The 58675-nt window shown below is 47.2% G+C and overlaps 2 protein-coding genes across 2 annotated transcripts; one reads left to right on the top strand and one right to left on the bottom strand.

Annotated features, from left to right (window-relative positions):
- Positions 1–581: 581 nt before the first annotated feature.
- On the top strand, positions 582–29838 carry SGPL1 (sphingosine-1-phosphate lyase 1). The gene is made up of 14 exons (XM_014883304.2): positions 582–720; positions 8958–9123; positions 10935–11002; positions 12366–12513; positions 13812–13891; positions 15122–15250; positions 21570–21658; positions 22336–22441; positions 22882–22980; positions 23701–23850; positions 24857–25095; positions 25612–25758; positions 26642–26762; positions 26848–29838. Exons 1-14 carry the CDS (start codon positions 718–720, stop codon positions 26986–26988), a joined length of 1686 nt encoding a protein of 561 aa, XP_014738790.2. The 5' UTR covers positions 582–717; the 3' UTR covers positions 26989–29838.
- Positions 29839–30562: 724 nt separating this feature from the next.
- On the bottom strand, positions 30563–35613 carry PCBD1 (pterin-4 alpha-carbinolamine dehydratase 1). Its single transcript, XM_014883303.2, has 4 exons — positions 35488–35613; positions 32439–32570; positions 32187–32267; positions 30563–31670 (listed from the first exon to the last, which is right to left on the bottom strand). The coding sequence occupies exons 1-4, from the start codon at positions 35488–35490 to the stop codon at positions 31572–31574; spliced, it is 315 nt and encodes a 104-aa protein (XP_014738789.2). The 5' UTR covers positions 35491–35613; the 3' UTR covers positions 30563–31571.
- Positions 35614–58675: the final 23062 nt, after the last annotated feature.

Raw genomic sequence — 58675 nt, 5'->3', positions numbered from 1 at the left:
CTATAGAACAAAACCTCTCCTCAAAAGATCACATAGAACGATTTGGGTTAGAATGGACCTTAAGGCTTGTCTTATCCACACTGCCTTTCGCTATCCCAGGGTGCTCCAAGGCCGGCCTTGGACACTCCCAGGGATCCAGGGGCAGCCACAGCTTCTCTGGGCACCCTGTGCCAGGTCCTCCTCGCCTTCACAGGGAACAATTCCTTCCCAATATCCCATTTAACCCTGTCCTCTGCCAGTGTGAATCCATTCCGCCTTGTTCCAAGTCTGTCTCTTCCCCAGGAGCACACCCTGAGCTCTCCCGGGCTAGAACCAAAGCAGAGGGGCTCCAGCCCCAGATAATTAATAACGAGGGCGATCTTACAAACAGTTGTTGTTTGTTTGTGATGTTTTTTGGGTTTTTTTCCTCGTATTTTTAATCCAACCCACCTCAGTCTTTGAGGTTTTACCGCCTCCTCCCAGGTGAGGGCGCTGCTCTCCCGCTGCCCTGAGGGGGGGGGGGGGCGGCTTTCCCCGCCCTCCCCTGCGCCGCTAGGGGGCGCTGCTCCCCCTGAGGGGGCGTGGCCTCCCCGCCCCGGGGGCGGGGCCAGAGGGAAGAGCGAGCTCGGGGCGGGGCGCGGGCGCGCCGGGACCCCGCGGGCAGCGGGAGGAGGAGGAGGAGGAGGAGGGAAATAAAGAAAGGAGGAAGGAACGAAAGGGCTGGCGGCGGCAGGAGCGATGGTGGGTGAGCGGGGAGTGCGAGGCCGGTGTGGGGCGGAGAGGGAGGTGTGAGGCCTGTGAGGCAGCGAGGCCCGGCGCCGGCTGGGGGGTCCCGGGCGGGCCTCAGGGGATGCGTGGCCGAGCTCGGTGCGAGGGTGGGCGGTCACGTCCTCTGCGAGGCCCGTACCCTTCTCATGAACCGCCTCTTATCCATGCATTCCTTTCCTTGTTCCCCGCAATCACCTGGTTTCGGGGCAGAGAGAGGATTAGAAGCGGTGTTTTCGCCCGTCTGTGGTTAATTTCACATGGGTGGGGCAGAATGATGTTTTCCTCAGGGTTTTGGTGAAGGTGCTGATCGGGCTAAGAGAACTCGTGTTTGCTGATTGATTGTTGTTTTTTTAGAGACGCTGTTTGCTGATTGGCTATTATTATTTTAGCTAGGAGCAAACTTTGGCATTGCTTGGAATGTAGCTGGCCCTAGCCCACATTGGCACAGCATGAATCTTTTGCAATTCCTTAAACCTGGAACGGGGTGCTAGGTTTTTGATTGTTTGGTTGGTTTGGTTTTTTTTTCCCCCCTATCAGCGAGGAAAATTGAAATCACAGCTGCTGAGTGATAAATGAAAGAGCATTATCTTTGTCCCACTCCTTTGTCCCGCTTGGTTACTCCATTGCCGAGCATCCAAGTGCTGCTGCTTCTTCTTGCTTTGGTGTGGAGCTCTGGGTAGCCTGGGACAGCACCAAGAGCCTGCACAGCTTGCGTTGGGGCTGTTTTCAGCTGCCAAAATCTGGCACTGGGTAAATACTTCGCTTGTTGTGCGGGGGAAGGTCTAGACTGGCCTGGGGTTGCTGGGGCCGTGCTGTGTGGTCAGGCTGTTCTCACCTCAGTCCCTTCTGTGCCAAAGCTGTGCGGAGAAAATTGCTGCTTATTGCACCTGAAAGACCTGCTCAGGTCTGCTCTTTTAGTCACTAGATTAGACAGTAGCTATTGCCCAGGATTCCTGGCTTCTGGGAAGCTTAGGAAGTTGGCTTTGTACTCGGGGAATGAGGCTTCCTCTGGGGACACACTGTTTTTCCTGAACCGTGGTTTCACTCTGCCATCCTTCCTGTGACCTTAGCAAAAAGCAGCGCAAAGCACTGGAAATTTTTTTTTACCTAGACAGAGGAAAGTCTTTCTTTTTCCATGTTCTGCTCATGCCCAGCCTACTCAAGAGTTTCACACTCTCTTCTTTACCCTTAGAAGTTGTGTCTAGAGGTCTGCTGAGATTATGCCTCCCTCACTTCCTGCCTTGGATTTCTCCAGCAGTGCTTGGGGGTGTGAAGATAAACCTAATCACAGCATTTATTGTGTGTGGTTTGCCTGGTGTGGCAGCAATCACAGCCTTGCTGTGACTCCTGTGGTCTAAGAGATTCTGTGGAGCCCCTTTCTGACTAAGGGTTTTGGGGTTCTGCTTGTCTCTTTTTCCAAATGCACGGCTTGGCCAATGAAAAGATGTCTCTGACTGATCTGCTGCCTCCAGCCTGGCAGGGCCCAGCACAGGAGGGACCTGGAGCTGTTGGAGTGAGTCTGGAGGAAGCAACGAGATGATTAAAGGGATGGAGCAGCTCTGCTACGAGGAAAGGCTGGGAGAGATGGGATTGTTCATCCTGGAGAAGAGAGGCTTTGGGGTGACCTCATTGTGGCCTCCAGTATCTGGAGATAGGTGGAGAGACTCTTTACAAGAATGGCTCCATACTGACAGAATGTTAGGCTTAGATTAGATATTAGGAAATAATTTCTCCCTGTGATGGTGGGGAGGCCCTGGCACAGGGTGTCCAGAGAAACTGTGGCTGTTCCTGGATCCCTGGAAGTGTCCCAGGCCATGTTGGACAGGGCTTGGAGCCACCTGATCTCATGGAAGGTGTCCCTGCGCATGGCAGGGGGCTGGATTGAGATGATCTTCGAGGTCTCTTCCAGACCAAATGAGTCTGTGATTCTGTGATTTTATTCCTCCTATTCTTTGCATTCCACACAATGAAAGACATTCCCTTTCAAGTACTAGCAGGCCTAGGATATGTTTCAGTCCTTCCCTCAGCATGAAGTGAGGTTTAGGATTCTAGCAGTTGATGTAGCAGCAGGTGTTCTGGTCTGTTTGCTGTGGTGATTGTGGTACAGTTTTCTGTATTCGGAAATATTTGTATTTCCTAGAAATTTGCATGTAAAAGTCACTCAGTATCCTTGGTGTTCTGTGTGTTTCCTTTGCCCCTCTCTGCTCATCAAGATTTATCCATGCCATATCAGGAAGGGCATGTGACAAGATAATACGCAGGGGTCAAAGGGTTTTGCGTGCAGGTATTGATAAGATAATTTTTGAGGATTCTGCCCTATGGTTGGACTTGCCCAAGAGCAGGGCCCTTAATGTATAATAGCAGCATTCAGCTTGTGCTGATACTGGGGGCTTTGTCCCAGGCTTGCATAACCCTGCTGGGAAGCTGTGCCAGGGCTCCGGGCTGCTTTTGTTCATGGATGCCTGCTCCCAGAACAATTGCCACGCCGGGATCTGCTTCCAGACAGCTCCTGCCGAGACTTTGTGTCTTAATGCCTAACGTGTACCTCTTGGTGGCACCCAGGTGCTCGCAAAATGCCTCAAAGAAATACCCATTTTATTGTCTGGAAGGCATGCAGGGATGTGAGGCTGAGAGGAGGCCAAGTGGAGGAACGAAATATGTGCAGATGAGTCCCAGCATGCAGGGAACCGGGCACTTCTTGTACCCTAATTATCGTGGGTGTCGCCAGAGGATGTTTCCTTGCACATTCTTGGTGCTGGTGACCCAGAGGGATCCATGATGAGCTCACCTGCAGCATCCCTTGGGTGGATCCTGTCTCTTGTGAGGTCTGTGCTGCCTGGAGCATGCCTGGATGTTAACAGAAACTTTTGTAAATTGATTTGCCAAAGTGAGCAGAGTGAACACGACGCCTTGTGTGTGTGTTTTGGGTTAAATGAGATTTGTACTTGATTTTTGGAGCCCTTTAGGCTCCTGTAAAATCCTGCACCTTTCTTGAGCCTCCAATCAGTCTTTTCCCATTTTGTTTTGGTAGTTTTACATTCCATCTTCCCAGTGGAAGCTGGAATGCTGCTGTTCTTACTCTGACTTGCTGCCTTGTTTGTTTTTGTGCTGAACCTATAATTAGCCATTGTTTAGCCACTCCTCTTGAACTCTCAGGGCTGGTGGTACAGTATGTATACATTCATTTCGCAGACACTATACGTGGCAAAACCTCCCTCCCCTCCTCCCAGCTGCTGTCATTCTGGAAAAAAGATAAAGTTTCAATATGGCAGTGGTGGAAATAAATGCAAAGCAGATGAAACTGGTGGTATTGGGGAGCTGTGGTAAGATGAGTGTGGCCTGAATGTATTTTTAATTTCACTTACTTCAGCCCATACATCCAAAACTTAGTGATTTTTTGATTTCTGAGAGATCACACATCCGGTGTGTGCCTGTCTGCCCACATCCTTTGAGGCTGGGGCAGCCCGTGGTCCGAAGCTGGAGCTGCAAATCCGGAGCTGACTAACAAATATTCCCTGCCTGGTGCTTATGCAAAGTTATTTGTCAGGCTGGGGTTAGCAGGGAGGGACGGAGGAGCAGAGTCATTCCCGGCGTGCGGGACAAAACCCCGCAGGCACGGGCAGCACGGAGGAGCCTGGGCTGGCCTTGCTCGATCCCATTGCAGCCTCTCCAGTGGGAAGTCGGCAGGCTGGTGCTGGCTCTGAGTCCAGTGCTGGTTACTCCGGTCAGATGTGCCTTTTTGTGGCCGGAACACGTGCAGGCAGCGAGGTGTCAGAGAAGGCAGGGCTAATTGGAGCCTTCCTCCTACTTAGGAGCGGCATAAATGAGCGAGGCTGCCGTGTCCTTGCTGGCTTTAATTCAGGAAGCTTCTCCTCAGGAGAACTCGTTGTGTTGGAGCAGAGGCCTTAATTGCAGTGGCAGTACCGGTATTCCCGTGCTCCGTCATCGGAGCTGACCTAACTCGTGTTTGGAGCCATCTCCCTTGGCCTTGATTTCCTGAGCTGTGTGACAGCCACCTCCTGCCTCAGCTCTGGGCACCTTGGGGAGGCTGGTGACAGACACAGACGTGTCTGGGGCTGGGGAAGGGTCAGAGGGTCACAAAAGGTTTGGGTCTAGGGTGTGGGGAAGTGCTCAGAGCGTCCCTAGTTTGGGAATATGCGTGGATTCAAGTGAAAGCTTAGGATGTGGTATAAACTGACAGAGAGTAGGTTTAGATTGGCTGTTACAAAGAAATTCTTCCTATGAGTTTGCCCAGAGAAGCTGTGGCTTCCCCTGGATCCCTGGAAGTGTCCAAGACCAGGTTGGACAGAGCTTGGAGCCACCTGGGATAGTGGAAGGTGTCCCTGCCCACGGCAGGGGTTTGAAACAACCTGATTTTTAAGGTCTTTTCCAGCCTAAGCCTTCCTGTGATTCTTTGATCTTAGCACTTCTTCCTTGCACAGTCGGCCTCGTGGTATTGCATTATGTGAACTTGCCTCTAAAAGCTACTTTTACTCCGTGGCCCCGTTTTAAACCCATTTTAAATGTTCTTTATAGGAAGGAAGCTGGCAAAATCTTTCTTCTCGTTTTTCCCACAGGTAAACTCAGACAGTGTTTCAATTTCCACAGAAACAGAAGGCACTTGTAACAAAAGTCTGAGCTTCTCCAGTTTATTGCCTTTCTGTTTCTCTCTCTCTTCTTTTAAGCTTTTTTTTTTTCATCCTAAAACTCGCAGCTGAGGAAATGCTGTTCTGGCAAAAATGCAGACTGTGCTCTCATTAGCTTTGGCATTCCTCCCCCCTCCTTTTTCTATCATCTGGGACAGAAAGGCATTACCGCGGTTAATTTGTGCTCTTTTGTAGTGGCTAAGTGCTATCCCTGGAACCAGCCCAGCCAGCTAATGGCTTTTAGAAATAAAGTAGTAAGGATGTATTCCTAATCTGTGCAGCTAAAAATTCAATATGTAAACTGCTTAGGTAGCTGAGTACATTAATATCAGTACAAATGAGCACTGCAAGTCCCAATGATAGCAATTAGTATTTTATCTGATACCTGGGTCTGTCTTACTGCTCTGAGAATTAAAAAACAAATCCTCCAGTGGAGTTTTTTTTTTTTTCTCCCTGCTCTTTATTGTGCTCATAAGTCAGGTTTTTAAACTGCTTCTGAAATAATCCTGTGTCTTGTGAAGCTTGTATGGGGAAGGTTCTCTTACAGAAATAAAAACAGCTGATCTACTCTCTTCTAATGGGAAGGGAAACCTTTATTTTTTGATGCCTTCACAAATAAGCAGGTTATTGTCCTACATGAAATTCTGTCCTGTAGACAGGTTTAAAATCAGGTCAGCCTGTTGTCTTTAGCCCAGCTGGGGAAGCAGGGGGAGTTTTTCACTCTGAGCAGCACCTCCAGGGCTGCAGGACAAGGGATTCTGGTGGCTGGGCTGATTATTCCCCCTGTAAAATGAGGATGTGAGATGGGACTGCAATCACAGAGAATCCCACAATGGTTTGAGTTGGAAAGACTTTAAAGATCATCAAATGCCACCCCCTGCCATGGGCAGGGACACCTTCCACTATCCCAGGTTGCTCCAAGCCCTGTCCAACCTGGCCTTGGACACTTCCAGAGATCCAGGGGCAGCCACAGCTTCTCTGGGCCTCACCAGCCCACGGGGAAGGATTCCTTCCTGACATCCCATCCAACCCTGCCCTTTGTCAGTGTGAAACCACCCACCTTTGTCCTGTCCCTCTGCTCATGTAAAAAGTCACTCTCTCTCTTTTTTTTTATATGCTCCCTTTTAACCCAGCGTGTTCCTGAGTGTAATAAAAACATTCTAGTGCAACCTTCTAAATGCCCTCTGGTTTCTGTGGGATTAAGTGAATAACTCAGAAAGTAAAGGTCTCTCATGTCTTGATGGATACTCTCAGGGAAAGGAGCATTTGGGGAAAACTGAGTGCATGGATAGCCAGGGAGCTGAGAAATCATAATTCACTGCTAATTCATCTTCCATGCCAATTTTCACTGGGTTTTTAATCCCAGTTTTTAATATCCTCCTAAGTGGCTCAGTCTAATCCTTCAAACTTATCTAAGTATAAAATGAGTGAAGAAGGAAAGAGAGAAATACAGAGAAAACTTTACCTGGTCAAACTGTAACACTTGTGGATTGATTTCAGATTGGATTTTTTTAAAGCAAGAAAGGGGAAGGAATTCTTCTTAGAATGAACATAATGAAAATTTTCTATCATTTGTTCAAAACTTGGATATATTGTTGGGTTCCTGTTTGTCAGGTCTCAGGGGTTTCAGTGATAACAAAATGTGCAGACAGCTGGGACCTTCTGTCCAGAGGTCAGTCTCTTGCCAATTTTATTTATTTTGACCTGGCTATTGACTGTCAACAAGGTCATGTTCCATTTTGATTCAGGGCTTACAGTGTCCTCCATCTTCAGGGGGAAAATTAAAAAAAAAAAAAAAGCATATCCTACTTTATATTTAATGCTGCAGCATTTTCTTGCCATGAGTTGAGAACAGCTATTGAGACACCAGCTCATTAGTGGCTCCATTTCCATCCTTTAAGTGCAATTCCAAACCAGAATGGTATCCTGGCATTTCACCCTAGGCAAAGAACCATAGTCATTGTTGCTGGTTAAACGCTCATTTCCAGGGATTTGCCGGTGAGGATTGTGCAAACTCGCTGAAACTTAAGTACCACCTTTGGTTAGCTGGAAAAGGTGGCTCTTCCCTTAAATTCTGGGCTTAGATCGGCTTTGTGGTGAGTGGCATTCATTAGCTGGGACATTGCCTAATTGCAGCGGTTTGTGTGGCCGCCTTGTTTTGGAGGCTGAAGTGGCTCTGATGTATTTTTAAATTGCCCTTTGCCAAGGAAATAGGTGCTAATTTGCCTTCTCAGAGCTGAGCCCTGCCTGCTTTTGCCAAATTCAGTCCCCGTGTCCCTTCAGCCTGTGCAGGGACATGGATGAAAACCCTCCTCTATTAAGGGTAAACACTGTTAATTCTGCTGGAATTTATGTTCGGATTGCTTTGATACTTTCAAACCCTGCCATGTTATATGCATTTTATTGCTTTTCCAAAGTAGTGAGTATTCAATAGTGTTGTCATTTGGTAAGGAATGCTGCCTTCCTCCTTTGATTATTTGGAAAAATTTGGCTGTTTTGTAGACTGTTAGTAGCTTCTCCAGTTGTATTGAAATGACATGTTACCCCCTCAAAAAAAACAAGTTAATTCAATGCTGGTTCTGTTGTTGGCTTGACCTAGAAGTGAGACCTGTGAAGGGTTCTGAGAAGCAAAGCTTTAGCAGTTTTTAATGTAGTGGTTTACTGAAAATTTCTCTATTCCCACACGAAGTCCAACAGCACAGGAATCAAGGATTTATTCCTTCCAAGGTTTAGTTACAAATCTTTTGAAAGGCCCCACGTACTTTCTTTCCCTGTTGTTTGGAGGGTGAAGCTCTCAAGTGCTGGAGATCTCTCCAGTAAAACTGGGCAGAGCTGGGCTGGTCCAGTTCCCCAAAAGGGAAGAGGCATTTGGAAAAGGGTTCTGTTCTTGCTTATTTTTATCTCTAGAAACCTTTTCCCGGAGGATTGGATGGAAGACCCCTGATGAGGGGGAAATATCCTTTTTCTCCTGTGCACATCCAGCTTTTCTCACCCTGATCTGGTTTGAAGCTATTGATTAGGAGCTCGGGCTGTGTCCCGACAGTAATTCCTGCTTTGACATTGTAGTTGTGCTTGCATCACCATTTTCTGGGGGTTGTTTTGGCAGCAGCAGTGTTTTCCTCTCCCATCCCCCCCTTGGTGTGTAACATGCTAATTAGATCTTTAAATTAAGGACTTGCTGAGTGCTTCCATTGAAAATTCCAGCCCGAGGAACTTGAGACCTGTTTTGGTGGTACCTTCACTCACCAGCTGAGAATTCCTTGGAAGACAATTCTTAGCACAGTTGTTTCTCTTGGGCATTGGTAAGGTCTGGGACTGTGCAGAGCACCTTACATTGCTCATCTGCTCTTGGTGCTTCTCTCTCAGTATTTGAAGTCTCTCAAGGTGTGTATTTTTATCTCTGACTCTTAAATGGAAGTGAATAAAAACAATCTCCTACTTGTTGTATTTGTAGGAATTAAGGAATGCATACTGGAAAGCACCTTTTTAATCAACAGTTGGCTTTTTGATGCCCTGCTTGTTTTCATTTGCCCTTCCCTCAATATCAAATTTTCCTTTGCACAGGATGCCGTTATTCCCTACAAGGAGATCCTCCAGATGTACTGGGAGAAGGTGACGAGCTTTGTGAACGCCCGCTGTGATGGACTTGAGCCCTGGCAGCTCATTGGGTTGACATTTTCTTCCACACTTGCAAGTGTGTGGCTGCATGGCTTCCTGTGCCAGCCTGAGAGTAAGTGGGGGATTTCCTGACCTTTGGAGGGTGGGGAGGTGGCCCTGAGTTGTTCCTGGGCAGTGGAAGGAAAGAGGGTGGAACAAATCCAAACACTTGTTAAAACAGACTTTGTGCTGTCACCTAATATTTACCAAACTCTCTTCTGAGTTAAGATCAAAGCCTGCCTGGTAAATGAAGCTCCCCCATTCTGTCAGAGGGTGCATGGAATGTGCTTCTGTCTCCTTCCCTTTGCCTTGTCTCCCTTTTTCCTTTGGCTAAACCATTTGCTTGTTGCAGCACTCTCCTCTTGCCCAAACCCTGGGGAGATTTATGGAGAGCTGGGTTCCTGTGAGCTTAGTCACTGCTGCAAAGTGTCTGGATAACTCTTGGTTGTTTCCCTTCCTGCTGAGGGAGATGTGGTCTTGATTCCATGTTGGGAGCACGTTTCATCCTCAGAATGTTCAAGATAATTGCATGTGATAGTGTGACGATATTTTCTTCTTGAATTTTTTTTTTTTTTTGTATTTCCGGAATATCTTCCTGTTTTGAGTGGTTTCTGATACTGGCAGCTCTTCAGTGGAGCTGAGTTCTGCAGAACCTGCATTTTTCTCTGGTCCTGTGATGGCCTCAGAGGTGCACTCCAGTTCCCAGAGGCCTTAGGGTTACACTCCGGTGGCAGCTGGTTAAAAATAGCCAAGTTTTTAACGTGGTGTCTCCTTCTGTGTCTCTGTTTCTCTTTGTAGAGATGAGGGCAGCTGAACAGTGGGAATGTCTGTAAAGAGCAAATTGGTGTGAAACCTTTGTTCGGGACAATTACCTTCCCAGCTAGTTTTTCTACTGTTGCACTGATGTATTTTGTTTAAGTATGGACTAGTTCTTAGAAGATCTGACTATATTGTCAGAATTTTTCAGGAGTTTGCAGTCTATTCTCGCTGTGAAAATTATTAATGAAACTGTGCACAATGAGATGTGCAATGGAAATGTTATTATCAGGGCACTAACAAGTATTTGCTACAGAATGTGCCAATTAGTGTCCTTGGCAGCTTTTCAAATTTTACGTATGAATTGAAATATACATTAAGTGTAGATAAAATTGCTAAGTCTTAAAACGGTTGATTTTTGAACTTTATTTAGTTATTTTTTGATTTGTCCTGTAACTGCTGCGTGCAGGTAGGACTGGGAAGGCATTTTTGGTGGCTATAAAGTATCTGTGTCATCCTGATTTCATTCCTGCCTTTAGAGCTACCCGAGGGGTTTCCCCAGTGCTTGTCATCAGTGGCTTCTCTCATTGGAGTCTTTGTGCTGTGGTGAAATTTCTGCTCTTGCCTCTGTCCATCCCCTTTCCCTGAGTCACCTCCCAGTGCACCAAATAGGGCAAATCTACCCCATTTTTTGTCACAAAAGTCCCTGTTCCCCCCCTTTGTTCTGGGAGCCTGTTTCACACTGGTCAGTGGTTTTGTTTTCAAGTAACTGTTCTGGTTTGAAGAGGCAGGAAATGATAATAGTCCCTTACCTTTAGCAAACCCTGAAATCCCTCATTTTTCTGTAGAATTCTATATGTGGGTGTGAATTTCCAAGTAATTAAGAAACAAATAACTAGTTAGTGTAGATGGCTGCTGTTCTGCAGTCCAGATGTTTCCATGGCATGGTCCATCCCTGAAAACCTTGCTCTTGGATTCACTCATCTGTCTCACCATGTCCCCTGGGTCACTGTGTCATTTCAGGATCAGGAAGGCTGAGCCTGGATCATGAGCTGCATCAGAAGTTTCTTAAATTTTTTTTTTTTTTTTTTTTGTTTCTTAAGTTCCTTTCTGCCTTTTGTCTTTCAGGTTTGACATCCAGAACTAAAAAACAGTTCTTTAAACTGCTGAGAAAAATGCCATTCGTCGGGGCTATAGTAAGTATTTGAACAAGTTCTTACAGAGTTATTCCAGGTCTTTGTTTCAGCTCTCTTGGAGAATATACAGTTTGTGCATCTTTGTTGTCATGTCACTGTGTTCCTAATGACCCAGGATATAGATCTGGAATGAACTTCTGCTGCCTCCTGGTTTTATGACACATGTAATTTCTACCCAATCTTTTTGTCATAGTATCACTCACATAAGAAGGGGGTTCCACCTCTTTTTAACTTTTGAGCTATTTATATTAACCAAAAATGGGTGAATTCTCCAGTAAGGTTTTCTCATTGTTAGATTTTAAGAAAATTATTTTTAATTCTGGAAGAAGGGACAGGATTGATCTGGATTTGTTCTACTGAAGCAGTGTGAAGTGTGAGACAGCCAAGGGTTTATTATGCAGTGTGGAAGGGAATTTATTTTAATCAAGCAACTGGCCATGATTAGTTCAGGGCTCAGATAACTACTAGCAAAAGTTAGCAGAGGGATATCAGCACATTGTGTAATCATTAAAATGACACACTAACTGTAGTGTTTGAAAGCTGATGTGGGGTGTTTTGTTTTCTTCATAAAAACTTGAAACCACAACTGTCAGCATGTTTTAGCACGTTAACGGCCCAGGATGGAGAAATGCACAGTTGGGTTTATTTTACCCCATAAACGGTGCTATCACACTTGATTGCACTTCCTGCTGCTTGCTGTGCTGGTGTATTTGCACATTGATTCCAGAGGTCAGATCTGTTCCAAAGAGAGTAGCACAGAGGAATTTTTTTTTCCTTTTGCTGTGGAGGCAGGAGGAGTTCTCCACTTTCTCCCACATCCCTCTGGAAGGGACTAAATCCCCTCCCTGGACTGTTAAGTGCCCCAGGTTTTGCCTCCTAACCTGAGTACTTCTGATCAGACAAATTCTCTTCTTATGTTTCTTGCCTGCCTGTTAGAAAAGGACATTTTATACAGTCCCTGTTGTGTCCAGACTTCCCAGGGCTAACACAGCACTCCTGATGTGTCCTACCTGTGTCCTCTTTCTGCTCTTTGGTAGGTTAATACCTGATAACTTATCAGGTGCTCACAAGAGGCCTTGACTTTGAGGCATTCCAATGTGCAAAAGTCAAATGTATCTGGAGACCTCTGCAAATTAAAAACTGTGACTTGAAAAGGTTTGCTGGATAAAAATGCAGTTTTTTTTTCCTTGAGTTTTATTTTCTCAAGCACTAAGGACAGGGCTCAGAGCTCTTAGTGGAGCAGTTCCTTTCTGTTCCATCAACATCACAGATGTAGGCAGCAGGTCCTGTCCTGCACACACTCAACAATTATTCAGAATTTGACCAGTGCCATTGTTTGACAGGCTTTTTTCTTTCTTTTTAGATTCAAAAGAAGATTGATGAAGCCTTGCATGATGTCACTTCCAGTTTATCCTTCCTGAAAGATGAAAAGGATTATATCAAAGCTCTGCCAGAACAAGGCATGAGCCAGCCTGAAGTGCTGCAGAAGATGAAAGAGTACAGCTCAAAAGGTGAGTCTGTACTGCAGCAGACAGCAAACATGACACTTCCTCTCTTAAATGACTCCTGCTCATGGTTTCAGCTTAAATATTTTGTCCTCTTGAAAATTTTTGTCTGTTTTTCTTCTGGATGTGACAAAGATTCATGAGGTTCTAATGCTGCATTCAAGTATTTACATTTCAATTCCATTCCTTCTGCAAGAATTCGAGGCTGATGGAGAGATGGGAGAACTGAGGAGAGGAGAAATATGGAAGGAAGTTCTCTTTCTGGATTGCATTTCTGAGCTGTTGCCTTGATGCTTGACTTTTACCAGAAATGTGAAGCCCCAGAAAATGCTCACAATCGAAAAAAGCAACTTCCAAGTAGGATTGTTAGGGAATTTCCAAGACTGTGACCTCAATTAAGAGAGACAATGGTTTGTGCCTTGAAAAAGCCTTTTAAGGAAGAGTGATGATGATGTTCTTTTGGCTTGAGTTCACACAAGCAGTCTGACACTTAATTTGAGTTGCCCCTCTCATGTAAACATGTTCCCTCTGATTTGTGTTCCCCTGTTATTCCTAATGAGCAAATCTGGGTGACTTCTTGTCCAGAGGAAAAGATATGACTGCCCTGCTCCTATCCCAAATTTGAGAAAAGCCTTGAATTTTCTGCTAGAACAGTGCATCTACTCCAAATTCAGAAAAAAACAATTTCATGATCAAGTTTCCTGGAACAACTTTCTTTTTTCCTACTGCTATCTATTGCTAATGTTGCTTCTGTCTGTGTGTTCTCTTAAATTATTATTTCCTTCCTTCACTGGGTTCTTTTCTCTAAAATCCTCCCTGTTTCTGCCTCCCCTCTCCCCCAACTCCCCTTTGGAAGTTGCCTGGAAGCACCAGTTTAGGTGAAATTTAACGGAGGTGCCAGCATTGTGGATTTTAGCAGTACAGACTTGGCTTTTCCATCTCTTCTCAGCTTACAGTGGTGGTGGGTGCTCTTTGAAAGTGGCTTTAATTTAGTGTCCAGTTGGTTGAACAGCAGTTTGGGGAGACTGCTGGGGATTAAGTGGATTATTTATTAATATAACTGCTTGCTCCAGCTACATGTTGGTTATGTGCTGACTCTTTAGTCATCATTTACTTGCTGTTTTCTAAGTTCACACAGTCCTAGGGGCTCAGCTTCACACACAGCTGTCCCTGGGCCACAAAACTCGGGCAAATCTCAAAAGCTGAGTCCTGCTCTGTGGAACTGAGGGGATTTTCCATGTGCTTTTCCACCCTGGCTGGGAATGGCAGTGTTTGTGAGCAGTGTGCTCTTCCCTCTCTTCCAGGAGATGTACGTTGGCAGGATGGGAAAGTCTCTGGGACTGTGTACAGTGGTGAAGAGAAACTCACCCACCTGCTGGTGAAGGTAAAGTGCAAGCAGGTCAATTTTACATCTTTAGGGTGACCAGAAACCCCTCAGAGCTGTTCCAGCATCCCAGAGGAAATAGGGAAAATCTAAAACTGAAGTCTGGGAAGGGGAATTAGTGGCAATTTAAGCAGCATAACTCTGGACATGTAACTGTCCCTGGAAAACATAGAGATAACTGGGATCTAATCAGATGAGGTGCTCTTTTGAGTAAGAAAGTAATTAGAAATTACAAGTGAACTGGAGACTGCTACTGGAACAACTTCCACTGAGCAAAGCTAAATTCCTCTTGGTTTGAGCAAAAGAGAAGCTTTGGGAAGTGATTTTTGGCGTGGCTGTGTGGTCTCAATCTTAGACAATGGAGCACTGGCACGCTTCAGTGGTGTTTTGTGAGGTCTGTTTACCTGCTCAGGAACTTCTCCCTTTGAGAAGGCTGCAAAATAACCTAAACAGCCTAAAGGTTTGTTTTCAAGTACATCTCCTCCCAGAGTTGTTTTGCTAGAAAGGGAAGTCTGGCCCTCTTGCTCCTGGGAACAGCTTTTGTAGCAGCTGTAATGGGCTCTGTTTGGTGGCTGCTATTGCTCTTTTCTTCCTCGTGTTGACTTTTTCTGTGCCACTTTGGGGGAAACAAAGCTCAGTGCAGCCTTTCTGGAGGGGCCTGGCTTGGATCACTTCGTGGAAACATTCCCTTTGTTTGTGCTGATTGTTCACTGGTTTGTTTTGCTGTATTTTATTTAACATCCCTGCAGATGCTTTTTGATCTGGACTGCAGGAGGTTGGGACTGGCCTGTTCCAGCCTTGTGTCCTGTGGGTCCATAGTTGTGGAATGAGCTGAAGTACTGCTTTCCACAGCCACTTTTCTTGTGGTGTGGGTGGGCATTTGTGCTTTACTACCTGCTTCAGAACCCCCTCTTAACAGTAAACTTGAGAACAAGTTCTGCAAAAAAATCACTTGTGTTCTTTAAAAACAGCGAAATTTTTAGCTGTGTCCTTACAACAAGAGAGATTGCTGTGCTGTAGAATCACTCCAGAGGTCTGAATGCCTTAGAAAAACATTTCTTTTTCTTTATTTTACTTCTCAGCTTCCCAGCTTGTGGCATTTACTTGCAGGAGCAATTAAGTCCTGTAATATTCTTACGGTAAAATGCAGCTAATTTGCTTCTACTGTGCACATGGGGAGTTCTCAAAACCTCATCTGCAAGTCTAACCTTCTCTCTCTGTTTTCTGAAGGTATATGAAGAGTTTGCCTGGAGTAATCCTCTGCACCCAGATATATTCCCTGGTCTGAGGAAGATGGAAGCAGAAGTAGTGAGGATTGCCTGTACACTCTTCCACGGGGGCCCCAACTCTTGTGGTGCTGTAAGTAGCCTGTCTTCGACCACCTCCTGAACATTTTGGGTATTTTTGACTTTGATAAGTGTAAATGCACCTTGTGCTCTCCAGATGAGCATGAGGGTCAAGCTCATTCTGGTGTATTCCATGCCAGCTGTGTGGAAGTTGCTTAATTCCTCTTCTTGGTGAAGCTTTATGAGAGACAATTTCTCTCATAGAAACAGTTCTCTAAACAAGACCGTTTACTTCAGCTTTTTTTTCCCCCCACTCTTAAGTGACACAGGCCTGATGACAGTTGGAAAAGAGAACTGGTGTAATGTAGCCTGGCTGGATGTCAGTGAGGAATTGTGAACAGAGAAGTGTCACCCTGAGAAGCTCCCCTCAGTTTTAGTCTCTGAGCTGGAAATCTGTGAGCCTGCCAGATTGCTGAGCTCGAGGGCAAGGCCAGCTGGCTGGCTGGCTACTCACCAACAAGCAGGCATGGCATGGATTGTCAGCTGTCCAGCTGGAAAGCTGCATTTCCAGGCTCGTGTGGCCTTCCAGTGCAAACCAGTTTTACAGCCTTGATAAAATTCCCAGCCAGAGCCCACATGTGTGTTCTTAAACTGATGCTTTCAGTGTTGGAAGGCAGTGTTGACACAAGAGCTTCTGAGCTGAACTGGCCTTGAGTGGGCTCTCCCTGTCAGCTGGAGGCTTGCCTGGGGAGTAGCTTTGTAGAAGGTGTAGTTGGGATCAGACTCCCGGTGGGATTGAAGACAAACCCAGCTGTGTTCGAGTGCAAGATGTGATTGCCTTTGAGAGGAGGAGGTGACACCCTCTGACCTGACTTTTCTTCTCTGGACTGCATTCCTTGTACCACCTTCAAGTTTAGGGGAGAGATGCCTCTTTGCTTATAAAAACCATTTCACCTCAGCTCAGCTCCTTCCTGGCTTGCAGTGCTGAGAACACTGGGGAGATTATCCCTGGAGTGGTGCATGAAGCTGTTGGAACTCGTTTCTGTCAGCAGTTGGGACATCAGTTGATCCAGCAGGCAGAGAGCTGTGTGCCTCTGATGGGTGCTGGGGGAACTTGGCTTGCTGAAGCCTGCACCGGGCACCTTTGGTTTGTCTTATGTAAAACACGATGTAAAAGTGTCAGCCTTAGCCCTGGGTGCTCTCCCACTGAAATGGAAATGTGGAATTGCCTAAGAGAAGGTCAGAACGGGTAAAAAACTGCTGCAGCCAAAGTGAGACCTGCACAAATACACTCTGAGGAGTCCTGCTTTTCCTCCTGTCCTCCTCTCGCTCCTGAGGATGGTGCTACAAAGCAAAGGGGGAAATGCACAACCTGCTGTGGAATTCTGGCCTGGCTGCTTGAGCACAGCAGGGAGAAGGGGAGGGCTGGAAGGTTGATTGGCCGGAAACAGAAGATTAATTGCATCCCTGTAATTATCATGTCTGAATGAGTGTTTCCAGTGGACTTTTTGTCTTCCTCCCACTGCTCTTCCTGCCTGTGAAGTGTCCAGAGTTGCTGATCACTGATGGAGAGATGTGGGTGGGTGTATAGAGGCAAAATGCTTCTTAAGTAGTTGGGTTCAAAGACTTCTCTTATTTTCTTTTCTTCTCTCCAGCACTGAATTAACATTTCAGGAAAATTTCTGGAGGGTTGGACAGTTACAAAGCCAGTTAAAAGAGCATTTTTTTCAAACTGATTTGCTTTCTGTCTTGGGAAGGCCCTGATGCAGCTGGTGGCTCAGTGCTGCAATTCTACTTCTGTAACTGGTGAGACTGTAAAGCAGAGAGGTTTTAATGCTGAACCAGGGAAGGTGCAATGCTCCGAGTTATCTTTACACTAATCTGTTCAAGAGGGGCTGCTGGCTCATTTTACTGAGAAGGTCTCTGGTTTACTCTATTCAACTTTTGCAGTTTTGAAATTTAGAACAACTGCTGTTTACCCCCCTGAACTTCCTCACTGCCACCTCTGAGAGGCAGAGTGTCACAGTGCCAGTCCCCTGTCCACTGGATTTGCTAACCTGATTTAAGCAGCAAGGACTGCTTGGCCAGTTTGTTGGTGTTGGTAGTGGTTCCTGAAGGCACATGGAACTCGTTGGTGTTTCTGGAGAGGGTGTCTGCATCTGTGCTGCATGGAAAGCACCAGAAAGTTTCTGTCTGGACTTCTCAGTGAGATGGCTTCACTTCCTTTGTGCTCTGATTTCCATAACACATTGCAGAGCAGCACTTTGTGGGAGTAATATTCTGCTGCTCAGTCTGGGAAAAGCAGCCCAGTGACACATCCATGCTGTTCCCATGGTTTTCAGCAGCCTGGGATCTCTGTGTGGTCCTGCCCTGTGTCATGTTGACACCTCCCTCAGCAGGATCTCTGGGGAGCTTCCTCTTTGAAGGTTTTTTGATGTGTTTCATAAATGCCAAAATGAAACCTCTCTTTTTTACATTTCTGAATGTTAAATCAGATGAGCAGCTCACATTATTTACAGGAGTTGCCTTTAGCTGAGCCATGTGTGCTGTAATCCTCCTTTGTTGACATGGGCATAAAAGCTCTAACAATGCCCTGGTGGTTGGGAGGGGGTTCAGACATGCCTCTGCCTTAAATTGCTCTGAGAGATGTTTCAAGTTTTGAAGCAGTTTTAAAAGGAAAAATTTTCAGCGGTGGATGGATGCTTCCTATTTCTCACTAATTACTCATATTGTTCTCACTTTAATTGTGTTATGCAAGAGCAAAGAGACAGGAATTGGTGAGTTTGGGCACCTGGAAGATGCTAATCACATTCTTGCAATGATTTGGAAGGGCTAATTAAGCTCAGCACATAGAAGAGGAGCAGGGGAGTTTGTTCTTGTCTGATGTGTTCATGTTCACAAGGTGCTTTGTTTTGCAGTACTGGCTGTGTGGCTTTCCCCTGTAATTTGGGGAGAAATCGCCACTTCTATGCAAGCTGCAGTATTTTTTTTTTTTTAAGTAGCTTTTTGAACTTTGAAAAGAAAGGGCAGCTTTGAAGTGTAGGGAAAAATTCTGTGTGGGTGACATGTGAATATTTGATGTGGATCTCTGAATTCTTCTGCTTATTCTAAGCTGAAGACAGGAGAGAGAAGGCAATATCACCAGATGCAAGCCTAAACCTCCTGTAGAAAGCCATTTTGTCTCTTCTCCCCAAATTCTGTGGCTTCCAACCTTTGGCTGCACTTTCGAAGTAGGGAGATGTGAGTGATGTGTCTTGAGGGGGGCTTAAACTGTGCAGATCTGTCAGGTTTTATCTGTAGTGATGAGCAGGTCACCTTGAGAGACACAAGTTGTGGAATTTACAACCTGCAGGTTTCCAGGGGTTTTATGGGAGGCTGCCACAACCTTATGACCATGCAGTGGATTGTGGTGTGGTTTTATTTCTAGGGCAACAGAATAAAAAATTGTAGTTTGCTTTTTTTTTTTCTTTATTCATGGGGTGATTCAGCTCAGTGAAACTTTTGGTCAGCCTTGTCTCCAGGGTCTGTGTGGACACGTTTCTTCAGGTGAAATGGAAACTTCAGAGACTACAAAAGTGGTTCTTCAATGTGTGGCAGTTTGACAGTGGAATATTCCAGGATTCCAGCCCAAAGGAATCCTGGAATAGGGACCATATCTCTTATTGCTGTTGCAATGTTGAGGTTCCAGAGCACTGGGATTTGGAGGGAGGGAGCAATGGAAGTGATATACTGAGTTTGGAAAGCAGGAGGGATGTTTATTCCCTGTGCTCTCTCCTCTCCCCTCCCATGTGCAAAACCACAAATAAATCAAGAACACAAAATATCCGTTTACCTTCCCTTTCCCCCCACACTTTGCCTGGCCTTTGAAGCTAGTGCAGGGTTGCAGAGCTGCTTGAAACAATTCCTTTTTCCAGCCCCTTTTCCCCATGGCATGGCCCGAGCCTGGGGACTTGCAGGAGGGGAGAGAGGAATGTTGTGTGAGCCCTGGGCGGTGCTGAATCACCGAGCCTTGGCCGGGTGCCGGCACCGCAGGCACGGGGGAAGTCTGGTCCTGTGACAGTGATTCAGGCTGTGGCTGCAGCAGAGCGAGTTTGCTGTCAGTGGCCGAGCTGACAAAGCCTCCTGTAAAGGAGCAGGCTCCATCCACAGGTATAATCCATGTGCACCAAGAGGGTTTTGCTGTGGGAGCTGTGCTGGGCTGAAGGTGCTGCTCCAGACTCAGGCACTTCTCTGTGGTGGAGACTCGCTATGTGCTGACTGTTGGCCAATTCAGGAAGATGAGCTGGCTGAAATTTGGCTTTTTGGGTGGATTTTCAGCTGTCTGAACAATCTGTGTGGTCGTCTGGGTGCCTGGGAGAAGGATCCATCTTCCTTCCACGCCTCTTCCTCACCCTTCATGTGACTGACTGCTGACAAGTGTTGGCTCTGACCTACCAAAAACCGTGTGTGGCTCAGCATTTCCATGCAGGGGATAAAGCCAGACTTTGAGGAAAAGCTTGTTACATATGAAGGCAAGATGTTAGTGTTTTGTTGTAAGGATTGAAATGGGAATAACATTGTACAGAGGTCACTTTTTCAAGAGCAGATTATCTAGGTGAGTGTAGGGAATGCTGCCCAACAAGGAGCAGGCCTGGTGTTCAGTAACACGAATCCCAAGATCCCCATGTCCTTCCTAGCAAGGTTTTCACAATCATTACCCTAAGCAATGTTGCAAGGATGGGTATAGGTATGCAATAATCCCATTCCTCTTCTCCCACCCAGTAGGGAGGCAGTCTATCACCAGCTGGGTTTTTTGTTTTGTTTTTTTTTTTTCTCTCAAAGTTAATCACAACCTGACAGATCTTTTCATAAAGGGCATTGAGAAGTGAGTGGCACAGCTCATAAAACCCTTAAAACATTGTGCTCCTGCTGCCATCCATTTGCTTCACAGTTAATGCAGCAATGTCTTTATCCAGAGTGAAGCTCTGTTAGGTTTTATCTCTGACAGCTGTTGCTTTTAAACTTCTCCCAAAAAGCAGGAACTGTGTGTGGTTGTGTTTCCACACTGCCTGTGGCTGCAGCTGCTGCTGGCTTGGATTGTGTTAAGAACAAATCCTGGCAGGCTGTGAACTTTGGTCCTTATCTCTCTACTTCATTTTTAGTCATTGTCACACAGTCACACTTCTTGGCATTTTTAGGGTTTGCAGCCATGTCAGCAGGGAAAAAACAAAGGAAAACCCAAACTCAGAGATGTCATAAGGCATACAAATGTGATTGGGTCCTTTTTATGTTTATTTTTGAGGGGGAAGAGATTAAAAGGGGAAGTTGCAGTTGGTTCAGCAGGTCTGAGCAGCAAAATTAGTTCCCTCTAAGCAGTATAAGTAGATCCTCATTTACCTGAACCTCTGTGTAAGTGTCTCAGCTACCCCATATCCTCAGGTTATGGCTTACCCAGTCAGTCAGTCCTGCAGGCTGCTTGAAAAACCAACCTCACATTTTCCCAGGTTAAAATTTTACTGGGGAACGTTGTACCCAGTGTCTCCTGAATGCCAGAACTCATAAAAGCTGACTACAAGAGACCTCTCACTTGAAGTCCTTCCTGTAAAGAGTTTAATTTATGTCTTTGCACCAGCTCTTGAGTTGAAGTATGCAATAGTAAAATCGTGTGTGCCTTTCTCTCTTCCATCTCCTGATGCAAACCCTGTGGTCATGGTGAACGGGGCTGGGTTAGTGGGTGGTGTGGATGCTGAGGGAATGGCTGGGGACAGCAATGCACAAATTCCTCCTGGTGTAAAATTTCTTGTGTCCCTGAGGGCTTAGAAGCTCTGGTGTTGAACAGACCTGGACTGGTCTCAGCAGAGAGGAGGTGGGAGAGAGCTCAGAGTCCTGCAGCTTTCCAGGTTCTGGGAAGGATTTTAGCTCAGGGGTGGTGCCAACCCTGAGCTGACTCCCTGCCTTGGCATGGCACTGCTCCAGACCTAATAAACCCTGCTGGACTTCAGCTGACTTAACACAGAATCAGCTTCCTTGTTTCCATATACGTGGCATAATTAATCTGTAATGCAGATAAACAGTCTCCAGGTAATCAAGAGCTTAAGATGAGTGGTTTTGTGAGGTGACTGTGCAATGTAGTCCCCTCCTGTTGGGCTCTGGAATGCTATACTTTTTGTTTGTTTTCCTTTTCCCCCATCCTATTCAAACAGAGAATTCAACATTTAAGTATGCATTTTCAAGCTGAGTGTCAGAAAGCTGCCCTGTGCTGTTCAGTGACTTCTGCTGCCCTTTAAACCCTGAGTTGTCCCGTGCATCTCTGAAGCAGAGGCAAGAGATGCTGTGCCTACATCCCCTTTCTGCTTTTCCCTCCTGCAACACCCATTGTTATTTTAACTTGTTTGCTTCTTTTCTGGTGACAGATGACATCTGGGGGCACTGAGAGCATCCTGATGGCCTGCAAAGCTTACAGAGACCTGGCTTATGAGAGAGGCATCAAACAGCCAGAAATGTGAGTGGTGCCACCACAGCTTCTTCCTTTGGGGGCTTGTGGGATTTGCTGTCAGCACCCTGAGATGGTGCTGGTCCTCAATAATCCTTCATTTCATAGCTCATTGCCACCTATTCCTTGTCCATCTCTGTCTGGAGGAGAGAAACCTGTGTGGAAAGGAGAGTTCAAAAGCACAGGAAGTTTTGAAGCAGCCTGGGGGGCACAGATGTTGCTGGGCCGTGCTGAGCATCTGTATTTTGGCAATACCTGACAGCCTGCTTGGATCAGCCCTGCTCTCGAGCAGACATTGTCAGCCCCTTTGAAGTATTCAAGGGGTTTGATTTATTCAGATCAAAGAAGGCTTAGCCATCTTCTTAGCCAGCTCTGAGGCTGGAGTTGGGCTGATTGGAGCTTAAATGGGGAATTGTGTTAATCATTACACTGCTAATAGAGGATTTGCTGTCTCTAACGTGCTGCCTCTTTTCTAGATGGTGCATGGAAAATATTTCTCTGGTTAATTGCTTTGAGGGGGAAATGTAAAAAGAAACGAAACACTGGTGGTTCTTTTCTTACCCCTCTAACATTTAAGGCTCTGATAATGATATGAGGCCTCGGGGTTAATTAAGGCTGTTCAGCCACTGCCACTCAAGATGGGAGACAGCAAATGTTGCCATTCATTTCATCTGTTCCTTTACCAGGTTGGTCCCAGTGAGTGCCCACGCAGCCTTTGACAAGGCAGCACACTACTTTGGGATGAAGCTGATCCAAATACCACTGACCAAGGCTATGGAAGTGGATGTTCAGGTATCACTTCAGTCTCTCTCTGTGAGGAAATTAACATTGCACAGCAACTAGGCAAGAAATGTACCTGTCCAGGTAGTGAGTCAGTGGATAAAGAGGGAGGAATGCTTTCTGGAAACAATGAAAAACAGCATGGATAAGTGCTTGTCACTGCAGATTAAACTGTATTTGAATTAACTAAATGTTATCCCCTTGTCCCATGGGATGCATTTAGACTCAGGTAATTTATGTATTTCACAAACAGCCCCAGATCTCACAGGAGAGTGAACAAAAATATTAGGGTATTTCCAAGTGGATGAGTGGTTGTAGCTTGTTTTCCTCTCTGTACACTTTCATGCATTGGTTTTTAAGACCAGACTTTGCACGTTCTCAATCTTTGTCTTTTTTGGCAGGATGGCACTTGGTAAATGGAATGTGAGCATCTTCTCTCTTTAAATCTTCAGGCAATGAGGAGAGCTATCTCGAGGAACACAGCCATGCTGGTCTGTTCTGCTCCCCAGTTCCCACATGGAATTATGGACCCCATTGAAGAGGTGGCAGAGGTAGGATCCCCCTACCTGTAGGAACCTGTGTGTTGTAGCAGTAAAGCCAGAACAAGAAGAGTAGAGGGGTTCCAGCATGCTGAGCAGTGAATTTGGTGGGGGAGATCCCACTGTCTGGAAGGGTATTACTGTCCTCAAATGAGCTCAAATGTAGGATGTAGCTTGGGAGTGAGGGGGAATTTGTGACTGTGAGACCAACAAGAAGGGCTCGTTCTTTGCTATTTGAAAGAATACCTAAATGGCTCACCTGGTGAAAAGGCTTTGATTTAGAGCCTGCTGGTTGTAGCAAAATTGCTGTGCAAGTCTGAGGAATGTGTGGAGGGAGTAGGAGTTGTTTTCTGAACACACATCTTGATTTCTTTCCTCTCTGTGCTCCAGTTATTTATTTTGTGTGTGACTAGCCACAGCCTCTGACCTTCTGTTCATTTGGCTCACACCCTTTTACTTTATTATGGATACTCCTTTCAGACAATGTTGCCACATTCCTTTGGCAAACACAGCAAACTACCAAAATGCCACTTGTTTTTCCTGTGTGTTGAAGGCAGGAAAAGACATCCCACAAACAGCCAGCCCTTCCACATCGCCTGACTTGAGAGTGGTGTGATGTTCTCAAAGGGTTCAGTGAACATTTAACTGTGAAATGACAAATACATTTTGGTGACTGGATTCTGAGTGCCCCAGCCACATCATTTTGTTCCCTGATCTCTTGTTCACACACAGCTTGCAGTGAAGTACAAAATCCCTTTCCACGTGGATGCCTGCCTGGGTGGATTCCTTATTGCTTTCATGGACAAGGCAGGGTTCCCTCTAAAGCGTCCCTTTGACTTCCGTGTGGAAGGTGTGACCAGCATTTCTGCTGACACCCACAAGGTAAGGAGAGGGGAGAAAGGTCTTCCAGTGCTTTCATTTTTGGGGTGTGATTCCTGTTGCCATCATGGCCTTCAGGCATTTCTTCCCTACTATGTGGAGGAGCACTGTGGTGCAGGGGTAGGGGCTGCTCTGTTCAGGTGCTTTGTGCAATGTGCACAGAAGTACAGAACCCTTCAGGATGGAAAAGGGTTCCTCCAAGACTGAGTCCAACCTGTGACCAATCCTCACCTTATCAACCAGACCAGAGCACTGAGTGCCACATCCAGTCATTCCATTAACACCTCCAGGCATGGAGACTCCACCACCTTCCTGGGCAGCCCCTTCAACCCTGACAGCCCCTTTTCCCCCTTCCACAAAGAAATTTCTCCTGATTTCCAACCTTAACATCCCGTGGTACAACTTGAAGCTGTTTCCTCTTGTCCTATCACTTGTTTTCTCTGAGCAGAACCCGGTTCCACCCTCCTGTCAGGGAGTTGTGCAGAGCCAGAAGGTTCCCCCTGAGCCTCCTTTTCTCCAGGCTGAGCCCCTTTCCCAGCTCCCTCAGCCTCTCCTGGGGCTCCAGACCCTTCCCCAGCTCCCTTCCCTTCCCTGGACATGCTCCAGCCCCTCCAGGGCTCTCTGGCCAGGAGGGCCCAGAACTGGACACAGCCCTCAAGGGCCCCCAGCACAGAGGGACAATTACTGCCCTGGTCCTGCTGGTCACACTATTCCTGATCCAGGTCAGGTACCATTGCCACATGGGCACATGGTGGCTCATGTACAGCCACTGTCACCAGCGCCCCAAGGCTCTTTCCAGCTTTCCAGCCCCTCTGCCCCAGCCTGGAGCTGTAGGGGATTTCTGTGACCCAAGGGCAGGACCTGGCACCTTGCCTTGCTGAACATCTCCAGCCTGTCCCAAGCCCTCTGCAGAGCCTTCTGCTCTCCAGCAGATCAACAAATGGGTGAGGACTTGGATGCATTCCTGTGCCCTCTTGCTGCTTTTTAACCCTTTCTGTGCCCCTTGCAGTATGGCTACGCTCCCAAGGGCTCCTCGGTGGTGCTCTACAGTGACAAGGAGTACAGGAAGTACCAGTTCTTCATAGCCCCAGACTGGCAAGGGGGAATTTATGCCTCCCCCTCCGTGGCAGGCTCCAGGCCTGGTGGGATCATAGCTGCATGTTGGGCAACCCTGCTGCACATTGGAGAGTCGGGCTATGTTGAGGCTACGAAGAGGATTATCAAAACAGCTCGTTTCCTCGAATCTGAGTATGTGGGTGCCTCAGTGTTTGGATCCTGCTCTTCAGCCCTGGGCTGGACCCCTCCTCCCAAACTGCTTTTGTTTTGTTTTTCCCTGATACCTGCTGGGGGGGACTTAGTGGGCAGTTCTGGGAGAACATTTGTGCCCAGGTAGCTGGGGGAGACAGATGGGAGCAGTGCAGGCACCTTTATTCAGCTTGGCTTTGAGAATTTCTTCTGCCTCAGCAATGGCTGAGGGGAATCTGCAGGGAGGACAAAAGAAGAGTTATACTGTTCCTTTTTGGGGTGTTTGGGTGGCTATGTAAGAGAAGCTGCTTTTCTCTCTCTGCCTTCCCGAGTTCACTTGACTTTAGGCTATGTAATGACCCAGGTCCTCTGGCAAGTCCCAAAGGCCCAGGCCGGGTGCATGATTTTTGGGTGGGAATGTGCTGCTGTCTGTTCTCTTTAAGGCTGCAGCTGGGTGGACAGAATATCTGAACCCTATAACCCTGATTAGTAATTTCTTTTCTCCTCCTTCTTTTCAAGGTTGAGAAAAATTGACAGCATCTTCATTTTTGGGAAGCCAGAGGTGTCTGTCCTTTCCATTGGCTCGGACACTTTTGACATCTATAGATTATCTAATTTTCTAGCTGCAAAAGGATGGAACTTGAATGTCCTACAGTTCCCACCAAGGTGAGTGTGTGGAGACCAGGGAGTGATGTATTTAGTCAGGGTATGCAAGATGGTCAGCTTCAGGCCATGTAGCTCTCGTGATTTGCTGAGTACTGTTCTCTGTAGCTGATAAATTGTATGTAGAATTTTCCTCTGCAGAGCAGGAATCACTTCTGTAATTGCCATTATACAGCAGTGAAGATAAAGTACTAGTAATTTTAATGAGCCTGGCAGAGGACATATCTGAGGCTCCCTTTCCATTTGCCTCTATCTAATAGAAGCAGAAAAATATAAATAACCAAGGCTCTATCTCATGTTTAGTTAACTGAGGGTTTGTAGATCGATTTATTTATTTTTACTGTCTTACTCCTGCCCACTGAAGATGAAGAAAATTAAAACAACAGTGAAGGGCTGATCATTTTCAATGTAAAATTAATCTTTGTCAGAGACTTTCCTTAAATGGGAAATTTGTGCTTTTGTTGGCAAAAGGGGCCAGTGCTCCCAGATGCAGCTGCACTGGAAAGAATTTTGACTGGCCACTTGAATCAAAGTCCAGAGAGCCTGAGGTGATAGCTCAGAGGTGGGTGCTTCCTTCTGGTGATGGCTTAGAAGCTGCAGAGGAAGGAGAGGGAAAGCATGGCAGAGGTCACCATGCTTGCAGGCAGCTGCATTTTTCTCACCAGAGGTCCCTGGAATGAGGTGAGAAAGTTTAACCTAATTGTGAAGTCAGGAAGGAAGGAGCTGGTTCTAGCAAGCATTTTGCAGGGATTACCCTTAGTGGGAATGCTATTTTAAGGAGATCCACAGGAGTTATCTCAGGCTCAGGTGCTGTTGGGTGCTCAGAAAACGTGGAGCTGTGTGAACTGGAGGTGGTTAATCTCTGCCCTCTGCCCTGCCTGCCCAGCATCCATCTCTGCATCACGCAGCTGCACACGAAGCCTGGCGTTGCTGAGCAGTTCCTGAGGGATGTCAGGGACAGCATCCAGGACATCATGAAGGACCTCAACGCCAAGACCACTGGCATGGTGAGGAGGCCAGCCCACAGTGAGTGAGGGGCTGCTTGGGCTGAGGGTGTTCCTCCTGTCTAACAGCCTGCTCTTCTCTGCTTAGGGAGCCATCTATGGAATGGCACAGTCCGTCCCAGACAGGAGCCTGGTGGCAGAGATTTCCCAGGCCTATCTGGATGGCCTCTACAGCACGGATGTTCCCAGCAGTGAGAAGCACATGAACGGCTCTCCCGGCCACCACTGACTGCAGTGCAACAATCAGTGCCTTGCCAGCCAGCACTGGGGTGGTTCCAAAGGTTTCCTAGGCAAAGAGATTGCAGTTCCTACAATTGCAGGTCTGAGGGTGGCTTGAGCTGGAAAAATTCCTTCCCTTAGTCTGTTCTGAAATCTGCATTGTTTTCATGCCCAATTTCAGTTTTAGGGCTTTTCCTCCCTTCCCCCTGCCTGTTTTCATCGTGGCTATTGATGGTGAATAGAATGTACATTCCACAGCTCCGAATTCCTCAGGTATTCTGCATGTCACTTCATTCCTCAGTTGTTGTTTCTCCTCAGACCTGGTATTCAGCCAGTGTCCAGCCAAGTGTTAAATTTGAGTTCTCCCATTGTGTTCCACGGCTCCAGTCTTCCCGGAAGTTAATGGTAGACAGCAAATTGGAAATTTTGTTTTCTCTTGAGTATTCCTGTAAGCTGCTGCATTTAACAGACCGTGCTAGGAGCCTTATATCTGTGTAATGCAGAGCTGATAAATTGGCAGAGGGAAGGTAGTCATGGCCTCCTTTTGAAATCCCCTCTGGAGATCTCAGACTGCAATCAATATCTGCTGAGGGGGAGAAGAAAAAAACAACACAAAATCCTTTTCTGGAATCTCTTGAACAACAGCAGAAATAGAAACCAAGCAGGTGGCGTAGGGAGAGGAACTGGATGGTACTGAAAACCCCGGGTACATCGTGGCTGTTTTGCTCCCCTGCCTCTTGTAGAAGACATGCATTGACCACCCCAGGAGTGCTGTTTTCCCTTGCACAAGTCTGGAGGGAGGTGCAAAGCTCATTTCACTGTTCAGAACTTGAAGGTTTTACACTGTCCCCTCACGATGCTGTAGCAGAGCCAGCCAGGCCCTGGCCCGTGTCACAGCCAGGGACGTCGTGCACAGACAGTTTTTTTTATCCACAGTCTTTTAGTATCAAAAAGGTGACTTTTGTAATAGCAGTAATCTCAGCTCTTTGCACTGATTCTTTTAAGGCACATTCTCAAAAGGGCATTCACCATTGTGCCTTGATGCTTCTCTGGCTTTTTTTTTTGTGGCATGCCAGGGATGGTTGGAGGGTTCAGCTGTTCGACCACGACCTTGGTTGTGGTCGTTTCTTTATGGTACTAATTCTGAAAACAGACCTCAAAGGCAGGCTGGCCTCAGAGGAAGCACCCTTGCCTGTTAGGTAGGATAGTAGTTATAATGAGCCAAGTCCCTTCACAGTATTACAAAGGTGCTGGGAGAAGCTGAGGAAAGGATGCAGCAAGTCAGAAGTGTTCCAGCCTTGGGCACGTGGCTCAGCCTTGCTATTTTTCCCTACTGTTTTTAGGGTGGGAGAGTTTTCCCAGTGCAGCCTTGTGAGGCAGCTGTGGCCTCGAGGACAAGCCAGAATCTCTCAAGTAGTGTTGGAGTTACTCCTGCAGGGCTTTCCCATGTTTCCTCTCAGCTTTTTGCATGGAGCAGAGAGTTTCCCAAGCAGAATCCCACGTGTGGGTGAAGACTTCATGCTGTGTCTGCACAGTCCTGTGCAGGGCATCTGCCTGTTAGCCTGAAGCTGACCCTGGCTGAAGCACGGGAATTTTAAGGAATAAGAAGGTCCCTGACCAGCTCCTGCACAAACCATTGCAGCCTTGGGCCCGGCCATTGTGGGAAGGATTCTGGCTTTCCAGCAGCTTTATTCCCTGTGCTAGGAGACACAAGCATTTTGGCCATCTGCCCGGAGCTTGATGACTTCATGCAAGTCTCTGAGCCCTTTTGAAATCACTGAATTGCCCAAGAGTCTCTTGATGGTGATACCAGCTCTGGCAGTTTGTATTGGACCTATTTGTTCCCTCAAGGTCTTGCCAATATGACCATCACTGTATCTCTTGAGTTTGCAGAACTTTGGAGACAGTCTTCAGTGTCTGGCTACTGTGATGGTTCTCTTTGGAACCGAGATTTAACAAAACAAAAAAAATAAAAAGGGAGGTACTCTTTTTGTTTCTGCTTTAAAAGAAAGAAGGGGTGGATTGGGGTGGGCTGAAGGAGAGCGAAACTCCCTTCTCTTCCTTCCCTGGTTGCATTTTCCTCCCAGGAAGTAGGTGGATCTAACAGATCAGTGCTCCATTTCACATTTTTGGATGTATTTAAAGATGTTATTTGTAAGTCAATGTATTCTATTCTGGGCTTTGCTTATTAATAATATTTGTGGGTTTAATTGTTCCATGTGTATTTGTCCTATACTGTAAATGTAATCCTGTGGTCAGGAATAGGCCACTGTAATTCCCTGGTGTGTAGTTTTTATTCATCCTTGTCACCTAACATGTAATCTGCATCTACTTTTATCATGCCAAATGGTCTTGGAAAAACAGATTTACAGGCTGTGTGATTGTTTCAAAGTTTAAAAAAGAAGAGAAGAATTTGATGAACTGGATTATGATCTGAAACTGGACGGTACTTTCAGACCTGGAGGGATCCTTGCCACTTTTAATTCCTGCAGGATTTTCAGGTTTTCCAAGCGGGACACTCAATCTGTTGCTTGTACAAAGCACTCCCAAGGGATTCACCTGTTCTTAGGTACTAGAATGAAGAATATCCAATGGGATGGACCAAGAAGAGATGTGTGTCTTCATGCCATGGATTTCATCTGCACTTTTCTGATGACTTGGGGGAGAGGGGAGCGGAAGGGTTGCGTACAACACAATAATACCTTGCCCAATAAATCCACGAGGACTTTTTAATGGACATAATGGGATGAGTTGATCTGATGGCAGCTTTCTGCTTTGTTCTGTCAAACTGGAGGCTGAAATAGCTGGAGATCTGGTGAAAATGGGCCTGGTTTGTATTAAAATGGTGCATTTAGCTATCTATGCTCACTGAGCTCTTGTTTTTTCTGCTTCAGTGCTCGTTTGAATGAATGAGGACCTGTTGTTCCTGGAATTTGCTCATGCACAGCCTGGTCTGTGGCAGGGAGGATGATTTATGAATCTTACTAACTCTGCCTGAGGGCTGCTCTGTCCTTCTGTCACAGTGAAGGTGGTGTCCATGTCTGCATCTTGTGTGTGATTTTCAAGGATGCTGGAAGTTAAGAGCTATGGATTTTCTATTAATAATTTGTAGAACTTTAAAAGAGTTAAAAAAAGAGAAGAAAAAAAGACCTGAACTGGGTGTTTGTAGTGTTTTTCCCCAGACTGTTGTGCTGAAAGCAAATGCTGCTGGTTTCACACAAGGTTGTTCGTTGTATCAGATCTTGTACCACCAAATCCACCCACAACCTCCTTTTGGGAAATATTCCACCCTAAGCAGCCCTTGCCCCAATGCTGTGCTGCTTTTGTGCCTTTTGATTGTACTTGTGTTTGTGCCTTGGCTGTGGCACAGCTGTGATTTTACACAAGCAGTTCTTACCTGCCCTGGCTTTGATCATCTTTTTGTCTTTCAGACCTCAGTCACTCTGAGGTGAAGGCACCTGCCATTTCTGTGTGAAGTTTTTCTGTGGCAGAAGCACCTTCTTGAGAGCAGTCAGGGCAGTACCTGCCCTTGGGAAAACCTGTTGGTGTCATTTGATCAAGTGAGGCCTCTTTCCAAAGAGCCATTGGGTTAAACGAGACGTTTATTGTAAACATTTTCAGTTGGTGCCTTACTCAAGGCTGGCTGCAGTCAAGGTGAGACCACGTGCCTGATGTAATACTGCTGGAGAAGGGGTTACAGCAATGACAAACTGCACAGCACGTTGCTGCTTGGTTCCAGGGAAGCCAGAGGGTTCACAAAACATGTTTTAGGCAGAAAGCACATTCCAGGAGGTAAGGAGCAACAACAGGGGGCTGGATGGGGGCAGGCTCTGGACAGATTTACTGGTGCAGTGGTGTAACTTGACTCTGGAAGGACATCGACCTGTTGGAACGAGTCCAGGGGAGCCAAGGTGATCAGAGGGGATGGAGCAGCTCTGCTGTGAGGAAAGGCTGAGAGAATTGGGATTGTTCAGCCCAGAGAAGATAAGCTTTGGGGTGACCTAAGTGCAGCCTTCCAGTGCCTGAAGGAACCGACAAGAAACATGGAGAAGGACTTCTTACAAAAGCATGTAGTAACAGGACGAGGGGGAATGGATTCACACAGAGTAGGTTTAGATGGGATATTGGAAATTCTCCCCTGTGAGAGTGGGCCCTGGCACAGGGTGCCCAGAGGAGCTGTGGCTGCCCCATCCCTGGCAGTGTCCCAGGCCAGGTTGGATGGGGCTAGGAGCGACCTGGGACACTGGAAGGTGTCCCTGCCTGGGGCAGGGGGTGGAACGAGGTGATCTTTAAGGTTCCTTCCAACCCAAACCATCCCGTGACTCTGTGATATGTAAGAGGCTCAGCAGTTGGGGGTGTGGGATCACATGGCTAAGGGAGGGTTTAAGGATGGAATTTGCAGGATCAGAGATGGATACAGGCACCCTGAGAAGTGCCTCCATCCGTCTGAGCTGCACTGGGAAGGTTGGTGAGGTGTTGGGCTGGCTGGATCCAGGATCTGGCTTGGAAGTGGGAAAAGGTTCTGGGTGCAGCCATCTAGGCACGACACAGTGGCACAGTGGGATTTTGGGTTTTGGCCGTGTGGATCCCTGGTCAGGAGAGGGAAGCTGCCACCTGCTCGATGAAGCTGGCCAGGTTGATGTCTCGCTCTGACAAACCCCCACAGTCGTGGGTGCTCAAGGTGATGTGGACCTAAGGCAGACAGACAGACAGACAGAGTGGTGTTGACAGAAACAGCAGGGCTGGTTTCCCCAGTGCTGCATCTGATGAGGCACAGTAGCTCCAAACTTGTTAGCAAAATTCCCTGGGGTGGCAGAGGCGCTCTGGCACTCTGCCTGGTTTTTCTCCTTCCTTACAGCTCATGCTGGCCACAAGCTGTCACTGCCACCCCTGCCTTGGTCACAGCTGCCACCTGTGCCCATTTTCGACTCACTCTTTGCCCAGAAGCTTTTCCTGTGGCTGCTACTTGATACAGATTTTAAAAAGCAATCCTGGTGCCAGCCTTTGGCAGCTACTGCTCAGCTGGATGGGGAAAAAGGAGGAGGAAAGGATCTGTGATAGCTGTAGGCTGGCTGTGATATGGGAATAGCATCTGAGGGAAGAGGTCCTGCTGATGAGAACAGGACTTGCTGCTCCTGTTTTACCCCTCAAAAAAGGGAGCTGCTCACTGAAGTGCTCTGCTTTGTCCCCACCATCTGTGTTTCTTACCTTATTGTACACATTGAACCATTCAGGATGATGATCCAGTTTTTCTGCCTGTAGAGCCACTCTGGTCATGAAACCAAAGGCCTGCACGGTAAGAAGGAAAGTTAATTCTGAACCATTTACCCTGCAATATATTGGTTTTCACCCCATCACTATCAGTTTTACACTTCCTACATCTGCATAACCCAACCAAATCTAAGGCCTGGCATATTCTGGGAGTTTTCTGTGGGTTCTCCGTGCCCCTGGTGCTCATACCCGGTTGAAGTCCTTGAAGTGGAACTCTTTGAAGATGGCATCTCTGCCTTCCACCTCATTCCATCCCACAGCTCGCAGGTTTGGCAGCAGCTGCTCCCTCTCCTCTGTGCTCAGCCTGTGGGCTTTTCCTGCCTGGCAAGGAAAGGAAAGTGAAGAGGAGCAGGTCAGTGTGGCAGAAATGGGATGTTCAGAGCAATGAGGCATCCCATGGCTCGTGGAGTTCTGGGGGAACATGGAGGCAGCTGCAGAGTGGGTGGGAGGGTTGGAATATCAATGTCCTGTGCTCCCTGCCAGGAATACATCCTGCATGTACCTAGGAAGTCCAGCTGGTCCCTTCTGTCCTCTTACCTACAACACTTCTCACAGTGCCTGAGGTACTAAGAAATGATACCTGTGTGAAGTTAAACTCCCAAATTCTTTTTTTTTTTTTTCCATATAATCTTCTGGGAGAAAAAAAAAAACCAACTTAAAAAGCTGAAGTTCTTGTGATCATTTCTAGTTCTGAGAGTTGCTTTAGGGTTTCCAAAGCAGGAGGGCTTATTTATTTATTTATTCCTTTATTGGGAGCCTGCTTTTGAAGAGAAAGAAGTGGTGTGGATCAGAGATGAGTCACACTAAGCTGCAGTACAGCTCCTTTTTCCATCTCCTTTATATTACAATGGATTTTAAGAGGCCGTTTCTGCCTGTGAGGAACAAAGAGCAGAGGGAGGAATTGTGGTTGAGCTCTGCCTTGGGCAGAGCTGATGGTATTTAGTTTTTAAGGGGTGGTGGCAGGGAAGCAGCAGTTCTTGGCTTTGAGGAGTGTTTATAGGCAGAGATGAAACTGAAATGAAGCTCTTGGGGATGGGGGCTGCCCGAGCCAGCTCTGCTCTGGCTCAGTGGGGAAGGCAGGAGTGAGTGCAGAGGGGCTCTGCTCTCTGAAATGTTATGTTCTGGCAAATAAAATTCTTTCACAGATTGTTCTGAGTTGGAAGGGACCCACAAGGATCATCAAACTCCTGGCCCTGCACAGGACAGCCCCAAGAATATCACCATGTGCCTGAGAGCATTGTCCAAACGTTCCTTGAGCTCTGGCAGGTTTGGGTGAGTTGATCTTTCCAGTTGGTGATGATAAAAATCTCTTTGCAATTTCTTTTCCTTTATGTGCTGTAGAGCCAAGTGTGGCAAGTTGGATATGAGTCTTGACAAATCTGGCCCAGTTTTTTTGTGGGTATTTGATCAGAGACTCTTTGCTCAGGCATCAGTGCTCAGAAATGGCATTGGGCAGCTGAATCAAATAATCTCCCGTGGTTTTTCTACTCACAGGCTGTACAAATCCAAAGAACCAGCTGTGAAACTCATGTTTTTGTGGGTGGTCCTTGCATGTTTTGGGGAAGACTGGAAAGATGATACCCCATTCCCATGGCTGTGTGAGTGCCTACCTGTCTGTGTACCCATGACCCTTTGACTGCATGGAGTGCCAGGGTGTCTAGTGTAGGGGTGGGATGCTTCCAGTCCCCCTGGAATTGCTGCTGCAGGATTTTTGGGGAAGGTCCTCCTTGCCTCTGTGTATGTTGCGTTTTGGCTGACCCCCTCCCCACCCTCCAAATGTCAAGGGCACGCTGGGCTGGGAGGGAAGGCAGTGAGTAAACATGACTTAGCTCAATAAACCCTCAGCCGTTGCCCTTCCCTGCTGATGGTGTGATAAGCCGGCCACAGGTAGCTTAGCAACTGGATAACGTGGGGACAGAGGATGGCTCTGCACAGGGAGCTGGCAGGGGGGGCACCCGTGGGGGCTCTGATGGGGGTAGGGCAGGATTTGGGACCAGGGGCTGAGACCTGCTCCTTCTCGGTGCTAAAGGAAAGGTAAAAGCTGGAGTTGTTGCTTGGAGAAGAGGGGTATGGATGCAGGGGACTGGGTTCCCAACCAGCCTTCCCTGGGCAGAGAACAGAGGGATGTGGTGCAATTGTTCTTTTTCTCCCTTGTGACTCTGTGGGAGGATGGCCCCGGGGCTTTTTCCAGCCCAGCTCCTTCATGGGCAGGCTGAGGTTTGGCCCACAGAGCATACAGAGCCAACTCCTCTGGCTGTGCCAGAGGGAAAAGCCTCTGCCTGGAGCACCCCCCTGCCCTCCATCCTGCTCCAATCCATCCTTCTCCACCCCAGGACATTGGCCAGCCTGCTGGTTTTGTCAGGATGGCATTCTGACAATGCCTTCATGTGCTCTCACTCCTTTAAAACACACTCTTCTTGTTAGGGAAATGAAATTTGTTTTCTTCTGCTGGTTCTCAACTGCCAAAAGGTTGGGATTCTAATTTTTGGTTTTTTGCCAGCAGGAAACCAAGTAGATGCATTGTGCAGCTGAGGGAAAGGAACCAGCAGGGCAAATTAGGAGAATCTGAACCTTCTTTGCTCTAAAATCTTCCCTTTTAGAATCATGGAATGTATTGGGCTGGAAAGGGAACTTAAAGGCCATCCAGTTCCACCCCCTGCCATGGGCAGGGACACCTTCCACTATCCCAGGGTGCTCCAAGCCCTGTCCAACCTGGCCTGGGACACTTCCAGGAATCCAGAGGCAGCCACAGCTTCTTTGGGCACCTTGTGGGTGCCAGGGGGTGGCCAGGGCCTCCCCACGCTCACTGGGAAGAACTTTTTCTTAATGAAAGATAAAATTCCACCTAGGAGAAGGCAGAGGGTGAGCGGGCAGGGCTGGAATGGAGTATTCCACAAGGCCCGCGGTCTTTCGGTGCTGTGGAAAAGCCGATTTCCAGCCGGGCCGGGTGTGTTGCGGGGCTGTACAGCTGGAGCACGCCTGGGGGTCGTCCTTGCCCTACAGAATGAGAGGAGGGGTCGCTTCTGGCGGACCCTTTCCCTCCCCCTCGCAGAGGAACGAGCCTGGAGAGCGCTGCCTTTGGAAATCCAGCGGCGGCCGCGTTACTGATTAACCACAGCGCTCTGCTCCTTTCTCCCTTCCCTCCTGCCTCTCCTCGGAGCCGCCAGCTGCCCAAATTAAAACATTTCTGCCTTCGAACAGGCAGAACAAACAGCCGGCTTTGCCGGCAGCCACTCACCATGGCCCGCGGCTCTCCGTGGCCTCCGTCCCCGGCGCGGCTCGGGTGATGCTCGCCGTGCCGGATCCCGCTGGAGCCGGGGCTTGGCCGGGATGGCGGGAGGCGTGGCGAGGTTACCGGGTCCACCCACGGCCAGCAGAGCCTTCCCGGCACTGGCCACCTGCCTGCAGGGCCCCGTGCGGCTCGGCGGATGCTCAGGCAGGGTCCCTTGGGAGCCCTGCACGAACAAGCCACGATGCGTTTTTCCCCTAAGGCGCGCAGGGTCGCTCCCTTCACCTGGGGCACAAGGAAAAGGTGGACAGGGATGGAAGGGGGGCACAAGGAAAAGGTGGACAGGGATGGAAGGGGGGCACAAGGAGAAGGTGGAGAGGGATGGAGAGGGGCACAAGGAAAAGGTGGAGAGGAGGGATGGAGGAAGGCCCAAGGAAAAGGTGGAGAGGGGCACAAGAAAAAGGTGGAGAAGGATGGAGGGGGCTCAAGGAAAAGGTGGAGAGGGATGGAGGGGGCTCAAGGAAAAGGTGGAGAGGGGCACAAGAAAAAGGTGGAGAAGGATGGAGGGGGCCCAAGGAAAAGGTGGAGAGGGGTGGAGAGGGATGGACGGAGGCCCAAGGAAAAGGTGGAGAAGGATGCAGGGGGGGCCCAAGGAAAAGGTGGAGAGGGATGAAAGGGGGGGTCACAAGGAAAAGGTGGAGAGGGATGGAAGGGGGGGGTCACAAGGAAAAGGTGGAGAGGGATGGAAGAGGGGGGTCACAAGGAAAAGGTGGAGAGGGATGGCACAAGTCCATGGATGTTCAGTGTTGCTCCCTGGCCAGATGGATTTGTGCCCATGTCCTGCAGCTCATCGTCTGCTAAGGCCACTCACATGATGGGCAGTTTTCCAGTACTGACAACAATTTTTTTACTGTGCTGGTGGATGTGGCAGACAGAAATTCAGCCCCCTGCTATTCCCCTCATGGCCTTCCTCACCTTTGAAGCAACTAATTCCAGATTATTTGTTTTTAATAGAGTGTGACATATATCCCTTGTATATACTCTTGTGCACATTTTTTTTTCTACTGTGAGGGATTGTGGGTACTCCAGAGATGATTTGTTTTTCTGGTAGGAAGGTTAGAGGGAAGCAAATCCCCCTTTTCCCCGTTTTTCCCCCCTTTTCCCCTTTTCCCCTTTTTCTTTCCCTCTGTAGGTTTATTTGCAGGAAATGAAAAGGAAAAATGAGCATCTTTTGTATCCTGGAAGATCCTGAGTGTCTGTGTGGGGAGAAAAGATTTGGAGAGCAATGAAGCACCTCAGAAGAAAATAATTGTGTACAGATGCAGGGCTGGAAGCTTTGCTGTGGATGGCAGGAGGAGGTGTGCTCTGAGGTTTCCAGCAATGAAATCAGGAGGTGGGGCTGCTTGTAGGGTTGGGAAAGGGCAGCAGAATATTTTCCTGGCCTAAGTTGGAAGTGCAGGATTGGCAGTTTCATCACAGCCCAGCAGAAGAGCCCCTGTAAATAATAGTTTGAGCAGGTGAACTGAGGGCAGCTGGGCTGGGATGACAGTGCCTCTCTTGGCCTCCCTGTTGATCTGGAGATGGGCAGGAAGCAAATCCCTCCTGTTACCTGGCTTTCCCTTCATTGGATTTTGCTCCAGACTGCCTGGGATCTGATCCTAGTTCCCTTGGCCACACTTGTGCTGCCACTGCCGAGCAGCTGATGGCCACCTCAGCTCCCTAGAGGTGAAGTACAACAGGAGAAAAAGGATTCCTTACACTGTCTTCTGATTGCTCAGCTCCTTTGTAATGGCATTTTCCTTCCTGGGTGACAAATCCAGCCCTAAGTGCCGACCCTTCATGGGAGGGGTCTCTTGCAGAGGGAGGGACTGGTCCTGAAAAACAACAACAGGGCAGTCGAGATTCTCCTCACTCTGCACTGAGGAATTGTACCCGTGGGAATCCTTCGGCTGACTCCAACTCCTGAACCTCCAAGTTCCCCTTCTGCACAGTTTTTATTTCCCTTTGTGAAATGGGACCCTTTAGGTTTGTTTTTAATGATTAATTGAGGGGTGTTGGGCAAGGTGTTTGCTCAGAGCAGTTTGCACCCTGTGCAAGGGGTGAACCTGTTTACTGGGAACAGATTTTTGCTCTTTCTCCCTCTCCTTTTTGTCTATTTTACATCTGTGCTGCTTTTGGTGGCAGCTAAACCCACACGTGTACAGGATTCTTCATATTTGGAGGGAGGTCTCATATCACTCACTACGGATATTCTTAAATTTGTCCATAACTTTTTAACAAAATATATCTGACCCTGAAAACTGCTTTGCTTGGGAGCAGCGTTCTGTCTCCCATCTCAAAATTTGCTTTTGCAGGGACAGATGGGATATTGGGAATAAATTCTTCCCTGTGAGTGTGGGGAGGTCCTGGCATAGGTTGCCCACAGAAGCTGTGACCCAAAGTGTGTTTTAAACCAGGGTGGGCCAAACTCTTTCATCATCTGCAATCTGAAACATTGCTCTCATGGCACAATAGATTTAATTAAAGAGTTTGTTTAGCGCTGGAGGGGATTTATGGCAAGTGTGACAAGTCTAAATTGACAAAAGGCCCCAGTAAACAGAAATGAATGAATGAATTAATTATGTGCGAGATTTTCCTCTTGTAGCAGTGTTTTATCAAAATCAGTGAGGTCCTCAGAGCAATGAACAAAATAAACGGGAGGCTGGCAGAAACTGGGGCTTCGTTCTGCTCACACTGTGTGTGAGGTTAAGGTCTTTTGTCTCAGGCAAAGTACCCTGCATGAAAAATAAGATGGAAAAAATGGCAATAAAATGGCATAGCCACTTCTAATATATTTGAGTCTCTTTGTTAAACAGGTTGGATTTTCCGGCAAATTTGCAGGGGTGGTGGAGGGCGAGTATCCTGACAGACCTGGAAACCGTTTTTCCATGTTAAAGAGTTTTGTTCCTTGTTTATTCAGGGAGAGTTCGGCACTGCATGTTAAGCGGCTGCTGTACAGCCACGTCTTGTCACTAGGGGTCAGGAAAATGCTGGAAAACCGAAGATGTTCCTGAAACGGCAGCAGGGCACAGGGTGAGGGCTCTCAGAAACCTGCCTGGTCCCCAAAACCAGGAGTGGTTGGTTCCTGGCACTGCCAGCTCTTCAGCTGGAGCTTCAGCATCAAGCTGGGAAGCGTTTCCAGACCCTTTGGTTGTGTTCCAAAGCCATTGGAACATCGGTGCCATTGCTGGGACATGCTGGCATTGAGGGTGTCTCTCGACCAGATTGCTGGAGATCATGGAATGGTTTGGGCTGGAAAGGGACCTTAAAGCCCATCCAGGGCCACCCCCTGCCATGGGCAGGGACACCTCCCACTGTCCCAGGCTGCTCCAAGCCCCTCCAACCTGGCCTTGGGCACTGCCAGGGATGGATCAGCCACAGCTTCTCTGGGCACCCTGTTCTAGTCCCTTCCCACCCTCACACAGAAGAATTTCTTCCCAATATCCCCTCTAAATCTCTCCTCTTTCAGTTTAAAACCATTCCCCTTTGTCCTATCACTCCAGTTCCTGATGAAGGGACCCTGTTTGGCTTTTTCCCTACTGCAACAGGCTCTGCTAAAAGCTTGTCCCCAGATCATTTAGCTGCCATTTCTGTTTTCAAGTCCTAGGGTTTTATTCTCGACTTTGTAATTGCAGGAAAAAAGCAGTAAGGGGACATGAGAGGTGCCCGGGGTGTGAATGTAAAGGTGAGATCTGTCTGTACAAATGTTTTATGGGGTAGGATTAGAGAAGGTAGGGGAGCTTTTAGGCAAACAAACCCTCTGATCAGAACTGGAAACATCAGGCTACAAAGCCAGGTGAGAAGAGTTGCTCAGAGATTAGTGAGGTATTTAACACCTGGGGATGCTTTAGAAGGAAGGAGTGACTAACCCAGGAGATGGTGAGAGGAGAAAATACATGCTAAGGCAGCGATTTCCTTGGAAAAGGAGAAGCAGTTTATGGACCGTGGGCCATGGGAGGTGCTGGAGGGGACAGGGGCCAACTCCAGGAGCTTTGCTATACGGTAGAGTTGTGGATTTTATTTCCTAAATCTGCCTGCGGGTGGTTTTCATAGTAGTATTTTATTTTTTTTTTTTTCTCAGATCAGGCCTGGGAGAGCAGACAATAGTGTTTGTTTGGGTTTTTTTTGGTGATAAATGGTCGCCTGGTGGCTGGGGGATGTGCTTGTCTCTCACAGATTATCTGTGGGAGTGTGCTCGGGTGCTCAGCTTCTTCTGTAGCCCTCCCAGGAGGGAATGGAAGCACGGGGTAGTATCCAGGCATGGAGTGTGGTGTCCAGGGAGCTGCTGGAGACACATTGCCAAATTTTGCATTTTTCTTAATGCAGAACCTGCTACTGGAAACTCATGGTATTCATGTCAGGTGCAGCACTGTTTATTTTTCCTTGTTAGCATTAAACATACTCTTTTGATGAGGTTACTCTCTTATTTACATTACCACCTCTCTTCCTCCCCAGCCTATAATGAGCTTTGTGCTGCTTCTCACAAACTGAATTTGTGTGCTCTGCTTGTTCTTGCTATTAGTGGGAAGGACCACTGGACCATGCTGCCTGTGCTGTTTGTTCAAAGCAGGATGAAAATTAATGGGAAAATTGTGTACGTGGCAATCCTAAGAACCCAAAATGCTGCTGTGCCTCACCCGCTGGGGGTAGCAAATTAGATAACAGAGCAGCTCGCTTCAAAGTCCAGGGATAAAGAATTCCTGAGGCAGCACGGTGAGGAGGGAAGGATGGAATACTGCAAAGTGTCATGGATTCACAGCCTGGGCTGGGCACTTCCTAGATGTGCTACAGCAAAATGGAGCTGTGTGTGAGTCCAGCCAGCTCTGCTGCCCCCTGTGACAGCTGCGTCTTGCTTGGAAGGATTTTGGGCTCAAAAGGAGGGACGTGGTGGTTTGTTTCAGCTCTTGGACTTGTGCTGACATCCCTCTGAAGTGCTGCTGAACGTTGTCTGAGTAGTGTCTTGGAAATGACTCCTCTGTGTTTGTGACCTTGCAAACCCAAAGTGTTGTAGCTGGAGGGGAGGAAGGAGAAAGGGAGGTGGTTTTTTGTGACCCAGAGTAGAAAATCACTGGTGCTGTGAGCTCCTGGGGGACATGTGGCACCAGCTGTCCTGTGCTGTCATCTCAGAGCTAATGTCCTGTGGCAAGAGAGCTTTCACTGGGAACTGCTGCTGCTGCCTGCTCGAGGCACTGTGGGCAGTGAAGATGTTGGTGACAGTGTTGTAGTGCTGGGAAAGAGACCTGACTCTTTTCTGCAAGGATGTGGATTTACATTAGATGTTGGGAAGATTTAGATGGGATATTAGGAAGAAATTGTTCCCTGTGAGGATGGTGAGGCTCTGGCACAGGGTTCCCAGAGAAGCTGTGGCTGTCCCTGGATCCCTGGAAGTGTCCAAGGCCAGGCTGGACATGGCTTGGGTTAGTGGAAGGTGTCCCTGCCCATGGCATGGGGTGTAACTGGGTGATTCTTTGAAGTCCTTTCCGACCCAAACCATTCTGAGGTCCTGTGTTTTGTAGGATTTCTTTTGCCCTGAGCCCCTCAGCAGGTCCTTGTCCTTGGCTGGTCCTCGTGCTGGTCACACAAAGGGAAGGGGAGGAGTGGGAGTGTGTCCCACAGGGGCAGACAATGTTTGTTCGTGGGATGGGGGGGTTTCCACTGCGAGGACATATCAGGGAATCCACCTCTAATATATCATCAGGCTCAGGGGAACTCATCAATGGCTTTGGACAAACTGCCTGCAAAGCAAAGAAGGAACAGACCCAGTGGCCAAGGGCAGAAGAAGAAGGAGAACAAAACAGGAACTTTTCCCCCCAAATTCCTTTTGTGATAACAAAAAGGATGAACGGCTCCAAGGCAAGTGGGAAGTGTGATATTGCCCACCATGGCAGCAAGGAGTAAAGGCAGCAGGATCAAAAAGCAACCTTTGGGCAGCAGCAGCATCACTCAGCGAAGGGAGGGTTTTTCTCCAGGTATTGATCAGCAGTTTACAACAAATGCCCAGCGTGGAAATAAATACAGGTTCTGTGGTGGTGCTGCAGACCCGAGCCTGAGGCCACAGGGAGCTCTGCAATAACTCAGCTGTCTCTTCTGATGCACAGTGGAGCAGGTGAGGCTGATTCACCCAAGCCTGGTGACTGCAGCTGCTCTGCCTTCTGAAGCAGGTAACTGAGGGTTTATGTGACTGACAGGTGCCTTAAATCAGCTTAAATCAAAAGGGTTTGACAGTGTCTCACCCCAATAGCTCCTTGGAAATCCAGCCTTGCTTTTTTGGGCAAATTCAGCTTAGGGCAGGAGGGAGAGCTGTGATATTTAAAAGCACTTGCAGTTCTGGGCACCCTCCTGGTGCCTCTGCAGTTCTCCCGTGCACAGATGTGGCTGTTGTGAGGGGGAAGGAGTGAGAGCCCACCTGGTGTATCTTACCCACCTCATCAGCACAGCAAAATTTGGGATCTGAATTGTTGTGTCTGGAGCTCAGGGGTAGACTGCAGCATCAGGCTCCCATTTTGATTAGTGGTGCATGGCTTTCATTAATTAATGCTGTAAAATACCTGCTACAAACCTGCTGGTTTCTGGGCTACAGACCAGAAAAATCTGGCTGTAGGTGCTGTGGTTCTGGGGCACGTTTTGTGTGTTCATTGCCAGAAGTCACCAAGCAGGAGGGAGGAGCTGGGGAGAAGGTTTTTTGCTGTCTTGGTGGTACCATCTTCTGATAATATTCAAGGGACAACCTGAGATATACTCCAGGTTTAGTTTAAGGGATACTAGATTGGCTTTTATTTCACTTGCTTCCATTTACGCTGCTGGGAGATTTGGCTGTGCTTTAGTGCATGGAATTGTGGTTTTTCCTTACAGAGCTTCAGAAAGGGTATTTTAGAGCTTGTGGGGAACCAGCAAAGTGGAGAACAGGCCAGGATCTTTCCCCTCTTTGCCCTGTGCCTCTGTCTTCACTGGCAGTAAGCATGGTGCAAAACTCACCTGCCTTACTTTCCGAAATCTGTAGCGTGCCATCGAGTCTGCCATGTCAACAAAAAACATGAAGACCTCTGTTCTGTGCTGAGGGAGAAAGATAATTTGTGGCTCAGGCATGACCGAGATGTTAGGTGCCAAAATTATGACCACTCTGTCAGATTGGCTGGATAATTTTTATTCCTAAGCCTTCCACCAAGATGATTTTCAGTGCCTAGAAATTAGTCTTACTCTGCAGAGCTGTCAGTGTCTCCCAGCTGTGTCAGTGTGTGCTCTAACAAATGTGTGTGTATGTGATAGAGCTATTTCATCATCATTCCCTGCACTCCTCCAGACACCTGGGAAGCTTATCTTAAGTGCAGCTCTCCTCTCCCAGGGGTCACTTTTGTTAATTCGTTTTTTGGTTTGTTTGCCAGTAGTGTTGAAAACTTCTATAACAAGCTGCTTGTTGTGGGGTTGTTGTTGCTGTTTGTTTGGGTTTTTTTTCCTAGGCTGTGTAGTCACACAGGGAGAAAGATTTCATGTTTTGAGTCGATTATGCTTGAAACGGATGTGGAGGGGGTTTATTTGGACGAGTAGGGAACTGAAGCAAGGAGAAATCGAGACCTCCAAGTGTTTAAGACTCAATTCTGAGTAAAAGTTTGTATCCTCAAAAGGTAGAGAGTTGTAAAGAGAGGCTGTGCTGAGGTCTGAAAGGGGTGTAGATCCCCTTGCACAAAAGGAACAGCAGATCCTTTGGGAAAGGAGCATCAGTTGTGACCTCTCCCAGCACTGACCCACAGCCACGATCATGGATGGGTCACCTCCACCCCCACTGGTCCTCCCTGAGGACACCTGGCCCTCGGACAACACATCTCTTCCTAGCAGGAGGTGTGGGAGGTGCAAAAAAATCCATCTGGAAGAGTTTTTGCCTTTGTTTCTTGTGGTGAAGGTGAGCTGTGAGCCCACAGTTGCCTCATCCTTTTGGCTCTGCTTCCCGACTGATTTGGGTTCTATTATTAGTAGCTGATGTGCTGGTGGAGTCACTCTCCTCCTAACTCTGCTAATTAATCAGTGTGCCCCGTGACAGCTCTTGACCATTAAATAATATTCATTAGAATCCAGACCCCAACAGTATGGATGAATCCATCTATCTTCATTAGCTCTTGGATTTCAACATCAGGAGCAGGAGCCAAAAAGGACAGGGAAAGGGCACTTTTCTTCCTCATCCCAGTGAAAACTGACCTTGATGGTGTTTTCCTTTCTTCCCCTCCCTGCCCCTCGTGTGTTGGTTAAAGGAGAAGGTGGGCAGGAGCTTCAGCTCCTCTCTTTATCCCCAGTGACCATCCCTGGGGAAAAAGGAGACAGGATGCTCTTTAAAGGTGGCAAATAATGTATGATTATCTTCATTTTGTAAGAGAATTTCTCTTGAGCCATGAATGAGGGAGAGTCAAGATGAATATTTATTAATGTCCAAATGACCTTCCTCCTAAAACAATTAACTTGGCCAGTGATGGAGCCACATCTGCACACAGGTAACCCTAAATTGTCCAACACTGTCTGCACAACCTCAACACCAGGAAGGAGGAATTAACACTTTTTGGAAGTGTTTCCTGACCCAGGCAAACATCTGGTGTTTTCCTGGGAAGCCACGGCTGCGTGTTCACCCTTGCTCCCCAAAATAAGAGAGTATTGCTGTCCTTGCTCATCCCTGAGGTTATTTCCTGAACGTTCCTGCAACACAGCAAATGCTTGGTCATGTTGGGAAGTCGTGTGATTTCCTTCCTGCCAGGTGAATCTGTCCTGAAGCAATTCCTCCTTTTGTCAGATTAAAATTATTTAAATTGAAGAGCTAACAGGATGCAGTGAAGCCTCCTGAGATGCTGAAGTTTGGGTTATCCAGTGTGATCCTCCAGTCCCCCATGAATGTCCTGATGGATTTGTCTCCATCCCGTGGGTGACCCAGGCAGGGATTGTGCAGTGGATAATTTCACTTTTGGACCTTGTTCCCTACAGCAGCGTGGCTGTTGAAGATGAACTTTTAAACTTTTTAACAGGTGATATTTTTGCTCCTTGCAGGCTGCTGTACTCAGGCTTGCTCTCTGGTTTTCCAATAGAGTTCCTGAAATTAGTTTTTTTTTTTTCTCATCCTCCTGTAGATCTTAATTTGAATCCACCTCTGTTGATACGGGTCTGCTGAGAAGATGAAAATCAGTCGTTTGCCTGGAGCCACCACTGTAAGTTATTTATACAGTGATTAGTTAAAGCTTCAGACATTTAATGCAACCTTTAAATCACATATCCACCAACAGCAATTGGTTGCATAAAACTTCATTGAGTGGTATCTATCACTTACTGTTTTTCTCAATATGTGCATATATTTAATTTTCCACAGACCTCTCGCTGATATTTTCTGCTGAGGAACCAGTAAATCGAGGGCTTCATAAAGTTTTTTGTTGCATGGCTCTGAGTGAATTACTTGTAAAGGGAGCATGGAATATAAAAATTCATCTTGCAAGGAAGTTGCCCTGTTGGATGAATCCCATCTCTATGTTAAAAGAGGCTCAAACCTTAAAATGAAACGTATTTTCACAAGAGGAGTAGTTAGTAAAGGCTCTGCCACCCAGCCAGCTTTGAATATTCAGCCTGGTTGGTTTTGCTTCCTCTCCTGTTTCAGCTTGTGGGACAACAGCTGCTTTGTGCCAGGGGTTCAAAACTCTACCTGTGAATATTTGAATTCAAAGGTATGGTCGAAATTTAATGGTTTAAAGTTGACTCAGAAAACCAAGTTTTTGAGCTTAGCAGAGGAAATGGAACTTGAAAGTAGCATAGGTAGGAAATGTAAAGCTGAAGTCTAATGAACTTCATTTTTGGAAGAAATGGGAATGAAAATAAATGAGACAAGGTTATAATACCTGCATCAAGAAACAAGAGAATATTCCAGCTGGGGGAGCTGGGCTGAGCCCAAACCATCACAGACCTGTGAAGTGAAGCATTTGGGCACTTATCTCACAGCCTGGCTGTATTGAACTGCTCCACCAGGGTCTGTCCATGACCTCAGCTGGACCTGACAGTGCCTGGGACTGGGTAGGCTGAATGCCAACCTACAGAATCAAGTGCTTCTGTGCCTGTCTCATCTCTGACTCCCATTTGGGATTTCCCTCATCCTGGAGGCAAATTTGCCACTCATTTCTATGGCAAATATACATCAGGGAGGGTTAGCTGCTGCTGCTGCTACAGCAAAGGCCTCTGCCTTAGCCTGTGCTGTAATTAGGTCATTAATTAAATACTCTAAATATTTCCTCCTCGCCTTTTTTGAAAGAAGGATGGAGCCACGGTCCCTTGGGTCACACTGGGCTTGGTGGGCTGAGTAATGAGCAGAGTGGCAGGTAAAGGTGATGGATGGGGAGTCCTTCCTGTGCCTTCCCACACAGCTCTGAGTACTTCACTGCAAGTCTCATTATAAACAGGGGCTTGACCTCTTTTTATCTGCAGTTAAAAGCAGTGCAGCCCCTTCCCAGCATTGCTGTGGCACAAGGAAAGGGGAAAAGGATGTCCATAGATTTCAGAGGACCTTTTCCAGGTGTGAGTGAGCTCCTGCTGTATCTGAAGTTCAGTGCCAGAGACTATCTCAATACATTGTATTTAACTTTGTCCAATTCTCTTCCCATTTTCTGCAGTGATAAAACCCCTACTGCTCTTTCATCTCTCCCCATTTTTTCCCAAGTAGGTTCTGTGAAAGCAATGTTTGGGGGCAGTAAATCACAAAATGGAAGCCTGTGTTCATAAAATGCTTTATGCCTCCCTCCATCAATATTTCAACGTGCAACACAGACACCAACATTTCATTTTAATTACGCTGCAAATTTCCTGGCTGAGGGAGAAAGCTGAACTCTGCAAGGCAGCCCAACCCCATCCCCTCCTTGCCGTGGGATTCCTGCACCATCCAGTTATCCGTGGGTTTTGTTCATCTGAATCCTCGGGCTGTGTGCGTGCCCGGTGCACAGGAGGAAGAGTTTCAGCTGGGCTGAGTCTGGCCTGGCTCTTTCTTTTCTTGCCCTGGGGTGAGAGGAGGGCTCGGATGTATCTGTGGGAGCTGGCACATTGCCTGGGGCCCTCCAGCACCAGCAGAAGGGAGGGGAAGAGGCTCTGACACTGATTAGAGGCAAGGAAAGGCTTCCCTGCTACAGCAAATTCACATTTTTACACTGAACTTCCTGAGGTTGCTTTACTTGCAAGGACTGTTCCCGTTTGCAGAAGAGACAGAGCAATAACTGAGATGTTGGAGTCACTGAATGACACTGGCAAGTCACCTGTGCCCTTTTGGGGAGGTTTAAGTGATGGCCACCTGCAGCTGAGGGGCAATACAGGGAGCAATAGCTGTTCACTCAGTTAGTGTGCCAAACTCCAAAAGTCCTTGGCAGAATCACAGAATGGTTTGGGTTGGAAGGGACATTAAAGATCGTGAAGGGGCATTAGAGATCGCCTTGTTCCACCCCCTGCCATGGGCAGGGGTGCCTTCCACTATCCCAGGTTGCTCCAAGCCCCATCCAGCCTGGCCTTGGACACTTCCAGGGATCCAGGGCCAGCCACAGCTTCTCTGGGCACCCTGTGCCAGGGCCTGCCCACCTTAATGAGGAACAATTTCTTTCTAATATCCCAACTAAACCTCCCTCTGTCAGTTTAAAACCTGTCACTATCAGCCCATGTAGAAAGTCACTCTCCCTCCTTTTTATACAACCCCATCTAGGCACAGGAAGGATTTCCCTGGAGTCTTCTCCAAGATTAACACCCCCAGCTCTCCCAGCCTGGCTTGGTGGCAGAGCTGCTCCAGCCCTCAGAACGTCTTAATGGCTGACACTGCCCTGTCCCTCCCAAAAAAACCACAGAGGATGTTCTGAACGTACCCCGTTCCCAGGTGTGTGAGGCAGCATGGCAATCCAAACAAACGTGGAAGGAAAGGAAGGAGGGGGGCCCTAATGCAAAGGAAATCTGTCCCTCGTGGTGGTGCTGTTCCATCATTGTCAATTAGCAGGAGAGTTAAATCCGCAGCAGCTGGTGTGGGGTATGACTGGAGCGAGGGCACCAAATTGGATGGTTTATCAGTGTAATTCAGTGTGACAATTCCTGTGCTCGTATCCTGAAGACAGTGGGAAGGTGGGGAGAGGGAGAGGCGCCCGTGACACACACGAATGCTAACTGGAAGGGAAGGAGGCATTCATTCCTTGTTAGCACACGCAGACGTGAATGTTCTGATTTATGTAACTTCCCAAAGCCTGGCTGCTGCTGCCCGCAGAACCCTTCCCAAAACACACGTCCCAATTAAGGTGCCACGCAGCAGACAAACTGCTCCGTGTGGAAACTTTGTTTGCAAAGTCAACGTTTTTACAACAGCTTATTTAAAACCCTAAAAAACCGCCCCCCAAAACAAGCTGCGTGGAGAAACAAATATCCCTGTGTTGCTGGTACCAAGGCCCAGGAGATGGTTTTGAGGCAAGACTCTCAGGGAAAACAGAATGTCACAGCAGTTCAGGCTTTCAGGGACAAGGGTTGGCATCTTTGGATATGGATTCAATAAAATTAATTCAAGTCCAGGCAGCACCGAAGAAATTATTTAACAAATGAATCACCTGCCCAAGCAGAGCAATTTGGGATTCTGGAACACAGAGCTACGTGTTTAGAGCTGAGAAGGGGAAATGTGATATCCTTCACCCAACATCTTAATGCAGCATTTCCTCTGCAAAGGAAAGTGTGAAAAATGAAGTTAAAGCTGTGATCCCTGTTTTTTTCTTCTCCCTAGGGCTGGTGACTCCCTTTTACTCAGAGCTACAGCAGAGGAGCTCTAAGGTGGTGTTATCCAGAAGGTAACAGGAATTTTCCTTCTCTGGATTTGTGTACAATCCTCAAGCCACGCTAGGGCAAGAACAGAGTTGTTTTGGAGAACCTTTCCTAGGATCTTCTTGAAGTTCCCCTGAAAGAGTTTTCCAGGAGTCCTGCTTACAGAAAAATTAATCTGGTTGTAAGGACAGAAGATGGGGAGGTAAGGGCAAGGCAGAGGGCCCTGAAAGAAGATTAATTTACAGAAAAACTGTAATAGCTCAAAAGACAAGTCCTCCTCTGCAAGCCTGGAGAGAGTCACGAGAGCTGGGAGCTGTTAGAAGGATGTGCCATGGGATCAGAGGTAGGGACAGCACCAAAAAGTATTTCTGAAGAGGTGGGAATGGCAGTCCCAGTGGTTAGCAAGGAATATTTCCTTGCTGGTCTTGAGATGACACAGATCATCCTACCAACCAGTGGTCTTGGACAGGAGAGTTTAAAAGGAGCTGAAATTTGTCTGTCCTCGCAGGAAATGAGTGCTGGTAGGTTTGGGCTGATCTGGAGGAGAAAAGAAGTGTCTGGATGGGCAGAGTTGTTTGCCAGGTGAATCTCCCTCCTCCCTCTGTGATGCAGCAATTGCTGTAAGTCAGTCTTAAAGAACATCTGGTTGCTGAATGTGGCCTGTACGTGTGTAGTCAGCAAGGATTTTTGGGGTGACGCCTTTTGGTCTGGACCCTGAACAGCAGGACTGGGAGGAGAAAAGGAGAATGGCAGAGTTTTTGGAGTGTCTGCTCCCCACATACTCTCAGGCACATGCTGGTGCAGCACAGAAATAAACAGAAGGGATCTCCTTACGAGGTTATGGGTTTGCTGTCCTTTTGCCCTGTTTGAATACACTCCGTCCCAGAGTTGTTTTGCATTTCACCAGGGAGTCTTTTGTCTAAAGGGCATCGCTGCTACAGCAAAGTGGAGCTGTCCCTGCCCCTGCTTTCTCCAGTGGATATCACATTTCATTACCCTGATGAGCCTGAGCGAATTCTCCCGCTTGTGTTAATTTGCCCACGAGCCAGCCTGTGTCACGTCCTCAAGAAGTCTGTGACATTTTCCAGCCTCCCCCATCCCTCCCGGTTCTGAAACCTCGAATAATAACCGTAGCCTTGTCCATTTTTCTACTTCTTGCTTCTGAAGCAGAGGGGCTGAGACACCCCCGGCCCTGGGCTATGTGAGTGTGGGAGGCATCCCCTTCCCAGGCTCTGTGTCCGTGTCCTGGGGGGCTGCCAGGGCTCAGGGCAGGGTGAGCAGAGTGGGGTGATTTGCTCAGTTTTTGTAGTTTGGAGCTCACCAGTGGTGGCTGGTTTGGTGTTGTCCTAAGCTTTGGGCTGGTGTGTGTGTAGGAGTGGAGTGTTCCTATGCACTTAATGCCTTCAGACCTTTTTTACCCCCTTGCCTTAAGGAAAGGGTCACATCTCATTGGGCTACTAAATGTTTTAAACCCAGGATCTGAATGCTGGTTTCCTCCACACCTTGGCTGCAAGGATTTAAATTTAAATGCACGGGGGCAGGTGAGAAGTAAACCAAGTGTGTTTCTGTGGTGCTGCTCCTTCTGCACAGCTCCAGTTTGATCCTTGTTTTGGATTATGCTGATAGTACAGAAGAGTTCAGGCTGTTTTCCAAAATGTTTGTAGCCAGAAGTGTGAATTGAGGTGGTCAGACAGAACAGGCTGCCCAGGGAATGGGCATGGCCCCAAACCTGCCAGAGCTCCAGGAGTGTTTGGACAATGCTCTCAGGCACAGGGTGGGATTGCTGGAGTGTCCTGTTCAGGGCCAGGAGCTGGACTGGATAATCCTTATGGGCCCCTTCCACCTCTGGATATTTTATGATTCTATCAGATGTGCTTCTGCATTTATCACAGAGAATATTAATGCATGTTCTTTTTGCTTTAGATAATGAAACTTCTGCTTTACCTAATGATACGTGATGATAATTTTGCTGTTCTACAAGCCTGAAGCTGAGCCACTGAAAAATCATCAGTGCTTGTATCATCCTAACCTTAAGGACAGGTATTAACTTCTCAAGAAATCAAACAAGCTCTAACAGGACAGAGAAAATTAGCTCCTGATTATTGGTAATTTTGAGGGAGATGAAGGAGCACTCTTTCAAAACACTTCTGTGCTTAATTCCCTCATCCAAGCACCCCAAGAAGGCAGTTCAACACTCTGCAAGGCTGCAGCTGCTCCTCCTGCTCTCCACTGGGTATTAGGCCTTTGGGGTAACGTTGGCTCTCCATATTCAGGTTTTTTAGAGGAGAGGTTAATGCACATTGGTCCATAAACCCCACTCTGGAGGCACTGAGAGGCTTTGTATGGAGCACAGGAGAGCCTGGAGCACGTGTGGACAAGAGCACTTCCACGAGGAGAACTCATTGAAAAAGAGCTTCAGGATAAGTGTGTGAAGGGGACTTTGAATGGGTTTGGCTGAAACACAAAGCTGCTTCTGGAGAGCTCTTTGGAAGAAGGAGAGAGGCTCTCGTGAAGAATTAGTTGTGTGTTGCATCAAAAGATGTGGGGTCAAGGACTGGAGTAAGTGGATCTTATTGTAAATGGGTCAGAGATCCGGATACAGAAACCAGAGTGGAAGATAATGACAGGGAAGAGTTACCACTAATGATATGTGAAGCTCGAGGCATTTAAAATGTGGTGAAGAATGTCCAAGAGCTTCCCTCAGCCCTAAACAGCCAGGATAGTCAGGCAGCAGCAGCAGTGGTGCCTGAGGCACATCCACCCAGACAGAACTGGCAAGGAAGGAGAGCCCAGTACCGATGGGAGCTTGCAGAGGATGCCCTGATACTCCTGGAGAAAAAGCTGGAATCTGCACAAAGTGTGCACAGGCTGATCTGTGGTGGGAGGTGGCCGAATCAAAAGGGACAGGTAATTGGCTGTGAAATGTTAGGGATGGGGCTTTGGAGCCATCCACCATCAGTGGATCCCACTGAGGTCTTGGATGCTGCTGACCCACCCAAACAGTTTATGCAGAAAAGCCAGTGTCCACAAAGGAGACAGAGGAGTCCTGCAACTTTATTTGAATAAGGGGAGAGAGTCCACTGGGGCTCATCTCTGTGGGGTCTTTCTCAATTTCACAGGACTCAGCCTCTTAATCCTAAACTCCCGGCTGCATGTTGGTCTCCTCCTGTCCCCATTGGCTGGGGTAGGAGGAAGGTGCAGCCTTCCCGAAGCCCCCATCACAAGTTCCCTCCCTTGAACATGTTATTTTCCTCCATAATTAAAAGTTTAGACCTTCTGGGTTCTGCAATTGGCTGGTGTGGGCCCATTTCTCCTGTTACCCTAAAGTCCAGGAGTCACACTGGGCTCTGTAACAAAGGCTTGAGGTCGGTACAGACACAAAACCCATTTCGAAGACATTAACATCCATTTCTCCTAAAGACCCTCACCTATCCGGTTGTTTGTAAGGACATCAGCATCCATCTTTCAAATTCAACCTCCACCCTCCAGACCAAAACCTCGTTTTAAAGGCTTTAGACCTCCTTGAGCAAAGCCAACAAGGAGGAGGCGGTAGCTGAGGAGGATTTTTAGGATGTCCCGAGCTCAGCCACCTTCTGAGGTGTTTGCTTCTCTCTCCAGGAGCCTGCAATCCCAACCTCAACCCCTCAGCAGCTGCTTCACCTCCAGGGACATCAGCATTTCCTTCCTGGGACAAACTAGGACCTACCTGAGCCTGAGCAGAGACAGATGATCTCCAAACCAGCCTGGCCAGAAGCTGCTGTGGTGAGCGATTTCGGGTCCAAAGAGAATTTTTTCCTCCCAGCATCCTTCTGGGACATTTTCCTTTTGCCCCTAAAGGCTTCCTGCCTGTGTTGAGTCATGCTTGAAGCCGTGCTTGTTAAATAAGTGCCGCTGAGCCGTGCTTTAAACAAATGAAGTTGATTTAACAGGGCTGTAGGATGGCCAGGTATCTGTGTTATTTAAGGGTATTGGCAGCTCCGAGGCCGAGCGCTAAAAGCACTTCATTTTTATCTCAACTCTTAATTGAAAATCAACTGGTTTGTCTTGTCCTCCCCTTCTGCTCCTTCCCTTTCCCAGCTCCCGTGCCCTGCTGATGGGATAAAGGCTGTTAATGCCACACAATGTGTTTGTCAAAAAGTGGCACCAGCCCAGGCTTTCACTTGTGGTTTATTAGTTTAATTAACCAGGGTCTTGCAAATACTTCTCGGTGAGGGAGAGATGAGAGAATCTAATGTTTCTTGGGCCGGATCCTTACATCATGTTAAGCCACCTGGTGAAGGCACCAAGGTAAAAACGTGGCTCCTGTGATTAACCTTGGCTGAATTCAATAATGCCTCAGAGTCACATTATTGCTGACCTTGTGCTTTGCCACCTTCTCATCTTTCTAATTTGTCTTTTCTTCCTGCCTTTGCAATAACAGTCAGAAGTGTTAAAAAATAAAAACCTCTTGCTGCCTTGTGGGAGAGAGCTCCTCTTCCTGCAATGATTTTTATTTTTATTTTTTTTTTTAAACTTTCGGTATATTTCTTGCTCTCTGTGTTTTTCTGGCATTTGTGCACACAAACACTTGCATAAGAATAGCTACTTAAGAGCTGTTTGGAGGTGTCCTTGTCATTTAAAAAAAAAAAAAAAAGAATTTGTGTGATGATGTGCTGAATGCTGCCAGTCATCAAGATAATTTGGCATTTTTTCACACTAAAAGAAGTTCTTCCCATGTGCCATTTTAGGAGATGGTGCTGATGCTTTATGTAAGAAAGGCAGGGTTGAAGCTGAGATGTCCACAAAGAAAAATCCAGGTGCTGCCTGGGCTTCTTTCCAGTGATTTGCTATTCTTTGTGGGTGGTTTTTTTTGGTGTTGTTGTTGTTGTTGTTTTTTTGGTTTTTTTTGTTTGTTTGTTTTTTTGGGTTGTTTGGTCAACCAAACCAGAGCACCGAGTGCCACACAAATTGTTTGTTGAACACTTCCACCGCCTGGCTGGGCAGCCCCTTCCATTGTTTAACAACCCTTTCTGTGAAGAAATTCTTCCTGATGTCCAGCCTGAGCCTCCCCTGGCACAGTTTGAGGCTGACCCCTCTTCTCTACTGGGAATTCTGGAGCAGAATTGTGACCTCCAGCAAGTGAAATGCTTGGAAAATTCCTTGCTCATCCCAACATTCAGTATTAGGAGCAATCTCTCTTCCTTGAGACTTTCACCCAGAAACATCAGCAAGTGTAAATCGTGGTAAACACATCCCTCTGGCTTTTTTAATTTATTTTTTTTTTTAGTCTGAAGCATGTTGAACAGCCAGCTGCCCTGTTTTCTCCATGGTGTAATTTAAGATGCTGGTTGGAGGTGCCACATCCTTAGGTGAGAGTTGCTGGCTACCCAAAACATTTTATCTTGATGGAGTTTGTAGTCCGGTGGATTTATTGAGGATTATCTCCTCTAGAAGGAGATTTAATCTCTCAGCTAACACTCAGCTGACCTGGGTGGTACATCACAGCTCCAGCCATTTCTCTGGGACTTTGGGAAAAAGGTGCTTACCAGATGGGATGTTTATCTTTCATTAGGAGTGGCTTTACCCAAGAATGTATCAGCACAGAATTCTCTCTCTGCAGGTCAAGAGGAAATCTACATGTGTTTTTAGAAACACAGACAGTGAAACCATTACATTAATTTGTCTTTGCTTTAATAAAAGCGATTCTTGCCTTTAGAGAATGATAATGGCACTAGATTAGTGTATCCAGGGGTACCATTGTGAGTGGCAGCTGGAGAATGAGAGCTTGATGGGATCTAAAATGAAAGAAAAATGTTTGCAATCAGTTTTGTGCTTCGTTCTCCTCTTACCCTGGCTACCTGAGATGTTCAACACACAATTCTACAATTACGTGGTGTATTTTTTCTTTTTTTTTTTAAGGCAAGGTATTGTAAATCTTCTGTAAGAAACTCTCAAGATGCTATTTTCATGCAAATAATTTTGTGTGCTAAATTGAGGAACTTAAGAACCACAGAAAAATACAGGAACTGTGGGCAGAACGCATTCGGAATGTGAAAGTTTCCTGGGAGTTGTCAACAGCTCCTTAAGAAGCCTATTGCCTGCACCTTTCAGCAGCTTTTCTTTGTGATTGCTGACGGTAAAAAAAAAAAAAAAAAAAAAAAAAATCCCCAACAATTACTGAACAGAAAAGATTGTGAGTAGCTCTGGAGAGCGATAAAGGAATAAAGGAGCGGCGTTCCGCAGTTCGCCTTTCTGGCTCCGGCGAAAACCGAGACCACTTCCAAACAAAGCCCCACTTCTTTTTCTAGCTCCCACACTAAAAGTAAGAGGATGCCCAGCTTTCCTGGTGGCTTTTCCTTCAGCTTTCTCCGGCACTTTTTTGGGACGCGTCCTTGTGCCTGCGCCTTTCCTCCGGCAGCAGCCGTAGCGACAAAAAACCCGAATTTCCCGGTGGAAGGATCCTTGTCGCTCGTACGGGAGATGAGTGTAGAAAAGCCGTGATTCCCGAGGGCCGAGGCAGCCTGGAAAGCATCCTCTTGAAATGGAGTGGGGTGTGAATAAAGCGAGTGACTTTTCCCCACCGCAAAGATGAGCACTTTCTACTCCGCTGCTGCGGATGATTAAGGAAAACAATTGCACTCTGACAGCACGCATTGACACTTCCAAATGAAAAAGGAACGGAGAACACATTCTGGGAGTCTCGCCATTGATGAGAATGGATTTCCCTGGATGGCAGCCTTTTTGAAAGCCCGATTTTATATATATATATATATATATATATATATATTTTTTTTTTTTTTTTTAATGCTGCTTAGAACAGGCAATCCTGCCACGGGGATCAGAGGAGTGCAGTGGGTAATCTAGAGCACAAAAATGCCTCACACTCATGAGCCCACTGAAAGGCAAACAAGAAAAAGGCCTGAGTGAGGACAAAGAGGGGAGGGGCAGCCGGGTTAATGCAGATAAATGAATATTTGACGTTTAAGTTCAACTTCCATTTGCTTGCAAATGAAAACAATTTTGTCAACACTGCAGGAGATGGGCCATGCAGTTTTTAGATTTATCTTCCCCCACCCCCAAAGGTTAATTCCTCTTTGATTTGGAAGGTAAGAAGAAAACGAGAAACGTGGACTTTTAAATGCTAGGCAAGCAGACGGAGGGGCTGGCTGCACCTCCACAGCACAGCCCTGCTCCAGCAGCTGGCAGGGGGCTGCAGGTGCCCGGGATACCCGGCAGGGAAGGGAGAGTTCGCCAGACAGGTTTCCTGCAGGATTTTTTTGCTCCTTGTGATGCCCCGAGCTTAAAACCAGGGTGTTTACAGCTGCATCTTTTTATAGGCAGCATGTGATGGGTAATTTTATGTGAAAAATCCATTTAGTCCCCTGATGGAAGAAGTAAACTTAGGTGAGACTCGTTCTCCCGTGAATTCTTGGCATGCCATAAAAAAAACCCCGTTGCAGTTCTCCAAAATATTAGCTGTAAAACTTGTTCCTTGTTAAAGTTACAATCAGAAGGTGTAATAAAGGGATTATTCAGGCATGCATTACCACGGAATGTTCATCTCCGGGCACTCGGATTTTGACTCTGTAGTAGCACCGTGCTTTGCCTGGTAAATCTCGTGGTGGCTGCTGGGGCAGAAAACACAAACCCTCCTTTAAATAATGCATCCCTTCCCTGCTGTGCCTCTCCTCTGGTTCAAAGACAGCCCCCCACTTTAAAGTTTAATCAGTAGTTTTATCGTTGCTCACAGGCAAAAGGTACCGATCCCAAAAAAAAAAAACCCAGGAAAACTGGGATGGAAAAGTTGACGCTGGGTGGAATTGCACCTTCTCCTCTGCTCCTGCTGGTTTTAATTGATCCTTCATGGTGGTGTGTGTTTATCTGGGAGGGTGACAGGAGTCTGTTCTGGCTGGCATCCCCACCTCTGCCCAGCCCATCCACGGGGGAACCAAGCTCTTGGTGAGGCTGGAGCGGAGCAGGGAAGAAGGAATTCTTTGGATGTTTGGTTGGATTTCTTTCCCCAGGTGGCTCTCTCAGAGCTGGTTCTGTCCTTGCAAAAGGCCTGTTTGTGTCACCTGTGACCTGTCCTGAAACGCTGAAGGGTGTGGGGCATGGCTCAGTGCAGCAACTGAAAGGTGGATTTGTTATAAATTGTACTGAGACACCTGAGCTGATGCTTTCTCAAATCGTCATTAATGTTATTTTCCAGAGCAGAGACCCAGTGATCCTGCAGTGGGAGAGGTCCCTGCTGGGGAAAAGCACGGGGAAATCATGGACTCATTGAGTGGTTGGGTTTTAAAGGACTTTAAAACTCATCTTTTTCCACCCCCTGCCATGGGCAGGGACGCCTCACTAGACCAGCTTGCTCAGGCACTGTTTTATCTAGGCTCTGCTTGGCCTTTTGTGCTGAGACTGCATTAATCCTGGCTTGGTAGAGGGCACTTCATTATTTGAGCAGGATAATATCAATCTGTTGGTGTTCAGTCTGCCCCTGTGTGTTAATGTTATATGTGTTATATTTGTTATTGCTACCATCTCTTTCTCTCCAAAACCCCTGCAAAGCCAGTCTGGGCACAAAGGCTTGTTTTGAACTCTGAATCACCAATATTCTCTGGAGTCTCCTACAAGCCTCAATTTGGATTTTAAACCTGGTAAAAACGATGCAGCTTAGGATGGTGTTGGTTTTGATGAACGTGTACTACCCCACCAAACATTTTTCTTTGTCAGTCCAGCTGCCACTTTAGATCTCTAGTCCATATTATCCTGCTTTTCTGCTTGAAGAGAGATGCATGAAAATCACCCTGTAACAGCCAGGGTTGTGAGGCATTCTCAGCCTTTGAATAAGTTGTACAGGATTTTTCTTCTTTTTTTTTTTTTTTTCTTTTTTTCCCCCCCATGATTGCTGTCTGCATAGGTAAAGCCCAGTACAGCAAATGGTGATAATTCAGCTAAAATGCCCAGCATTTAGGTCTTGTATTCTTAACTGTGGGGAGGAAAAGAGGCATTTAGAACATCTTTGCCATGGATTGATGTGGAGATGGGATGGAGTGAGATGAGGGGTTTTCTTAGAAGCCTGGTGCAGGATTTTTATGCATGGCTTCCTGGCTATCTGCACAGGTATTTTATATAAATAGGAGATTGACATCTTTATAGAACTATTACAGATGTGTTCTCATCTCAAGGTCACAGTGTTCCTTGTTTCCTGTGTGAGGCTCTTTCCATGCCCTGCACTTGCTCTGGCACAGGCTGGGAACTCTCCTGTCTCTCATACTTCTTGTGCCTGCAGGGATTTCTCCTGTGAGCCAAAACGTGCTCATGCATTTCCTGGCTGTGATTGTTGCTGTATAGATAACACTGAAATACCTGTTTGGTTTTTTTTTTTTTTTTAGATTGTGCAGATTTGAGGGTTTGGGATAAGTTTTCCCCTGGAGTCTAATAAGTTTGAGGGGTTTTTCTGTAGATGTGAAAGTACTGAAGGCTTTTTTTGTACCTCTTAATGGTGTTCCCCTTTTTTAGGGGTTGAACTTGGTCTAGGAGCTCTTTCCAACCCTAATGATTCTACAGAATGGGTTACTTGAGAAACCAGCTGGATTTCTACTTCTTTTAGCCTGAGCTCGATGCCCAAATCACGTCAGGTTTCTTGAAGCATCACAGAGACTTAATTGACCTCCCACTCCCCCAAAACCTCTAATTAAAAGGGTGAATAATTCTGCAAGGACATACCGATTGTGATTCCCCAATCTAGAGGAGTAACTTTTTTTTTTTAGAGTAATTTGTATCATGAGTGTTCCCTCCTGTCAATTTATATTTCATTTTGCCGTTGTTCTCTAACATTCCTGTAAAATCCAACTTCAGCAAATGTTCCTCCTGGAAACTTCAGCCATGTGGAGAGGTGGAAAAATGGAGACTCTGAGAATTCATGGAGATTGCTAGAAGGCACTCTAGGGAAGCTGCATTCAGCATTTGCCTGTGGGATTATACCAAGAAACCCAACCCTCTTGACTTTCCAAGCTATTTAATGGTATTTTTATACAACCTCCAGGCTCAGCACCTCCCCTGCTTTTCTCACCTGCAACCTGTTCCTGCCCACCAACCTCAGCTTCCCTCCCTTCCCAGAGCAACACCTTTCCCATCTCTCACCTTCAAGGCTTTCTCACCCACAGAAATTCCTGCAGGTGGAGCTGGAATGACATCCTGCTGCTGGAAGAAGTGATGGGGCACGGGTTGGCTCTGCTTCCCTGTTGGTTCTGGGTTCTCACCTGTGTTTGCCACCTCTGGAGCAGGAGACTGCAGTGTCCAAGGGCGTTGTGCAGCAGTTGGGTTCGTTTTCTCCTAGCCTGATTTTATTCTGACAGGAGGGAATCTCATTCCATTGCTTGTCCCCTAAGGACTTGCT

The sequence above is a fragment of the Sturnus vulgaris genome, chromosome 8 (genome assembly GCF_052056855.1).
Source record: "Sturnus vulgaris isolate bStuVul1 chromosome 8, bStuVul1.hap1, whole genome shotgun sequence".
NCBI classification, from domain to species: domain Eukaryota; kingdom Metazoa; phylum Chordata; class Aves; order Passeriformes; family Sturnidae; genus Sturnus; species Sturnus vulgaris.
Note: the sequence above shows the minus strand (reverse complement) of the source record. Positions and strands in the feature narration are given on the sequence as shown.

Excerpts from the sequence above, each read along its gene's own strand:
- PCBD1 (XM_014883303.2), bottom strand. Across the intron at positions 32,268-32,438 it reads ACTTCAAGGACTTCAACCGG|GCCTTTGGTTTCATGACCAG; the intron begins GTATGAGCACCA and ends CTTACCGTGCAG. Across the intron at positions 31,671-32,186 it reads GGTTCAATGTGTACAATAAG|GTCCACATCACCTTGAGCAC; the intron begins GTAAGAAACACA and ends TGTCTGCCTTAG.
- SGPL1 (XM_014883304.2), top strand. Across the intron at positions 9,124-10,934 it reads CTTCCTGTGCCAGCCTGAGA|GTTTGACATCCAGAACTAAA; the intron begins GTAAGTGGGGGA and ends TTTGTCTTTCAG. Across the intron at positions 26,763-26,847 it reads ACGCCAAGACCACTGGCATG|GGAGCCATCTATGGAATGGC; the intron begins GTGAGGAGGCCA and ends TTCTCTGCTTAG.